This window comes from Papaver somniferum, unplaced genomic scaffold (assembly GCF_003573695.1).
Source record: "Papaver somniferum cultivar HN1 unplaced genomic scaffold, ASM357369v1 unplaced-scaffold_21, whole genome shotgun sequence".
Classification (NCBI taxonomy): domain Eukaryota; kingdom Viridiplantae; phylum Streptophyta; class Magnoliopsida; order Ranunculales; family Papaveraceae; genus Papaver; species Papaver somniferum.
Genome location: NW_020631041.1, coordinates 14,184,970 through 14,257,058, shown reverse-complemented (window position 1 = coordinate 14,257,058; position 72,089 = coordinate 14,184,970). Strand labels below are relative to the sequence as shown.

General features: G+C 36.0%; 4 protein-coding genes across 5 annotated transcripts; 2 read left to right on the top strand and 2 right to left on the bottom strand.

Annotated features, from left to right (window-relative positions):
* The first annotated feature begins 11,044 nt into the window (after positions 1-11,044).
* On the top strand, positions 11,045-17,109 carry LOC113339266 (putative DNA (cytosine-5)-methyltransferase CMT1). The gene is made up of 20 exons (XM_026584567.1): positions 11,045-11,740; positions 11,845-11,946; positions 12,339-12,446; positions 12,534-12,653; positions 12,752-12,824; positions 12,908-13,092; positions 13,171-13,236; positions 13,322-13,579; positions 13,667-13,725; positions 13,843-13,909; positions 14,738-15,067; positions 15,175-15,243; positions 15,328-15,414; positions 15,499-15,589; positions 15,676-15,791; positions 15,873-15,980; positions 16,072-16,115; positions 16,209-16,278; positions 16,550-16,653; positions 16,750-17,109. The coding sequence occupies exons 1-20, from the start codon at positions 11,189-11,191 to the stop codon at positions 16,877-16,879; spliced, it is 2,739 nt and encodes a 912-aa protein (XP_026440352.1). The 5' UTR covers positions 11,045-11,188; the 3' UTR covers positions 16,880-17,109.
* A 26,863-nt stretch (positions 17,110-43,972) lies between these two features.
* LOC113339936 (sucrose synthase-like) lies at positions 43,973-48,156 on the top strand. Its single transcript, XM_026585157.1, has 12 exons — positions 43,973-44,128; positions 44,486-44,625; positions 44,722-44,848; positions 44,923-45,074; positions 45,145-45,337; positions 45,423-45,758; positions 45,853-46,122; positions 46,214-46,497; positions 46,607-46,831; positions 46,931-47,494; positions 47,600-47,738; positions 47,872-48,156. The coding sequence occupies exons 2-12, from the start codon at positions 44,528-44,530 to the stop codon at positions 47,902-47,904; spliced, it is 2,421 nt and encodes an 806-aa protein (XP_026440942.1). The 5' UTR covers positions 43,973-44,128; positions 44,486-44,527; the 3' UTR covers positions 47,905-48,156.
* Positions 48,119-49,834, bottom strand: LOC113339643 (F-box protein At3g07870-like). Its single transcript, XM_026584883.1, has 2 exons — positions 48,809-49,834; positions 48,119-48,199 (listed from the first exon to the last, which is right to left on the bottom strand). The coding sequence occupies exons 1-2, from the start codon at positions 49,832-49,834 to the stop codon at positions 48,119-48,121; spliced, it is 1,107 nt and encodes a 368-aa protein (XP_026440668.1).
* A 7,082-nt stretch (positions 49,835-56,916) lies between these two features.
* On the bottom strand, positions 56,917-59,179 carry LOC113339351. 2 transcript variants are annotated; one of them, XM_026584639.1, is made up of 2 exons: positions 59,019-59,179; positions 56,917-58,449 (listed from the first exon to the last, which is right to left on the bottom strand). In XM_026584639.1, exon 2 carries the CDS (start codon positions 57,791-57,793, stop codon positions 57,062-57,064), a length of 732 nt encoding a protein of 243 aa, XP_026440424.1. In that variant the 5' UTR covers positions 57,794-58,449; positions 59,019-59,179; the 3' UTR covers positions 56,917-57,061. The 2 variants fall into 2 exon arrangements, with proteins under 2 accessions (XP_026440424.1, XP_026440425.1); XM_026584640.1 differs by having other exon boundaries at positions 56,917-58,446.
* Between the last annotated feature and the right edge of the window lie 12,910 nt (positions 59,180-72,089).

The window sequence follows — 72,089 nt, the reverse complement described above, 5'->3', positions numbered from 1 at the left end:
TGCCCGTTTTTACATCTATTAATAATATATTTTTTTATTTTAAATATTTTTTAAATAAAGAAAAAAAATAATACTAATTCTTATTCATATTTTTATCATTTATCATTTGATATTTTAATTTTTTATTTTTACCTTTAAATACTATTATTTACTATTATTATTATTAATAACAAAAGAAAAATTATTATACAACGTCGATGGAGGGCAACCTAACAACAAGTTGAGCCCCTACACCTTTTTGCATGGAAATACCTAATCTATAAAAAAGCGAATTGCCTATTTTGTAATTGAGGTCATAGTTAGCTATACAATTTCTCAACCTCTTCAAGAATACCATCATATCTTCACCTAGTTCACCAAAAGTGGAAAAAGCAAGGACGCCGAAACCATAACCATGAGCCGAACAACTATCCAAATATTTGGTGCGCTTGCGAAAGATAGCATTGGAAATGGAAACACCCAGAGTCAAGGCACGCGCACGACCACCGTTACCAGAAAAAGGTGAAACACCCGTAACATCGAAACAAACATCTACGCCATTCTCCCAGTTATATATGAGGATGTCGGCAAGCTTCAACGCCTTATCCTTGTCAAATAAACCAATGGAAACCTCTTCCCTAGCTGCAACATCCGCCTTGTAACAAGTATCAGCCATGACATCCCTAACAAGGTCATACCTAAACTTAATCCCTACCTCACTTGCGCAATGAAGTGTATGATCGCCGAAGACATCCATGGTCCTTTTACAACAAGCACAAACCTCTACATTTTCGAAAATAGGTATACCAAGTCTGTAACATAGAACAACCCTGAACTGTCGAGGCCCCAAAGACTGATTAAGCCCACATATTGCCAACCGGCTCCAAAGCCTAATTTAACTTAGGCCGATTACAGTTTTAAAACCCAAATCTTACCACTTTGCACTCCCTATAGAAAATGAGATGCACCCTAAAACAAAATATTTATGGGGATGCTAGAGCTACCAAGTTTTATTCCTCAAAACATCCCGATAGATAAATGGACGGAAGAGATCAAAGTTCTCAGCATTTGGATTGGTAAATGGGCTGACTAGGTCCCATTTGTATTAGACACGATATTTTGTCGGTAACTTTATCATTTCCGAATATTTATATCCGACCTATATATTTTTGGTCCATCCTGATGGAATGTCCACCTAAGAAAGGTAAAACAATTTCTAGGAAGTCTAATTCCTTTTAGAACTATGGTGGATAATTCAGAGAGAAAGAAATAACTGTCTCAGTGGTAGAAAAAAGAGGAAACAGAATTAATTGTGATTTCAGTTAAATGCACTCCCTATAATTGGATTAGGTACACCAAGATTTTTGACAACTTATTTTTTGAGTACAATCATTTGTAATTGGAAAATGCGATTATCGGCATGAACTAGTCGTAGCCATTGTTAAAAAGATTGTTTTATGGCGTAAATTTTTTTACAGATACATCATTACGAATTTACGATCAACTTTTAATAAATAAACCTATCAGTGAAATGATTTAAGAGTTTATACATTTGTTAGAGTTTTATAATGTACTATAAACTCCTTTTATATATATATGAGGACAAGAACTAGGACATCATTTTAGTGTTCACTTCTACACATCAAATTCCCAGAGTTGGTCCAGCTTATGTATTCTTGTAATCGAGGTCTCTACCATCTCCACATTAAACTCACTGCAAATCGAACTCAACATTCGACATCATTTCCAGCAACCATTAAAACAAATCTATGAAACATTCATGACAGAAGGTCGAAGATGTTACTTTGGTCGTACTCGAGGTGTTAGACAAGGTGACCCTTTATTTCCCATTCTCTTTTTTCTTGCTGAAGAATTTCTAAGAAGGGGAATTACTAATTTGATGAATTCCGGAATGATTCATTATATCTCCTCTCCAAGGGGAATAATGGCTCCCTCTCATGTTCTTTATGCAGACAACATTATGGTTTTCTGTAGAGGATTAAAGAAGGATGTCAGAAAACTGATGAACCTTTTTGATGAGTATGAGTGTGCCTCTGGCCAGCATATCATCCCCTCGAAGTGCACCATCTATACAAGTAAGTACATTGCTCGAAGAGCCTCTAAAATTGCTAATGTATACGGTATTTTTGTTGGCTCCCTTTTCGTTATTTAGTTGTTCCAATATTTCATGGGAATCCCAGGAAAAGATTGTTCAACTTATTATTGACAGAATAAAACTAGAATTCTCTACTTGGAATGGTATTCTCTTTCCACCATGGGTGATAGACACATTTTTGTGTCTAATTTGATCTCAATACTATATATTGTTGGCACTCGATTTTGTACTTATTATGGTGTTTTTCGTGTTTGTAGGTATTTTTGGGAAATAAACATTTTTGGAAAATTCGGACCGAAAAGTTGCTAAAGGCACCCGGAGGACACATGTTATTTGGACTCGCAGTTTTGGATATGGGGTACCCAATTACTATGGGGCACCCAATTACTAAGGGGCACACTAGCTGTTATTTACATCCCAGAAGGCAAATTCTAAAGGGACGCCCATACAGGATTAGGGGGAGGCCATCTTCTCCATTTGAATTATATTTTTGTTGGGAAAATATTGCAGCATACGACCAGAATTAGGGTTCGGATTTTGAAGGTGTTCCAGTGCGATTCAATGGCTGAAATTCTTTGGGAAGTTCTGTTTGAGCATAACAGAGATGGTATGGACTTTAGAATCAATTAGATTTGGCTGGATGATCAGTTCAAAGTAAAACAGGGAAGACACGGAAAACTAGCTTTCACCAGCGATGATTTCTGACATGATTTCGAGAGAGTTTGTGATGGACTTTCTATCGGATTTTGTTTGATTTGGGCCTGTTTTATCCAAACAGGGATGGTAATGAGATTTGATTCGACAAAATGAGTTGGTTACGTGGATTTGGTTGAATCAGAGCACGAGAATATCTCGTGTTTTCTCTCTCCTTCCCCGTGTATAACTGAATGATGGCGTGTGATCGGAGAGAGTTTCACTCAATCTTTGGCGTGATAGTAACAATGGGTAGTTATGTTGTATTAGGCGTTAGACGAGCGTCGAAGAAAAATTGGAAAACCACGAGCGCCCAGGGAGCCTTTTACAACATATGGGTAAAGTTAGGTTAGTTCAATCTGTAGTATTAAGTTAGTACCTTGTATAGGTTTTGAGTGTATGAATGGCCGAAAGCGTGTATGCATACTCTTGATACTTGGATGAGAAATTTTATTTGGTCCGGTGACACTAGTATCTATTAGAATAAATGGCTCAAGCTAGCACAATCAATCAAGATCTGAAAATGGAAATGAAATCAAGCACACACATAACATGGGGATTTATAGTTGTTCGATCAAGATGATCTACATCCACGTACGAAGCCGACGAAATGATTTCACTATGAGGATCAAACAAGTCTACAAGCTTTCTCTCAAATCCCCTCTCAAGAACCCTATCCCCCTTTTTACCTCACACTCTCTCAAGAAGAACATAAGTTTTTATCTCTATTATAACATAACCCTAGCCCCCTTTTATGTTATAAAAGAGACTAAATGAACTATTGGGCTAAGACAAAGGGAACTAGCCCAAACAGACTTGTTAAGCCTGCATTTAAGGAATACATAAAAAATATCCACCTTGACTTGAATACTATCATCATTCATCATTTTCATCATCGTCTTCGCTTAGCCCTTACAAGGGCTCTCAACACTTTTTGACACCAACCAAGTCCAAGCAATGCTTAAAATTGATACTTAGAGCTGGCTTTGTCAACATGTATACGGGGTTGTCCGTTTTAGGGACCTTAAGTATCACTATCTTCCCTCCTTCAATGGCATCCTTGATGAAATGATACCTGACATCGATGTGCTTCATTTTCTCATGATACATCTAGTTCTTGGAGAAGCGAATGGGACTTTGACTATCACAGTATAGAACTGCATTCTCTTGCTTGAACCCCAGATTACCAACCCATTAAGCATATACCTTCCGCCACTGCTTCTGTGGCTGCTATGTACTTTGCCTCAGTTGTAGACAATGCAACCATGCTTTGCAAAATTGACCTTCAACTGATAGTAATACCACATAATGTAAAAGTATAGCATGTCAATGACCTTCTTCTATCAATATCACCCGCATAATCAGAATCAACATAACCAACAACATTTGTTGAATCACTACTGTGTTAGTCAAACACCAAACCAACATTTATACTGCTCCTTAGATACCTCAAAATCCACTTTGCAGCTTGTCAATGAGCCTTCCTGGTATTAAGGTAGAGTACATGATGCTAACAACTGCACTTGCATATGGAATCCGATACATGTACTCTACCTCATCTGTAGTTTGAGGTGATTGCTTTCTAGAAAGTTTAAAACGAACCACCAAAGGAGTACTTACTATTTTTGCATATTTCATACCACACCTTCTCGATGTAAGCATTTTGGGACAAATACAGCTTTCCTTCAACTCTGTTTCAATGAATCTCCATGCCCAATATCTTCTTTGTTGGACCCAAGTCCTTCATCTCAAACTCACAACTCAACTGCAATTTCAACTTATGTACCTCTGACATGTCTTTGCAAGTTATCAACATATCATCAACATACAAGAGAAAATACACAAATGAACCATCTTGGAGTTTCTTGTGGTACAAAAAACTATCAAACTTACTTCCATCATAGCCATTTGCCAAAATAAACGCATCAAAACTTTTATACCACTTTGTTGGAGTTCGCGTTAGACCATACAAAGATTTCTTCAACAAACATACATGATCTTGTTTGCCAGGACTTTCAAACCCTTTTGGTTGTTGCATATAAATACGCTCTTCCAAATCACCATGAAGGAAAGCTGTCTTAACATCTAGTTGCTCCAATTCTAGATCATTCAAAGAAACTATAGCAAGCAATGTTCTAATAGAACTGTGTTTAACAATAAGAGAAAATACCTTATTGTAGTCAATGCCTTCTCTTTGTGTAAACCACTTTCCAGCAAGCCTTTCCTTGAACCTCGTTCCTTCACCTTCTGAAGTACCTTCTTTATTCTTGATGACCTATTTCATAGCTTCCCACAATCTTTTGTCCCTTGGGTCTTTTAACTATCTCCAAGTGTCATTCTTGTCAACAAACTCAACTTTTTCAATCATACAAGTTCCCCATTCTGCTAATTCTTCACCATTGATTACTTCTTCATAGTTCTTAGCTCTTACCAATCTATGCTCTCATAGGCTCAATTGTAGGTTCTTGTCCCATCCCTACCTGCAGATGTTGGAATTTGCAAGTGATGACAATAACATTCCAATAAGACGTTCAATCCGTGTTAACTTGAAGCGCAAAGAAAAGCATGAAATTGGGGTCGTCTGTCGTAGCCCGTAGCAATGGACGAAACCTATGTTCGGTAGCAGATAGAACAAAACGTCATAATCCCATCTCAGGTAATTTGATGTTCCACTCCATCTCCGTTGATAATATGTAAATAACATTATTTGCTGATATAACCATTTATTTTATGATAAATGATTTTTTTATTAGTCGCATAAGCATCATCATTACTAATTTTGAAGAGTAAACGTGTAGTTTATCCCCTATACAAAAGGTTGAAAGTTAAAACCAATGTTCTCAACAAACGTATGAGTACGTATATAAATTAAGGTTAAAGTTCTGTTCGTTATAGTTGAAACCAATGTTCTCCAACAAACGTATGAGTACATATACAAATTAAGATTAAAGTTCTGTTCGTTTTGGACTACAAGATATTGTATCCTTTTTTATTATCCGTTGATTTTTATTCGGTTTGCTTTGATATTTTTATGGATATCCGCAGATTCTCCATTGGTTTTTAAAGGCATGTGACAATTATGGATCCAGGACAACTAAAACCAGACGAGAAGAATCCCCTCTACTTTTTATTTATTTTTTCAATAGTGGAGAACATTTGATCATAAACGCAACAAACTAATGGATAGAGAGAATCTCATGATAATGGTACTTTTTTTTCGTTTTTTTGTTTTTTTTGTTAAAGGTCTATCATCTCAAAGACAGTGTATAAAGGTTTAGAACACAACTAAGTAAGTTCGTGGCTCATATTATGGACCAATGTTGATTCACTAAATAAAATAGCAAATTGAATTGTCCATTCCATTTGTTTCATTAAGGAAAAAATGGATTGTTGTGTTGGATTTATGAGAATGGGAAATTCAAAGTTCTAAAACTGAATTTATACATTTACTTGTCCCAACCAGCTTCACCGTCACCCGTCGTAACACTAATACTCTGCCTGCACATTCAGCATCAGGTAAGGGTATTTTTGCCTCTGTGAAAGTTAAATTGGGAACTGAACTGCTCGCAAAGAAAGCCTGACTTGACGAAACTATTTAAATGGATGATAGTGAAGCTAATTAATGATTTCATTCTCAGCATGCTCTTTACATTAGATTGAATAAAACATTCCATATCTATTTAGCCAGTATTGTTCTATGTTTTATCTTTTTATATAGTTTGCTCACTCTGATTACCAATATTTGTTAGAGTTTCATTTGTTGTTTTAAGATACGGTCGTCTATGTTCTTTGAAGCGGTGTCTAATTTTATTAATCATCGAAAATTTACCTCATTTGTCGTTTTAATTGAACTGTTTGTGTTTTGACTTTGGTTTTGTTATTGAATCCTGATCATGTATAGTAATGACTCTGATTTCTGTTGATCTTACAATATGCTTTATTCACATAAGTATCTAGTTTTTTCTATACATTTTACTGTATGTTTTGTTAAATTTTCAGTCGTTATTCACCTTCTGGTACAGTTCATGACTGTTGACTTTCTTTAAATTAGAGGTAAGCCATTGACTGGAGGAATGAGTTGCTTGGTTTGATTTGTTTCCACTTCATGAATTTGGAGAGAAGTGGATCTACCAACAAATGGTCCCATATTGATCATGCATTTGAGAGATTCTTGCTTGGTAGCATTCGAGCTTTGAGCAATGACTGCAACCTTTCCTTTACCCACATAATCAGTAGATTCCATCATTTGACTTTGTGTATCTGGTACTACCTCAACTTGATTCGATAAGGAATCAACCGTAGAGGTATTTGAGGCAATTATAGGAAGCACTTGTGCTTGAGTAGATGGACACATAAGTCTAGAAACTGGTGGGTAAGCGTAATTTGAAGCAGACGAGCTAGATTCCTTAATAATCCTTTGTTTTACCATCCAATTGGGACATACAACATATTTATGATCAATAACACGACAAGAATGACAGAAGTTACTTGGGACTTTGAACCTACATTCAATGAGAAAAGGTTTCTCTCTATCTCTACTAAGGAGGGGAATACCAGTAGGGAGAGCACGATTGATAGGGATTCTCACATAGATTTTAACATTCTTCTTGAGAGGATGACTACCATAATGATCTTTGGATCAAGAAGTTCTCCAAGGTTGATAGTAAGTTGCTTTAGATCTTCAAATTCAACATATTCTTTGGGAACATTGCATAGAATAAACCACATCATTTCTTCTTCAAAGGAAACTTGAAAGTTCGCAGGCCAGCTATTCGGTGGATCCACTCGGAGAACTATAAGGAATCCACAAGCAAACCAAGGGCGTTGTTCGTTGACTCTGATGAAATCACTTTCAACTAAAAATATGATGAGAACTTTGTTTCTTAACCCATTGAAGTTCGTAATAGTAGGAGTTTGAGCTAGAGGCCACTGAGAACAGATGTAGTATCTGATAGAAGAGGTGGGCACTAGAGTCTCAATGATACATAACCCACCATACACCATTTTCAATTAGTATCATTATCAGGTAAAACAACTATTTTATCAATGTGTACTGGTTCAGATAAAGAAGCAGGAAGATTTTTGAGTAAAGTAAGCTTCTCAGCCATTTGGGAAGAATAGAGGTAGCAAAATGAGTATCACTGGAGCAGTTTGAATCCTCCATATAAACAACACAACATATGTTAATCTTAAGGGTGAAGTGGGTGTCTGTGGATATAAGATTGGATGTCGGGATAAAATAAATTTGTATTGGAAGTTGATAAAGCCAAGATACAACGAGGAACAGAGGGGAATAAAGACAACTCATAGAAATTATAGAGATAAATAAATATAGGTCTGTATAGAAGACTGAACCTTGAAAATGGAAAGTCGGATGGGATGATTATGGTTTCTGTTGGTAAAGTGAGAATAAAACTGTGAAAGATTCAGGTTAGGTATGTGTTGGTAAGGCTCAACAGCAGTGGTGTTGGGCAATGTATCATTTGTATTTGCAGGATCCGTGATAGGTATACCATGCTGATAGTTTATTGAGTTAACCAAATTCGATTGATAGGATAATAAGACAACCGTAATAATGGTAGAGACACAAAATGTATAACAATAATAAAACACTTGTGGAGGAGATTTTGTTTCATGGGATTGAAGGTACACTTTTAACTTATTTTGTACTTTCAAGTTATGCATCAGAATTTGAGTGCCTTCCAATGTAATAGTGGTAGATGGGGTGTAATGAGAGGTGGTATGAAATAGAGATGGGTGAGTGAAAATGATGTTAGGAGACTCAAGATTTAATTTTTTTTGGATATTGATTATTTTGAGGTATAGGGTTTTGAGCATTGATTAGGAGATAGTTTATGATTTTGCAATTCATATAGCTATTTGATGAGAGGTGGTATGAAATCAGAGTAGTAAGACGTTTTGTAAGAACGTGAACTTTGTCCATCGTGAAGCCGATAACATATTTCAAACACATTTAGAAATCTCAAGCTCTGACCGTGAGAAACATACTGTTGTGGGGTTAAAGAAAACTCAAAAATGGAAAGATTCAGAGCCTCTGATTCAGTCTTATCTGAGTAGTACAATTATCCTTCTCAACCATGTTACTGACTCTACGACACTTGCATTTTCTCTGAGCCGATTCGACCGTATTCTTTGTTGCATTTTCTTCACTATATTGAAGAAACTCATTAAGGTACTTCTACGGTTCTGTTTTTTAACTTCTTATTGGGTATTTATTTATTAGAACTTACTTTCGTCTTTTTCTTTTCCTTATGATACTTAAAATTGAGTGCAGGTCACAGTTCATCTCTGGGCAACTCATGCGCGATGCTGCTACCCAGTTAAGTTTAAGCTGCCTCAAGTCCTGCTTGACAAAAATATACAAGAACCCTGTTTTAGGACATACGTAAAACATTCAGAGCATACTGAATAAAGACAAAAAATGGTTGTAAATAGCAAAATCAGAAGCCCCTTAACCAAATATTTTTGGTAATGGCAAATTTGTCCTTTTAGGATTAGTATTAATACTGATGATTAGTTAAAATTATTCTGATTAGTGATTAATGATTAGTTTTAAGATTATGTTTAATCTCACTTTTGTAGCTTAAAATCATAAAAAGTTTGTGTTTTTCACTAAGGTTCGGCGAGTCTGGAATATGTTCGGCTTAATATATCAGCCGAACCCACTCGGATATTGACAGCTAATGAACAGTTCGGCAAGCTGAAAGTGTTATTATTATGAGACGAACCCACTTTGTAGACCCTAGTTCGGCTTTTTTAAAAATGTCATAATGACCCAAACCTAATCCTGTATGATCTGGAAGAAAAATTATGTGAGGTTCGGCTTATATTGAGAATATCGTAAGCGCCGAACCTTTTGGTAGTATATGGTTCGGCTATTTACATAAGTATTATATAAGCCGAACTTGATCATTTATATTCTTGAGAATTTTTGGGTTAAGAATTTTGTATTGGTTCGGCACATAATGTAAATATCGTAATATCCGAACCTCGTAAATGTGCTAGGTTCGGCACACGTTATGATTATCGAATACGCCGATCCCCTATGCATCTCTATCTATGACTAGGTTCAGCTTGAAATTTCATGAAATTTCATGCCGAACTGTTCATATACACTTACATGAAGCTTTTGTGAAGAACAGTTCGGCTAAAAACGCAACTCAATTTTGAGCCGAACCCAACACCGTAACCGTCATTTAATCGATGAAAAACAACAAATAGGAGATTGGGTTTGTAAAACTTACTTTCTTATCCTCATTTCCGGAGTTGGAGATGCAGTTGGTTCAATTTATGGTTCAATTGATGGTTGATTTTCAGTTTCTACACCTTCATCTTCAATTGGTTCTTCTTCTCCAATTGATGGATTAGAAGACGATTTGGTTTGCCTAGTCCCTGCTTTTCTTTGTACGAGTCATTATGTAGTTGAGTTTAATCGACGATCAAATTTTTACGAATCGACAATTAATCACGGTGATGAAATTTTTTTTTCACGTGAGGGGAAGAGTTCGGCTAGAGGAGGAAGAAGAAGAGATGTTAAGGGAAACTGATTTTGATTTTTTAGAAAACTGATTTTAGATTTTTGTATTAAGGGTTCATAGGTAATTGAACTATCCATAGGGTACTCCTTATAAGATCACCCAAGATGGGACTATTGTTTTGTATGCCCTGAAAGTTTTACGTATGCCCTAAAACACGATTCATATACGAAGCCTTTATTGCAAGAAGCAAGTTTTTGGAGCCCAATAATTCATTGCACATCACAATTTCTTGCGGACTCCATTTATCAAGGCCATGTCCACTTGCACCACCGCCACATCGGCTGTAAAAGTCTAAAATGTCCCCCCCCCACTATCCCCATACCACCATTTCCATATTTGGACTAGTCGATCCAAAATCTCAAAACGATCGTGCCAGCCTTTTCAGGAATCGCAGATATTTTCGCTGTATTCAAGATCTATCAAAATCTTCTAATAACCATACCTCCACCGCTCATCAAACATCTTCATCAAAAGATCCGATAAAGTGTAACCCAGTCTACTTTCCTTAAACAACTTACACAAAACATACACCGTTTAGATTATATCTGCAACCGGTAGTCTAATTCCACGTAAATTTCGCGTCAAAAAAATTTAATATCCAAAAATAAATCGAAATTTGAATTTCATTTTTCCCGCCCACGAAAATATCGCCCAAAATTTTCTCCGCCCTCTCTCTCATCAAATCCCTAGATATTTCTCTCACTCCTCTGAAAAAAACCCATTTCGCCTTCTCTCCGTCTTCAAAACCCTAATTTCTCCCATTTCCCCTCTCTAAACCTCCATTTTCTCTCTAAATCTCTATTTTCTGAAACTCTATTGAACCCTAAATCTCAATTTCCAGATGGCAATTACAGCTGCTAGCCGGAAGAGAGGAAGAAAACCCAAAGATGATGATCCTCCGGCACCAAAGAAGAATAGAACAACGCTTAAAATCTACGATGTAGAAGCTGAATCTACTGCTGTAGTGAATCTAGATACTGAAACAAGTAAATCTTCTCAGGCGAAAGCAGTTAAAGGTAAAGGTAAAGCGGTGGTTGTTGATTTACCGGAGAAGAAGAAGAGAGCAACAAGTAAATCTGTGTCTAAATCTGGACCAAAGAAGAAATCAGATGGTCCGTTGAAGAAATTGAAGAGTATCAGTAAACGTAAGAAGAAGGTTGGTGTACAAGATGAAGATGACGAAGAAGTGGTTGCAGATCTGGAGATTGTAAACCCTGAGGAAGCCGTAGATGAGGAAGAAGAAATGGAGAAAGATGCTCAAGTCCCTGTGGAGAAAATGCAAAGGAAAATTTCAAAGTGTAAGAAACAGAATGAGAATTGCCGTTTAATTGGGGAATCGGTACCTATTGAAGAGGCTAGACAAAGATGGCCTCATCGGTATGATGCTTTAAAGGTTGTGAATCTGATTCTTCATTGTTTTTTTATTTAATTGTTTGTTGATTTTATAATTTTGATTTTGGGGATTTTTGATTGTTTGATTTTTGTGTGTAATTGTAGATTAGGGAAGGTGGTGAAGGTTATCTGCATGTGAGACGGCACTTCACTGGTGCTCAAGTAGATGGCGAGATTTACCACTTGGGAGACTGTTGTCATATTAAGGTGAATATTCCATACTTTTCCTTGATGTTTGTTCAGCTTTTTCATGGTTCGTTTCATGTTTTTGTGTATTGTTGCTTTTTTCATGAGTTAGGAGACCATGTTGTAGGAGAAGTTTATTGTAATTGTTATAATCTGATGATTGAATATATGAGTTTCATTTTTGCAAGAATCTATTACTGATCTGTTTTAGACAAAAGGTGAATTTAGTTTATATTGGGAGAATTGTGGAATTATACTGTTGTTTCATCTTCTATTGACTATTTTATTGCTGAGATTTCATGTTCTGTGCATTTTGGTTTTCATCATGCTGATTGATAAATGTCTTTGTAAATGTTTGATGGTTGAATGTTTTTGTATTTTACAAGATTCTTATATTACATGATTTATCTCAGGCTGAAGCTGGACAAAAAGATTATATAGGAAGAATCATTGAATTCTTTGAAACCACCAAGAAGCAACCCTACATTGCTGTGAAGTGGTTCTTCCGAGCGGAAGACACTGTAAGTTTTGTTAGGAACACTCAATTTTTCTTGTCATTGAGTTATGTACCACGGTTTGTGATTTTGTAAAATTTCGTATGTTTGCAGGTCATTAAAGAACACTCTTATCTCATTGATTCACAACGGGTTTTCTATTCAGACTCTGGGGATGACAATCCACTGGGTTGTATAGTTGACAAGATTACTGTTCTACAAGCATCATCCGTGGTATGGTTCCTCTCCTCCTCTTCTTTGTTCATTGATTTTTATGCATCTCATTGTAGTTTATTGAATTACTAAATGTTCTTATTTTGGTTTGCCTTCAGGTCGATGGGTGTCATTACTTTTATGACATGTCTTATTGTGAAATTTTTTGTACATTTGAAAATCTATGCACAGGTAATGTATCTATTAATATTTGAGACTATAATACTTCCCTCCAATCCTTGTGTGCAGGTACTAACCACATTCTTCTTTTGTAGCATATGGAGAAGAAGCTAGTACATCATCCACTGCAGTTTTAAATGAAGGTTGTTCGAAAGACTTTGAGCAAGATTCTGCTAATCCTGATGAAGTTATTACACTTCTGGATATGTATGCCGGCTGTGGTGGGATGTCCACTGGCCTGTGCATGGGTGCAGCTGAGTCAGATGTCAAACTTGTCACTGTAAGTTAAAAGAAATGATTTCAGCACTTTTGGCATAGTATGTTTATTTCACACTGAAACTTAAGCTTGTTCTTTCAGAGATGGGCAGTAGATTTTAACAAAGACGCTTGCGAAAGTCTTCGTTATAATCATCCTGAGACAGAGGTCTGCTATTGTGCTGTTGTGATTGTCTTCTCACTTCACATTTTCAGTACATGTTTGCAGACATTTAACTGCCAATTTATTTCAGGTGCGAAATATGAAGGCTGAGGACTTTTTACGGTTGCTCCATGAGTGGAAAGATCTCTGTGCTCGTTACCATTTGTTGGGATCTGTTTATAGTAAAACAAAGAAGCCATCTGAGAACAAAGAGAAGGAAGAAACTGAAGAAGAGGCGCAGAGACGCCCACCGGACGAGAATGGTGAGTATGAAGTCGACAGGATAATAGGAATCTTTTATGGTGTAAACCCAGACACAGATGAAGGGCCTGCTGCCTTACACTTTAAGGTACTCCTTTTGCAATTTCTAATACCTTAGTTGTGTGCCTCTTTTTCGTAAATTCTTACTCATTTCTGACACTTTTATATAATTCAGGTGAAGTGGAATGGGTGGGGCTCGGATTGGGATTCTTGGGAGCCTTTTTCGGAGCTAACGTATGTTACTGCACTTTAGACTTTCTACATATATATCTTCTTTGCATTTCCTATTTTAATTTGCTTCAGTAACAAGCTCCATAAGTGCATTGTGTTAAATATTAGTTTCATATGCAGGAAATGTGATGACTGCATTAAGGAATTTGTTACAGATGGATACCAAGCCAATATATTGCCTCTCCCTGTAAGTGTGTATAGAGTTTTACTATTTTTCTGATTGATTCTTCTCTAATCCATGTACTTTGAGATGCCGGTCATTTTATTCATCTCACGGCTTACAAGTTGTGTGTACTTCTGTTATTTTTTTCTTTAGTTAATTTTTATGTTTTTTTTGTGTGTACCTTTATCAAAGAGTTTATAATATCCTGCAGGGTAATCACTAATTCATTATATGTTTCAAAAGTACCAATTGTTGGCCAATTTTTACTAATCACCAGAATTGTTGCAAGGCCTTGAAACTTTTTACTTTTCATCTTAAAATTCTGCAGTAGAATACTGATGCATATAAATAGCATGGTTACTGAGTTTAATAGACCCTAACATGACCTATACGCTGGGTGCAGTATAAATAGCATGGTTGCTCTGTCATACACTGGGTGCAGTATAAATAGTATGGTTGCTCTGTCACACATATGTATTCTGTAGAAAATATTAGGCAGTTTCGATTTCGGCAGGTGCCATCCTGCAGTGGCAGTTGTAATTTTAGTAACATGAGGCTTTAGTGGATTCATCAATTCAGACACAAAGGAGTAATCACTAATGCCAGATTCTTTTACTGATTGGTTCCGCCTCATGTGCCCTTGATGTTTAAAGGCCTAATGCTAGGACTGTTAGGACATAGGAGTCATGTAACTGTTGACGAGAGACATTTCCAGGCCTTTAGCATGGTGTTAAGTTGAAGAGACACTCTCCCTTTGTAAATATTTTATGTACTCCACTTTTTGGTTTATTTAGTATAGCCTTTTATGCTTGTATCATAACAAATTTATCTATTGTTCTGTTTGTCTTATAGGGTACTGTGGATGTTATTTGTGGTGGACCCCCGTGCCAGGGAATCTCTGGCTTCAACAGGTTCCGAAATTATGAGGAGCCTCTCAATGACCCCAAGAATTATCAATTGGTTGTTTTCATGGACATTGTCAAATTTCTTCAGCCAAAGTTCACTTTGATGGAGAATGTGGTAGACCTTATGCGATTTTTGGATGGAACACTTGGTCGTTATGCCATGGGTCGACTTGTAGCAATGAACTACCAAGTCCGTCTTGGTTTACTGATAGCTGGAAGTTATGGGCTTCCACAGTTCCGTATGCGGGCATTCCTTTGGGGTGCCCAAAACACCAAGGTAGAATCTGCTTTGTAAATAGTTTTATCAACAATTTTTTAGACATTTTATTTTAGTTTTACTGGACACAAAATTGGAGTTTTATATTTTACTTTTTCTTATTGCAGAAACTGCCGCAATTTCCTCTGCCTACGCATAAGGTTATTGCTCGTGGGTTTAGCCCTAAGCAGTTTGAGGTATGTATGCATCTATTTTCCAGCTTAGAATTGCTAAATATATTTGTATTTATCAAATAATTCGTTCTTGGTTGGTTTGTGTAGCGAAATGTGGTTAAGGGGGATGAAGAATATACACTGCAGCTGAAAAAAGCTTTACTTCTAAAAGATGCAATTTATGATTTGCCTGAGGTAAGCAAGTTTGTTTTCTGCCTTTATTGATTATATTAAGTTAACATTGAGTGGCATATTTACTGTATTTCTTATGGATTTTAGATAACAACGCATGAAATCCAAGATGAGATGGACTATGGTAATGATGAGCTTACGTCGGATTTCCAAAGGATGATTAGATTACCAAAGCATGGTAAGTTTTTCTGTAGTAGTGTTTTCAAGCTTAAATTAACCTGTTGGACATCTTTCAAGAATATTAAAGATTTTCTTTCCTTTCAGAGTTGATTGGATCAGCTTACCCAGAGGAATCAGTGGCTTTAAAGCTTTATGACCATCGGCCGCTGAAACTAAGTGAGGATGATAATCTCCGGGTTTCTAAAATCCCCAGGGAGAAGGTTAGTTATTAGTTAACTTGGCGAAATCAGTTTTTATCTTGTAATACATAGATTGATTGTATTGTTCTGCCGATTTTTAAGGGCGCAAATTATAGAAACCTCCCTGGGGTTATCATTGATGGAAAAAACAAGGCAAAGCGTGACCCGAAGATGGCCAAAGTAATGATTGAAAAATCTGGAAAGCCACTGGTAAACAGCTCTTTTAATCTTGTCTTTTGATCATTAGTTAATCTGTCAATTCATTAATTGAACATATTCTTACATAGTTACATTACTGCAGGTTCCAGAATATGCTTTAAAATTTGTCAGGGGAACTTCCAAAAAGTGAGTATTTGTTTCTTCACTGATCAGTTATCTTTAGTTTAACGAAGAACCCGTTTTAGCCCAGTTTATTTATCATGTCTGCTTGGTTTTCAGGCCATTTGGAAGACTCTGGTGGGACGAAATCGTGTCTACCGTTGTGACACGTGCCGAGCCCCATAACCAGGTGAACATAGTTTTACTTTTATGCAAATCTTATTTTGGAAGTGTTTTAAGCTTTTAGATAATACGCTAAGATCATAGGTTATAACAGGGAAACTAAGGTACAAAAATGGTATGTTTGTGTGGTGTGGTTTGATGTTTAAGGAGGACAGTGAAAGTGATGTTTCCATCTTGTCTTTAGGTTATAACTTATTGCATTAAGTTATGGGTTTGCTATATAAACAGTGGATGGTTTATGTAAACATCAATTGTGTGACTTTTGTGGTTTTCGTCAGATAATATTGCATCCTGAACAAGATCGAGTCCTGTCAATCCGGGAGAACGCCCGTCTTCAAGGTTTTCCAGATTTTTATCGTCTGTTTGGTACTGTGAAGCAGAGGTATAATTTTCACGCTTGATTGTTTTACTCTTTCCCACTGATATTTCTTTTTGGTTCTCCTTCAAACTGTATCTAACGATTCTTTGTACATTATAGGTACATGCAAGTTGGTAACGCAGTGGCTGTACCGGTAGGAAAAGCTCTAGGATTTTCTCTTGCAAAGGCTGTAAACAATACTTCTGGCAGTGGACAGGTTTATGAACTCCCTCTATCCTTCTCAAGATGAACAAGATTTGAATCAGTTAATGTTAACTTGTGTAAAAAGGTTCGAATGATGACAGCAGATAACAATTTCAATGAGGATTTGAGTAATTCTTATGGGTTTTTGATCCAAAAACACATTGATTTATTTCTTTGCTGTCTCTTGGTAATCCAATCCTGATCAGTAGCACATTTAGCTCTTAAGTACTGTAACTTTTGGATCTACATTCTTCTGAAGAGAAATTCAGTTTTTCATATCCTGTGTGCTTATGTTATCAACTATACTTGCAAAATGAAAATAATCATGAAGCTATAGAGCCATTTTTGAAGGATTTGTCTCTGGAATTTAGATGCTTTGGATGGGAATTTAGATGCTGTGGATGAAATGTCACCTTAAGGATTTGTCTTAGGGTGATAAATTTTTGATGGATTTGTCTGTGTGCATAAGAGATGAGAGAGCACTAGGTCTGCTCTTAGTTCCCCTTGGCCTGATGCTTATACTGTCAGCTTTGCTACTAGAGAGACTGCTTTAGCAATACTAAGTTTTCCCTTCTACTCCAGCTGACATTAGACCCATTGCATTTTTAGCAAACTTGTCGCTAATAGATAATGTGGTTGAATCAGATCATAGTTAGTGCTGCTGAAGAACACATTTCTATAAATTAAGTTGTGGACTGCACATTTAAGAAGATAATATCAAGCTTAAAGAACACAATTTGCTTGAAAATTTGTTAACAAAGTTAGTCATAAGAATTTACTCACTCACTTCAACAATCAGTCTGCTCTGCCAGTACTTCCATTGACATGGTTGAATTAACATTGTCTCTGGTCCGTCCTAGTTATACTACTATAATACTGATCAGGCCAGTTCAGTTGACAGCAATAAGCTGACTTTCCCCAACTGGCTTAATTACCAGGAGTTGCCTTCTTGGGTGTCTCCTCTACCAATAAAGTCTCAAGGTTTAAGCTGTCAGGAAGGATGCAGTAGTGGATGTTGTCGCACACTAGGGACAAACCGAGGCTTTCTGATCTACATTTTATGAATTTTGGTGCGTAAAATTTATCAATGTGATAGCTAATATATTTTTCTAATCTTCTGGTTCTAGCCCAACCCAAAATTTCAAAAAGCAATTTTTACCTAGATTTCATTTTAGGATTAATTCTTAATCCCAGTGCAAGAAAACAGTCAAGCCCATCCCATCTAGGGTATAAAATTCTGGGTTTGTTCCTGATACACACATCTAATTGGATGATGCTTAATTAATCTCCATCACCTACTTTTAAATCTACATTATCTTGTTGGTGATCATATTTTCGGCACTTCTAATGAGCAGATTTGTTATAAAATTCAGACGTATAACATTGTACGTCTTGCCTGCTTAGAATATGAGATCAACGATGCGCCTTACCAGCGATCCATTAAGATCTGTCTAAAACAAGCCTATGCAGAAATCAGTTTTAGTCCTTCATTTGGTTCAACCTTTATTCCTTTACCTTCGATTCTTTAAAAGGAAAAAGAGTGATGTTTTTAATTTTTTTTTTTTTTTTTTTTAATTTGTGACTTACTTTCCTTTCTCCTCTATTTCTCTAAATTCAACTTTTAACATTTTAAAAGAAATGCTTTTAACTTTTCAATCCATAGGTATGCTTCAAAATAAAAATAAAAATAAAAAATCCATAGGTGAATCAAATCTAATCCAACTAATGTCTCTAGAGATCAATTAAGTTAACAAATAATTACTTTGGTTTTATTTGTTAAAGGGCTGTTAAGAAACAGTTTTTAGGTGTGTGTTTTAGCCTTGATTCTAAGGCAGCACTTATAGCATTTTCCAATGGCAAAATTCCTTGGATTGTGATTAATAGACGGAAGAGAGTACTGAAAGAACTAAGAAGTATCCGTCTTAAGCATGTTTATAGAGAGGCCAACTCTTCGGCTGATAAATTGGTTAAAAAGGGCACAACATTGAACATGGGGAGGTGATATATTATGAAGGCAAATCACAGTTCATTGGCAGGATGGAAGAAGAAAATATTCCATATTTCAGATTCTTTTAAATAATTTTGAATGTAAATAGTTTTTTCTATTTTTCTGTTTTGTTTTGTTGCATTTAAAATTAGTCTTGGTACGTCTTGACTAATAATTACTTTGGTTTTTATTTGGCTATAAATAAATATACCATTTAGCAAAAAAATAATAATTAAATTAACAAATAAAAATTAAAAATTTTACGAATCGATTTTCAAATAGACTTAAAGATATTCAAGGCAAAATATGATTTTCTTCGTTACTCGTCATCATAAAAAACCAAGATATTAGTAGTAATTATCAAATATTTAGAAGAACATATATCAAAATAAAGAAAAGATGCAAAAAACTGTTGCATAATTTTTTCCTCTTTAAGTTGATTCAGCGAGTGCCTAAATTTACTCCATTGCATTAGATATCAGTGTCATCTACTTATCACATGATGATCTTTTTCCTTTATTATTATATTTTTGGGAAAAGAGGCGAACCTCATAAAATGTATTGATTATCCCGATTTTGGAAATCGGAAACCTTACATCAACTTTCCCCCATCATAATACATTTATCAAATCTACTGTATCTCCACCAGTTCTTGAACAATTCTATCCTTACAAACACAAAATCCATTTCTAAATTCCCAGAGGGCCAAGCAACATCGACGAGCCAAATTGATTTTGAAAAAAAATCAATGTGGATCACTGGACAAAGCAGTAACTGGATCAGGTCCAACCTAGAATTACCAAGAACATGTACATTCAAGTAACAAGAACTAAAATTTTTAAGATAACAATATTTACAGAAATAAAGTGACATGAAACAGAGTAACATGGGTCTTTTGAATAGGTCTTTAGTGGTTTGAATCGGGATGAATCAGACCAAATCGGCTTTGGAGTCTTGGTAGCAGTTGTGGTGGCCGAGGAACTTGTTGATGATCTTGGTCTAGTTGTTGTTGCGGTCTTTGTTTCCTTGGGTTTATATGATGATGTTCGTGTTGCAGTTAGATTTAATTTTTCACCCATATTCTTCCACCTCAACAGATCTTTAACGGATGAAGAAGAATAGACACAAAGATAAACCATAAAAATCCAAAAACTAAGAAAAAAGTCTCTTGTAACTGTTTCTGAAACCAACAAGGAAATAGAAGAAGTTTAGAAAAGATATAAATTAAACAAAGTACGATACTAATAGATATAAAAATAAAAATGAGTTGCGACTTGAATCTAATAAACAATTGGATTCAAACCCAAAATTGAACAAAAGTACTAGAAAATAGCAAATAGGAAAGATCAAACGAAGTTAGACAATTTGTTGAGTTCCCCTGCTCAGATGTGCTCCAATGGAGCCAATCTGGGCAGGGGAAGAGTTTGGATGCTAAGGTTTGAAGAGCTTTTAGATAAGAATTTTTTTCCTTTCTTCTAGGAATATTTATTTATTTTTATTTTTCACATAATGATCATTATTCACCAGAATTCTACACATATGAGTATGACTCATCACATTTGAATATGATTTTTTAGTAACTCTAACTCGAAAATTATTAAATTATATCTGGCTCAAATAATTACACGTCAGACGAGTAAGGCGAGTCAAATCTCAATCATATATCAAAAAAATAACAAAATAAACAATTTAACGCCTACTACTATGCACATGTCGAACACCATGGTTTGCCATTTTTGCACTCAATATGTGTATGGTAAAGTGACAACGTATATACCAAAGTGTCAAATATACCATTTAGGCATACACGATGAAGTTTCTAGCGAGAGATACAAAGTCCATCGCTCGATGGTATTAACAACTCTCGTCGGTCAGAAAATCACCAGCACTAGTCTTTCCATCGCTCGCTGCTGTGAACATCACTCAGTTATTTTTCATCCAACGGTCAAGAATTTCCTATCCCTATAAATACTCAACTTCAAATTCATTTCAACTCACACTAGAATTTCTAAATCTCTCTAGAATATCTCAAACTCACACATCTTTCATACTTTTCATCGCTCTTCCAATTTTTCAAAGAGCATGGCTGAAAATATGGACATAGTTGAGTTCATAGACAACCAACATGTTTCCAAAAATCAAAAAGCTGTTAACCGTGCCAATGGGCAAAATCAAATAAGAAGAAGGCGGAGTCCAAAATTTACTACTGCGGAAGATGAATGTATTTGCTGGATTTTTTTTAGTCAACGTTTTATTGTTGGTGCTTCACTCCAAACCATGATACTTTGGGAAAACATATTTGTGAAATTTCAGCAAGAAACAATGAACCTCTACAATCATGCGAACTCGTTGAGTCATAGCTTCAATGTGATCAATAAGGAATTATTTCGTATGTTGCTTTAGTAATGCAAAAGGGTTGAAACATGAGGAGTGGTATAACCATGATTGACATTAAACATAGGTGTCAGGCGCAGTGGCGCCGAAACAACGGAAAAACTTCCAATATGGAAGTTGTTTTGAGATTGGGAAAATAGGCAAAATGCCGCAGAATCGACTCCAATCTTGCCCAATTGCCCCGGACGTTAGGAAATAAATCAAAATGCCCCAATCCGTTACTTTTGAGTTAAGTAGTCAAAATTGGGCATCTTGACCGGTCAATGGTGTTTCGAAATTCCAATTTTATCCTTTTTATACATTATTAAACGGGGCATGTATTAAGTTGATCATCACCACTACCACCGCGGCCACCACCACCGCCACCACCACCGCCACCACTACCACTGGAACAACCACCACCACTACCGCCGCCGCCACCACTACTACTGCCACCCCCACCACCTCTAACGCCGCCACCACCGTTACCACCACAGCCACCACCGCCGCCACCACCACCGCAGCCACCACCTAAACCACCACCACCTAAACCCTAAATCATGGTTATACCACTCCTTGAAGGGTAGTTTCATCTTTTTTTCACATGTGGAAAGTCACATGTGTGCAATTTTGATTACTTAACTCTCTCTAATGGAAAATCTAACGGATTTGGGCATTTTGATTTATTCCCTAACGGCATTTCCACAAGGTTGGAGTCGATTTTGGGGCATTTTGCCATTTTCCCTTTGAGATTTTAAGAGTGTTGCCCAAATATAATCCAATATTAATGTTTTAGTTTCTTAATTGTCAACTTAATTTCCTCGGTAGAAATTTTAATATTAGTTTTAAGTAGAACTTAATTTCGGAAGTAGAAATTTTAATATTTTTCTTACTTTATTTGTTAAACGTAAAAAAATATGGCTAATTAAAATATAAGATTGAATTATTAATAGAATATAATCTTAATTTTCAACAATACGAGTCAAATTTTCAAATTGATATAAACTTCGAATTGAACATTATTAGTCATTTTACAAGACATAAAACTGACAATAATAATTTGAAATTTAGACTTTTAAAATAACAATCTGGGACATATTCTTCATTTTGTTTATCTTCTTCATTCGACATAACTTCCAATCAATAAACTCATGAACGAAGTTTCCTTTGTTTATCTTCTTTTTTTGCCTTCGAAATTGCTTTGCCTTGATTTCCCTTGCCTTGGACTTTTCTTTGCCTTTTCTTAGATACATGTTTGAGTTGGTTAATATCCAAGACTTAAAGAGTTCTTTTCCTTTTACCTATTTCTTTATAACTATCACATATCCTTTTAACAACACCTTCAAGTATTACTCCAGAAAAATCAAGTTGTGTTGATGAATCAGGTTGGGTTTGAAATTCTGTCGTTTGAGAGATCTTGAAAAAAAAATTGAGAAAGAGAGAAATAGAAATTTTTGTGTAAATATTTAGTTTGAAAATTACCTATTTACAGGCGATAAAGAACTAGCCATTGGCGGTAGTCATTCCATTGATCATTATTTAGAGAATTGCCAGCGATAAAAACTATATCGCTGACGCTATTATCAATATCGTTCGCTAAAAATACTGTCGCTCAGTTGTTTTCCCAAAGTGGCACAACTGATTTGCGATGCCACTTAGTATGACAAACATTTTTTTTTTTTGACATGATGTGCAGGAACATGCCTAACATCTATCTAGGATCGAGTTAGAAACCAGTCCAGACTCAGGTCCCAAGTCGGATGCAAACAAACTCATGTTTAAGGCCAATCACAATAGTGATGGATTTCGCTTTACCATATCTTAATTGTAGCGAAATCCAACGAATATGGTCTTTCTTTTCGCTTTAATGTTGCGAAATGCCTTCACTATACTAAAGAGTTGATCAGATCTGATCCTTCTTTAAGCTAAGGCAAATCATACGGAAACTGATCTTTTCCATTTGGAGAGTTACTTTATGGAAACTCAGATTCCGTGTTATTTTGAACGGACACTTATTTTCCGTTTTACTCCTAATTTTTCACTATTAACTCTTTTATTTTACTAAAACTTCTTTTTTCCTATTAAATCTCCATTTTTTTTATCTTAAAACTTTTTTACGCATAAAAATATTTATCTAAATCGATTGAAATAAGTCCCAAGTCGGATGCAAACAAACTCATGTTTAAGGCCAAGCACAATGGTGTTGGATTTCGCTTCGCCATAGCTTAATTGTAGCGAAATTTAAATAATATGGTTTTTCAGTTTGCTTTAATGTGACGAAATCCCTTCACTACTCTACTGAATTGATGAGAGCTGATCTCCCTCCAAGCTAAGACGAATCACGAAAACTGAGTGTCTGTTTCGCATTATTTATACGAAAAGTGAATTTCCATGTGATTTAGCCAACCAATATCATGCACCCGTAGTGAATTTTCACTTAGCTTCCATTAAGCTATAACTAGGAAAATGCATAACCATTGTACTTGGCCTAAGGTCAACAACCTTTAGTCTATTGGGATTTAGTTAGGAAAATGCACAACTGTTGTGCTTGGCCTGAGGTCAATAACTTCAACTCTAATAAGATTTGAGAAGTAGTACTTACGGACATACAACGAGCAAAGTTAATTCGAATGAATAACAATAGCAAAGCATTAACAACGATTTAAAGCCAACCGCCTAGATAAACAAATTAAAAACCACCGACTCACAAAGAATGAGCCCCGTCGGCCGAGGAAATGCAGGGATACTGGTTTTGTGGGGGTCTATCTCTAAGATGTTGTCTAAAATCTCCGTATGTTTAGAATTTTTGAAGGATCAACATCCAGTGTGATTAATAAGGTGCCAAGCTCAACCTTTGTCAGCTTGCATCCAGCATTACATTACGTTTAGCTGAGAACTCTATCATGTACCTGGAGGTACAGTGACAGGATAAATACTTGATTCAGAGAATCAAGTTTCTCTGCTCTTGCGAACAACCTACAAATTTGAGTAAACGATTGGTTTTTGATTAAAATTGGATTGAGGTTTCATTACAGATTCGATAGCTTATAAAGGCCTCACTCACTACCTAGCATCCAACGGCTACACAGCCTCCAGGTGGTGATATCTGGCCACACCCTTACAATATATAAAGACACCCAATAATAAGCTAGATACTACTAATAAGCTTAATACTAAGTATTGACACTAAATGTGATAAGGGACAACCTCTTCTCATCATGTCGGTACATGACATTCCCCACTCCTTGAAAACATCCTTGTCCTCAAGGATGAGAACTAAGCTGCCATGTTCTCTTCTCATCATGTCGGGTACAACATAATATCCAGATGTGGTTGTATCTCCAAAGACGCAATGAAGTATAGCTGCTTGTCAGCCGAAAACTCTCGTTGACAGTGTTGAAGTCGCAGTAGTAGTGGTTCTGCAATGGGCCAATAACCGTGATGCTTAATAAATGCCTTGTAAGGTCCCGAACTACTACAATCCCAGCAATAATCTGACCATCCATGTGAAAGGTGTACAGATGGTCTTACGTTCTGCCTTACAATCAGGCAGTAGGCCTGACATCATTTGCACAGCTTGGTAAGCACTAATCAAAACACCACTTGAAGCATCACTCTTGGCTGCTGAGGTATGAATAGGAAACCACATGTCCAACAATCCAGATTGCCGCTGTGTACAACATCGATGCAATATATCATCAATCCTCCAGGTAGTTCCACTACGAACCGGTACAGTGCGTATTACCCCTTTTTGAAGTTGCTTGAACTCTGGAGCCCCCAGGAATTGACCACAAATAGATTTCTTGACTGCAACCTATACGGTAACCTTCAACAGCTCGAGGAACTCAATATATCTCATCACTGCATTCTTAAATACTGTGAAGAATGTGAAAACATAAGTCGCAGTGACAAGGGCACTTGGTGACCCAGTTAAATCCCAACCATCCATAAGAATACTCATCAGTAAACAATATAATGGAGCATTAGAATGTACTGTAACGAAGAGGAATATTGTCCAGTGACTGTCCTGTGCCAGCACAACAGGCAGGTGAACAAACAGGGTAGTTTCCGCAGCAACGACCTACATTTTGCCTCTATCAAACAATAACCTTCTATAAATCATAGTACCAGTACCTGTTCCTATACTCCATAAATCAGCTGAAACCAATCTAAATTTCCATCTCAGGTACATTACCCGGAGCAACACATGTAGAAACTGAGACACCACAAGAAAGACCTTGATGCCACTCATCGTTGCAAAGAACTCCAACTTGGCAGAAACCATTGGTTGATACACCACCCACGAGAATTCAGAGCTACACACCGGTTTCACAAGAGAAGGAACAAGGAAATCCACGAAGTCATCATTTAAATTCAAGATATGAAACCAGTGTGTAGACACAGTAACAACTGGAGTATGAGGTCTCATAAGCAGGCGAGCAAAACAATTTCCACAAGCATCCCAAGGCAGCAACACATGAGAAGGAGAAGCTCGAGTTTGCACTCTACAGACACCATGATAGACTGTAACTGCCGTATTGAGTGAAAGAAATCTAATATTACCTGCTAAACTCGTCACAAGAATCCTCAAGACATCATATTTCTCTTTTGCGTTAAGAAGAATCTTCATTGATTGAACATGGAGGCGATTAACACCTGTAGGAAACCTATCTGTGAGCTGCAAACATAAAAAATCTGCACTTACACAACAACTCCATAGAATAGTACCATGCGTTTTACCAAACCATACTTATGTCTTATCAGCCGCGCACCGCTTTATGACTTGAGTTACCACAGAAGTACAGTATACAATACTCCCTTGAGACATTGTACTAAATAGGTGATAAGCCTGCGCAGCTTCAACCACTCCCTTCCACAGAATCTTGGTTATCCAAATCCTTTGAAACATTTCGATACACACTGTACCGTCATAACAAGTAGCACTATCACTAATAATTCCAGGCACATTCGAAGTCGCATACAACAATTCCAATCCATGCCCATGATTAAGAACCAGTATGTAACTAAATTTTCCATTGTAATGATTCGTAAAAATTGATCTACCAAAACCCTTTCCGCGATCAAATATGGAACGAGTGTAAACAAGGTAAAGAGAGAAGCAAACACCACTGTACCCTGAGTCTGAACAATAACCCTGTTCATGAATCAACTCTGCTGGAACAGAAACTCTATAGTATCCAACCCACAAATTCAAGCATACATCAGTTTGAGACATAATTTCAACACATTTAGTAAGATAAGAAGTTCTTAAACCGATCTCAATCTCTCTTCCTCGGTCGAATAACGAACGAGTAGAAATAGAAAGAAGAGTAACACAGTTCTTATGATTCAATTTTCTGTCGAGAACGATTAAATCCTTTGAGCTTGCAATGTGTTCATAGCTATTCTCAATAATTATACGAAATAACACCAAATCAGGATCAGTAAAGCCACTAGTAATTAACAGACAAGTAACTGTTACACTAAACAACACATCTGGTTGATAACCGTATTTGCTAATCATCTCATGAACAAGTCTCCTATAGTGTCTATCCCACAATTTGAAACCCACATAAAGTTTAAAATACCTTTCCAGAAGTTGAATTTCTTTCCCACGATCGAATACTCTATCCACTATGAGTTGCCAGAGGAAATCAACTCCAACACCACTGAATGTAATAGCTTTACACTCAGAAATTTTATCAATTAACTTCCTATCACCACTAATTTCAGCCTTATTTACACACATAAGAACGAGTAAATCCATTAATTGTTTATCTTTTGTAATCAGCTCACAACCCAAATCCCCATGGAAAACAATCACACAAGAAGTATCATAACAAAATTTATCAACAGAATCAGAAAAACTCGTAACATATGCCAATGCTTTTCCGCGATCGAAAATGCTACGAGAAGAATTAGAAATAATAGAAAAAAGCTTACCAATTAGCTTACTGTGACTAATGACCAATTCCTTCGAGCATTCAGGTTTCGCAACCTCAGAACTCGTAATTTCTTTAAATTGACAATTCAAAGCATCAGGCAAAGTGTCATCTTCGTCGAAGAAAAACGAAGGAATGAGAAATTCGAAATCTAGACAATCACTATCTTCTTCAGTTTCAACAAAGAAAAAATTGGGGTATCAACTCAAATTTTGAGAGAATCCTTATCTTCATCAACACCTGGAGGGGTTGATTTGATTTCCTCAGACGGAGAGACAGGGAAACCCTCAATTGAAATAGGAGAGTCTTCCATGTTTGATGGCTGATGTAGATCGATTCCAAGCAGAGTTAGAATATGATTTACTTTGGACTCCACATTATTCACAGCGGACTTCAAGGAAATCATCGCATCTTTCAATTTAGTGATCGATTCTGTTGGGTGCAATAATCAAAAACAAGGAAAAATCAAATAAGCAAAAGTTATTGATACTTAGCTCCTTTATAATGAAAGTGATCGATTTGATGAAACGAATGAGCTCCTTATATCTCCGCAACAACAACAAAGCAAAACTTTGGAAAAACAGAGTGAGTCACGTGTTCAACACGTTGTCCTTAAGACATTAGTGCCCGGCTACACTCAAGAGTGATGATATATCCCTCACAGGACGGATATCTCCAGGATAAAACACCCTACTACACCTACTACTAGCATATGTAGTAGATGCTCAACTTGAGCTTGGCAACTCCGAAAAAACCGTTAAGGAAAATCGCGAACTCTTAAGAAACGCTATAAAATATTTTCCCTTAGGGGTCCCTCTAAAATATATAGCAACCCCTTTCCCATAGATTTTACAAAAGTAGTGAATTTCTTTATATAATGGAATAAAACAATTTAAGAAGAAAAACTCCCCGATGTGGGACTAAAAGGTTTATATAGTTTCTTAAAACTACTAAAAATTGGAAACTCCACGATGTGGGACTAAAAAGTTTCATTCACAAAATAAAACAATAAATTATAATTTTTTATTAAAACTTTAAAAAATTATTTTTTATTAATCGTTTTCCAACAATCCCCCACATGAATGAAAACTCAATAAAACATGAAAACACAGACAGATCTTGGTAAATCAACATCCCAACCTCACGATCCAAACAGACTGATCGTGCAAGTGTTGAAATCATACTAGTCATTTCTACGTCCTCTCCCTCACACAAAAGTGTGTTGACCCCAGGGTCATACTATGGATTGCATAAATCATAATAGTATTGAGAGCTTTCATCTTTAGTTCTCACATGGTGAGACTATAAGTATCTTTCACCAAAGTGAAAAAGCATGAACTAGTGAACCCTTAGTGACCTTTAGGTCCTAAGTTCCAGTAATACCAAAACCATCAAAACGAAAATCACATAAAAGCGCAGGAAATACCATTTTAGGCAGAGGTGTCCATGAGGTCTTGAACCTTTGCTTAGTGAGATATTACCGGAATTACTTGCTAGAGATAGTGAACTATGTCTTGAACTGCTAGCATTTTATGTAATTCGTGATAACAACCACGGGTGATATCTCCAAGATTGCTTCCAAGCTCGTGCCGTTTTGTCCAATTTGGCCCTGGACATATCCTGTTTCTCAAAATGCTCTAGAGAATCAAATCTCATATTCTCATAGGAAGCGGCCCACTTACTCATTCAGATAGGTGAGTTTCCATAAAGAGTGTTACTGATACACCCCACTTCAATCTTAAATTGAAACTATAGAACTCATTAAGACTTCTTAAAAGTCATCCTTCACATGCAGTCACACTATCACGTCTACACCATAGAGAAGGGACAGAGAATAAAATTCTCTGATAGTGTTTACCTTTACCCACCACAAATTAGTTGTCTCATTCGAAACCTTGATCTTGGGATCTCCAGTCAGCAAGGTTGAGTATCCTTCATGGCAAGTTTAATTTATGAGCTTAAGCCCCTTCCCCCTCGATGCATTTCTAACTATCTCTTGGGATAAACCTTTCGTCAAAGATTGCGCGATATTCTCCTTGGACTTTATCCAATCAATGGAAATAACGCCGATTGAGATTAGTTATTTTCAGCTTTAGCTATTATTCTTGGCTAACACAATGTATAGATATAGCTGGCACAGGCCTATGCCAGAGAGGAATGTCTTCTAAAAACATCTTAGGCACTCGGCCCCCTCTCGTGCTTTATCTAACTCAATACTCTCAGATTCCATAATGAATTGAGCAATATATGTTTGTTTGTAAATCTTCCAAAACAAACCCTGCTAGAGTGAAACATATCCACTCGTAGACTTAGACTCCTCTGAGTCAACTATCCAGTTTACATCACAAAGTCCCTCAAGGACAGCAAGATACCTTTGATAAATCAAATAAAAGGTAATAGAGTATTTTAGGTACCATAATACTCTACTCAGTGCATCTGAATGCTATTGCTCTGGACTACAATTATATCTACTTAACTTACTCACAATATAGGCAATGTCTGGACTCTTACAGTTCATTAAATTCATCAGACATCCTATAACTCTTGAGTATTCAAGTTAAGATACTCCATTACCCTTTTTTCTTGAGTCTACAAGAATAATCGTACGGAGTACAAGCAGGCTTACAATCACACTGATTGTATCTCTTAAGCACAAATTCAAAATAATGAGAATGACTAAGACTACATATGTTAGATTATTTTCTAATCCTCATCCCTAAGATTACATCAACAGGGCCTAAGTCTTTCAAGTCAACGTTCTCATTCAGCGCATGTTTTTAGTGGAATTAATCACATCTATGTTTGTATCAAGTATAAGCATATCATCAACATACAAGCATACAATCACACAGGCATCCTTAACAAGTTACTTGTAAATATACTTGTCAGATTCATTAACTTAAATCCACTACACATTATCATGATCAAATTTTCCATGTCACTGTTTACGTGCTTTTTTATAAACCATACAAAATTTTGTTCAACTTACAAACTTTGTCATCATAACCTTTCACTACAAAGTCCTCAGGTTGGTCTATGTAAATTTCTTTATCTAATTCACGATTTTAGAAAAGTTGTCTTAACATCCATCTGATGTATCTCTAATTTGTTTATGACACAATAACAATTAGCATCTCAACGGAAGTAAATCTCGTCACATGTGAATAAGAATCAAGGAAATATACACCTTCTTTTAGTTTATAGCCTTTAGCTACCAACTTAGCCTAATATTTTTCTACAGTTCCATATACCTAATGTTTCCTCTTAAAGACTCATTTACATCTCATGGTCTTACTCTCGGAGGTAAACTATAAACCTCCCAAGTCAGGTTCCGACGGACTGAGTCCATTTCACTAAATGAAGCTTCTTACCAGAATGGGGTTTCAGTAGATATCAAGGCTTCTTTACAAGTCCAGGGCTTAGACTAAGCTAGGCATGTTATGAAGTCGGCTTCATAAGAAGTCTCAAGTCTAATTGTTTTACTTCTCTTAGGCTCAACCTTAACTTCATCTTCCTTTAAGATAAGTTCTGACTATTTGAAAATAAATCTAGGGGATCAACAACACATCTCTAATGAGGTACAGGTTTAAGAATAAACATGTTCAAAGAACTCAGCATCCCTAGATTATGTAATAGTATTCACAACAAAGTCAGAAAAATCACACCAAAGTCTGAAAAATCAGAACACAACCAAAAATCTATATGTAGAAGTATACTCAGCATACCTTATATGAAGACACAATCAACATTTTTGGTTTCTATCTAGTTCTTTTAGGAAGAGGAATGAAACTTAGTCAAACACCCCCACACTTGACGCATTCATAAGAAGGTCATCTACCTTCCATAAATCATATGGAGTTTATCTGATCCTTAAGGGTACTCTATTCAGGATATACTAGTTAAGAGGACTGCCTCCCCCACAAGCCGCAGGTAATCCTGAACTAATCAACATGACAATTATCATCTTATTAAGGATACATTTTATGTTCAAGGCTTCTAATTGGTTTTGAACTTCAAGTTTATACATCTTAAGGCTTCTAAGGCATCATCCTTATCCCTAAGCAAGTATACAAGATAGTACCTCGTACAATCATCTACGGAAGTTATAAACCATCTTTTACCATGATTTTGGGTTGAACTCATGTCACTAGGCCTAACTGAATTAATTCTAAGGCTTAGAATTACTCTGAACATTTGTGCTAAAAGTTTTAAGCATATTGATTTCACAGATTTCACTTTTGTGTTCAAAGTCCAAACTAAATTTGGGTACGAGCCTATGCTATCCAGCTAAGCATTGACTTATAAGTTTACGGTTACAAGATTACCACATAAAACAATCAATCACATAAAGAAAGCACAAGAATCAACTATGTTCACATCATCAGATTTTTCCGTTAAGCTTATATAGACCCAAAGTCCTATAACTCTTGCTTAAAAAATAACTGCCTTGTTACAACAAGTTTTCCAGATTCAATTAAGATCTTAAATCTTTTTCCATATACAATAGAACAAGATACAAGATTCTTGCATATGCTTGGAATATGAAAACTTCATTCAATGTGAGAGTATTACAGATATGAGCTTCTGCTCGACCTTTTCCTTTTATGCAACCTCTATTGCAGATGAGTTACTCAAAAAGAGTTTCTCGACATCCTCTATCCTTTGATAGGAGGTGAACAGGTCTCTGTTTCAACAAACATTCTTGGTGGCTCCAGAGTCCACCTTCTGGTCTCTCACATTGGTTGTTAAAATAACTTCCGACATCATGTGAATAAACTCGTTCTAATTTGTTTCAACTAAATTATCATTAACTTTCTACTTATTAAGGTTTTATGTTGTCTACACTTTACTACCGTATGACCCGGAATTTTACAAACATAACAATCACCCTTAATTAAAGTAACGCCGGATTCAGTTTTACGAAACATACCTTTCTTATGAAGACTACGGTTAGAGTTGTGTTTGATATTCCCGCCTTTGTCAGCTTTGGAAGATTTGTGTTCATCCACATGCGCCTGGTAGCCATGTTCCTTTTCAATTTCATGTCACAATCTTCGTTTATACTCTGACCACGGACACGGTAATTTCCCAATCACCTAATACACCACATCTCACAAAACTTAGTTCCGAAACGGAAGATAAAATATGAGTTTTGAAGAGAATATCTAGATTTACAAACTTCGTTTGAACCACCATATCAAAAAACTCATGATTACCCCATAAAAAATACTTTAGTTAACAACAAAAGTTTGCCCGTCAGAATTTTTCAGGAACATTTGTCTGTTTTGTAAAATATCAAAAAAATACTTTTACAACTCCAAAAATTCTGAAATTTTACGTGGGTAACTATCAGGATGTCTACTACGTTGTGTCAAAATGGTTCATCGATATTCCTTCTAGGTTAAGAGATAATATCGAAACTCTACAACTGACCAAAAATTTATTTTTGTTTTTCACTCCACAATTAACATCCATGATTCACAAACCAACCAACCATTTTCGATTATTACAAATTCTAATGTCTTAAGATTGTTGGGTGCAATAATCAAAAACAAGGAAAAATCAAATAAGCAAAAGTTATTGATACTTAGCTCCTTTATAATGGAAGTGATCGATTTGATGAAACGAATGAGCTCCATATATCTCCGCAACAGCAACAAGGCAAAACTTTGGAAAAACAGAGTGAGTCACGTGTTCAACACGTTTCCCTTAAGACAATAGCGCCCGGATACACTCAAGAGTGATGCTATATCCCTCATAGGACGGATATCTCCAGGATAAAACACCCTACTACACCTACTACTAGCATATGTAGTAGATGCTCAACTTGACCTTGGCAACTCCGAAAAACCGTTAAGGAAAATCGCGAACTCTTAAGAAACGCTATAAAATATTTTCCCTTAGGGGTCCCTCTAAAATATATAGCAACCCCTTTCCCATAGATTTTACAAAAGTAGTGAATTTCTTTATCTAATGGAATAAAACAATTTAAGAAGAAAAACTTCCCGATGTGGGACTAAAAGGTTTATATAGTTTCTTAAAACTACTAAAAATTGGAAACTCCACGATGTGGGACTAAAAAGTTTCATTCACAAAATAAAACAATAAATTATAATTTTTTATTAAAACTTTAAAAAATTATTTTTTTATTAATCATTTTCCAACAGATTCACCTTTTTGATGAACCGCGTTTGAGAGATCTGTAATTTGTTGTTCAGTAGCCATGGATACAGGTTCCAGGAAAGGAGTTTGATATCAATTGTCATGTACCTGGAGGTACAGTGACAAGATAAATACTTGATTCAGAGAATCAAGTTTCTCTGCTCTTGCGAACAGCCTACGAATCGAATAAACGATTGGTTTTTGATTAAAATTCGATTGAGGTTTCATTACAGATTCGATAGCTTATAAAGCCCTCACTCAATACTTAGCATCCAACGGTTACACAGCCTCTAGGTGGTGACATCTGGCCACACCCTTACAATTTATAAAGACACCCAATAATAAGCTAGATACTACTAATAAGCCTAATACTAAGTATTGACACTAAATGTGATAAGGGACACCCTCTTCTCGTCGTGACAAACTCTTCCCCGTAAAAACAATAAGGCATTAACAGTCATGCATCACAACATGTCAACACATGGCTTTCACGTACCTGGACATGCACAAATGCACTCCACCATCTTTTGAGTATGGTTTAAGACTCTTTGGACACGCGCTTATGCTTGCTAAAATTTGCCAATTAATCTTCCATATTGTTCTTCGTTCCAATGTACCAGCCTACTATTTTCAAGGAAGCTTCAACGAGGAACATGCCTGCAGGATGCTATAGACTCATGGATACCACCAGCCATGCTCCTAATCCTTAATTAAAACTGCCTCGGTTTCGAAGTTAACAGTGATCAAAACCGGCCGTGGTTTTGTGACTTAGTAAAAGCATCCACAGTGGGCGAGTATAACCAAAATTTTGGGATGAGATCGTCACACAGTGTGACGGAGTAAAGATCAAATCCCAACCAAAGATCAAATTCCAGACCAAATATGGTCGCGACCAAATCCCAAATTCTAATATAGTCGGGCGTAAATTTAAAGTACGCTTGTTGCTGGGCGTAAATTTAAAGTACGCTTGTTAACGGGCGGAGATTTAAATTACGCCCGATGAAATTTTAATTAAATAAAAAAAAAAAAGAATGAGGCGGACTTTTAAAGTCCGCCTGATGAAAGTTACAAAGAATGGGGCGGACTTTTAAAGTCCGCCTGATGAAATTTTAATGGGGCGGACTTTTAAAGTCCGCCTGATGAAATTTACAAAAAATGGGGCGGACTTTTAAAGTCCGCCTGATGAAATTTTACAAAAAAAAATGGGGCGGACTTTTAAAGTCCGCCTGATGAAATTTTAATCATGTACCGTTGCGTCACAACACGGACTAAACCCAAATTTTGGTCTTTTTTTTGATCTTTGATCTTTGGTTTTGACCGCACCACTGCAGTTGCTCTAAGAGTACGTACCAAAACCAAAAGAAATCACTTCCTTTCTCGATACCAACATGTACTAGCGAGTACTATATATATTCAAATCTAGAGTAGTAGATGATGAAGAAATTAAGACCAATAAAGAAAAATCGTGGAATGATGAAAACTGAAAACCACTGGCCGCGACTAGGCCAACAGATTCTGGGTAATATACCATTTTTGAACCGTACCAAGTGGGGTGATAAAAATATCCCCCACTTTCCTCTAATATACGAGTATTATTTATGCTGCGTACATGAATGTATAATGTACGCTTGCTTTGTCACGCGGAGAATTGTGGATGTGGGAGTCTCGTGCAAGTCAGCAACAAAACTAGATCGCAAATACAAGACATTTAATTAAAGTTGTAGCTAATCCATCGTTGTCCACTACAAGGTCCAATGTAAGTAAGCGGGACCAACTATAATCACCTAGATCCATCTCGGACATTCGGGTGTGTTGTGGAGCTAGCTTTTTTCTTGTTTTAATGGATAAAGATTTGGCGTTTACAGGTTTCAAACTCAGGTCACTAGCTTATCATCACCCGGTGAATTGAGTGATGCACTACTGTGATATTGACGAGATGCACTGCTGATAATCGAAAAACTGAATTATCAGCAGGGTCAGACTACACTGTATTAACTGAAAAGTACGATGAAATTGTGAATGATAAAGTTCTTCAGTTTTACGAAGTAGACATTACACTTTTGTATGCAAACATACTAAACTGGTACCCTATTAGCAGCCATGTCATTAGCCATTGACAATCTAATAGTGATCAACAACGATACGTTAGTGATTAGTGCATACCATACGTATCTAGATTCCAGAGTGAAGTTGTTATCTGAAAGAACCAAATCAAGCAAAAAATCAATTTTTTTGATAATCACTTTTTTGTTTTGTATACTTTTTATCATGTTCTCACCTTTTGACTTTTTGTCCGAAATAATTTGGCAGCTCTATTGTTGGAGATCGTTTGATTGGTTCATTGTGCAAGATATCGTATTCACGAGCGGAAGTGTAAGAGTGCGAGCCAGAAAATGGGACGAATCAGTTACTTTCACTTTCCCTTTCTTGATACACTTTCTCGATAAAATGTAAAATGAAAGATATTATTACACCTTGTCACCTTGATACCAGAGTCAATAGCAGTAGTGCTACGCATCTCGCGGGTCATCCGAATGAGAGAAAATGAATGGCCCTTCCTGACCCGACGATTTAGCAGGGACGAGTTTAGGATGGGATCCATCCCCTCTCTCTCACTCGGGTTGATCCACGGGATTCAACCGCCATGATATAAATCATTCCCATAGTCAATAGAAATCAATATAATTTCCACGTACCAAAATAAAAAAGCTACTATGCAAATGTCAAATAATCAGCTATATATTGACAAAGAGCACATAATAGGGACAAACGGAGACTGACCGAGCCTATAGACCGCCCCTAATTTTGGCTCACTCGATGTGTGGCCCACTAAATTTTTTGGCACGTAAAATTTGTAAATTTCTTGATTTTAGTCCAGTTACAAGTGTGATTAGCTAGCGTAGTTTCTAATCTACATAGTTTGAGCATATGTAATAAGAAAAATTAGAACCTAAATCATGTTTAAATATGAATATTCTCACTTTTTTCATTCATTAACCATATTTGTTTTTCCCTCTGATCACACTTTATTACAGGGGCGGATCAGGGCCAAGCTCCCGGTTCCAGGTTCCCAGCCCACCCCAAAGTTTCAAAAAGAACGATTTTTTAGGGATCATGGTTTTTTTGAGAGGACTATGATTTTATTAAACCACCTTGTCTATAATTATAAGGGGTGTCCTAAAGCATTGAAATGACTAACCTACCCTTAACCTAATTTAATTTAAAACCAACCCAATAACCACCTATATATATATATATATAACCACCACCTCCTCCCACCACCACCTCCCACCATCGCCGATTACCACCACCACCACCTACGATTATCACCACCACCAACCACCGATTACCACCACCACCACCGCCCACCACCGCCGATTACCACCACCACCACCTCCGATTATTACCACCACCAACCACCGATTACCACCACCACCTACGATTACCACCACCACCAACCACCACCACCCCTATATATATATCTTAATTTAAAACATTAACAAAGATATTCTCACAAACCCATTACTTGTCATTCGTTTTTGGTTGCATAAATGAGAAGTAATCATTAAAATGAGTTGAAAATGGAAGTTGCAGAGAGTTTTTTTTTCAGAGAAAAGTTCGGTTATCACGAATTAATTTTTTCTTAACCGAACTTAGAGTTCGGTTGATTCGCAAAAAAATACTTTTAACCGAACTCCTTGTATTAGAACAACACAAGTCCATAAGTTCGGTTCCTTCGCAAAATAAGGATATCACCGAACTTTAGTTTACGAAAATAATGAGAAGTCCACAAGTTCGGTTCGTTCGCAAAAATGTTAAGTTTTCTTTGTAACCGAACTTTACCTTTGAAACTTCGTAACAGAACTCTACCTAATTTCGCCAAGAAATAAATTTCGTAGTAACTAAACGTTTGCCTAATTGCATATATGCATATATAAGCCCAGTTCGGTTGATTCGCAAAATATGTTGAAGTTTGCGAACCAACCGAACTTCTAACACTAGGTTACTTTTAACCTGCAGTTAGGTTGGGAACTTGGTTGCGTTGAAGTTTACGAACTAATCGAACACACATGATGTACCCAAATAAATTGTTAAGTTCAAAGTTCGGTTACCTATCATTTTATCCTAGGTAACCGAACATTACACTGTACGACCAAAACCTCCATTAACGAGCGAGTTCGGTAACCTGCGTGTTTGGAAAACGTAACCGAACTACACTTTCAGGTGTGTTCGGTTACATGTTCTTGACATATGGTAACCGAACTGGCCCAAATCTACATAAAAAATTTCATTTTTTTTGAAAGTTTGGAGCAATTCAACCAACATTATTTAAGTTTGAAGCATACCTGATGTACCCAAATTAATTGTTAAGTTCAAAGTTCGGTTACCTACCATTTTATCCTAGGTTACCTACCAGTTTGAAAGTTTGGAGCAATTCAACCAACACATGATGTACCCAAATAAATTGTTAAGTTCAAAGTTCGGTTACCTACCATTTTATCCTAGGTAACCGAACATTACACTGTACGACCAAAACCTCCATTAACGAGCGAGTTCGGTAACCTGCGTGTTTGGAAAACGTAACCGAACTACACTTTCAGGTGTGTTCGGTTACATGTTCTTGACATATGGTAACCGAACTGGCCCAAATCTACATAAAAAATTTCATTTTTTTTTGAAAGTTTGGAGCAATTCAACCAACATTATTTAAGTTTGAAGCATACCTGGGAACCCCAAATACCCTTCCTCCGGTTGTGGTTGGTAAAATCCATTGTTTTCATGTTTTCCTTCTTCATCTTCTCTAACTTTACTCTCTCAATAATTCTACTTCTTTAAAAAAAACAATATAATTTTTTAATCTCACTAATTATCTTTAACTTAATCATCTCACTAATCATTACACTAACTATTATTAACACTAACTAATCATAACCCAAAATTAATCAGGAGGGTAGTTTAGGTATTAATATAAATATGTAGATAAGGGGTGACCTAGATTTACTTATAATGTCTTTACCCAAAATAAAATCATGGTTCCCAAAAAAAACCATGGTCCCAAAAAGTCGCACTTCAAAAAAAAAAACATTTTATTTTAATTGGGCTTATAAAATGTTTGTAAATTTTAGGATTTGCCCAGTAAGAAAAACCAGGCAAGCCCATCTCATTTAGGATATTCCTAATTTCCCCACTGCTTACTTTTTTATTCATTTTACTCTTTATTTGGTTATTATGTATCTGAATCGGGTGAACATTTGATCCCAAATCCGCGGATTCGATATGATCCAATCGTCTTTATGCGGATGGGTGTCCAAACCGTTCACTAATGAATTGGACGTGGATGCAGTTTTTGAAATCTAACGAATTTTGGATTAGGTGCACATGCAACCTAAAAAATCTGTTGGATATACGCACCCATCAGATTAAAAATATTTATGGTATTTTTATAAAATATGGGATTAGTTTAGTATTTTTTAATAGTCCATTGTAACAGACTTATCTCCTCGTCATTTTCTTCGATCAAACATGTAGGGCTTAAGATTGAGATGCAAATTCAAGTCTTTTTCTTTTCCTTGATTGGTCATTGTATTCAAGTCATTTTTGTTAGTTTTGTTTTCCAATTTAAAGTTATAATTATGAAACAAAATCTATTGGATTATCTGCATTTAATCGTCCATCCGTGCATTTATTGTATGCAAATCCGTTGGATGATGGATTGGATGCGGATACCAAATTTGAAATTCCATAATAAATTGGATTGGATACGGATGAGATGAAAACCGGTCCATACCGACCCATGCTCACCCCTATATCCGATATTCAAAAGGAAATTCACGGTTGCTCACTAACTTCGTGATTCTTACGACATTCTAGTCCTGCTCAAGGAAAATTTTGGGTTTGTTCCTGATACACGCATCTATCAGGATGCTGCTTAATCTCCATCATCTACTTTTATATCTATATAATCTTGTTGGTGATCACATTTTTAATGAGCAAACACAAAATTTGTCATAAAATTTGTTGATAAGCTGCCGAGGGCCTGATTCAGATGTTTGAAGTTAAAAGTTCGAGTCTCTGATCTAGAATTTATTAATCTTTTTTAGAAAACTTCATAACTTACCTTTCAAGGACCCGACTCAGATGTTTGAAGTTAAAAGTTAGAGTCTCTGATTTAGAATTTATTAATCTTTTTTAGAAAACTTCATAACTTACCTTTCAAGGACCTGATTCAGGTGTTTGAAGTTAAAAGTTCGAGTCTCTGATCTAGAATTTATTAATCTTTTTTACAAAACTTCATAACTTACCTTTCAGGGGAAAAAACATATTCTCGTCATATGGGGTTACCAAATCCATATTAATCTACACGCTGCTCATAATCCTTGTAAATGGATCAACTTGATTAATAATTTCCCGTGAAATTTGATAAACCCAGTAATAATCATGCAAAAAAAAAATCTGTAACTACTATGTAACCATAATTTAAGAAACCAAATATTGTCTTCTTAATCGATGGATAAGGAAACATGTAGAGACCTTTTAGTGGTTGAAATGGGTATCAATGTCATTATCATGCCATGTTAGTGATTAGTTCATAGTATACGCATCTATGATGGAATAAACCTGTCATTGTTCAAACAATTAAACCCATTTAATAAGTAAAATCATTTTCATCAACACAATCAATGTTATATGTTCATCATTAGTCTTCCATTTGGGACCCCAACTATAATCACTTTGGGTATCAATCCGAATCCCATTTCTTAAACATGGATCCCATGAAAAGAAGTTAGTGGATAGCATACAATTCTGTGTTGTAGACTAACAGTCACTTTGCTATTTACCCATTTGAAAACAACAGTAAAAAGAAGATATGGATATATTTTCTTTTCACTTTCCATACCATATAGATATGATTTAAGCATTGTTTCGATTTGATTTTAAGTGGGGTAATAGCATTGAGGTGTATAAAAGATTTCTTTTACAAGCAACAACAAAAGTTTGTTTGAGACTTGACAATCGAAAATGATTATGCCTCTTCCCACTAGAAAATCGTCATTTGGTCCTTTTTATTTTGTTTCAAGAGAATGAGAAAATGAACATTTTAACATTCATATTATTTAAAAATAACCGGGCAAGCTTGGAGGCTATATCTTTTATTTGAGCATGTCATTTTGTTCACCCACCTAGACTAAGGGGACAAGGGTGTCTAAACTCGGTAAGAGTATTAAGTTACCTTCATTATTGAAATTCAATCCTAATCCTTATCTTCCTAAATTTTATACATATTTAAATTCTTTCAAAATTAAACCCTATTCACATCATTTCCCTCACAAACTAAAATAAACACCTTACTTCATCAATCGAGTCTAACAAATTCGATAAATTTAAAGGAAATTTCATCATCCTTACTTTATGTATGTTTTCTGGTTGAAGAACATTTAACGAGAATCGGTTGATCGATGTTCACGCCCATATCGTCCGATTCTGGTATTAGTTTTATGTATGTTTTTTTTACTAGAATCGGATTAGGTGAACGTTCACATAAACCGAATCTATAGTCTTTGATTTATTAACTGCTAAGCCAATAATCGGTTCATGTAAATGTCTACATAAACCGATTCTTAGTGGAAAAATGGGCAACTTTTCTGTATAATTTGTAACCAAGACGATTTTTTATGAGCACTCGTACAAACCGATTCTTTTAGTGAAATGTTAGGAATCGGTCTATGTGTGTGTATCGTGCCCACCGATTCTTACAATCGGGCTATATAGTAAGTAGTATGCACCGATACTGGGCGTTCTTCGTGAATTAAACTCAGAAACGGTCTACATTGCCAGCGATTAGTTGATGTTTTTCCAGAAAAATCAACAAAGTTTCATGTTTAGATTAACATTAATTGATTTCTAGGTTAACAAAATTAAATATAATTAATTATCCAAATTAACACTAATTAGTCCAGAATAAATTTGTCATTAAGTAAAATAGTTGGGTAAAGGGGTTTCTGTATTACTTCAAAATGTTATTTTGCTTTCTAGGCCTCAAATAAAACCTATAGGCCCAAGCTAGCGCGGAAATAAAGATGAAACAAGTCCATTAATTGACAAATCAGACGAACAACATAGCACATTTTACTTTTTATAGGTGGGTGTGGTAAGTGAGATCAATGATCTACCCAACCATATACTAATCCAAGTTGCCTTTTGTTTGGAGGTTTTAACTTTTATTCCTAAATCTTAGAAAGCAAATAAAAAAAAGTGGGGCTTCTATTTGTGACCATTCATGACTTCAATAGCCGAAAGAGAAAGTTATTCTGCCCTTTTCCTATTACTCTATATATTCAACTTTTACCATTTTTCTAAAGATTTTTTTTTTTTCAACTTTCCATCCATGTGTGTAAAGGCGTAAATTGGGACGGACCAACACATCTGTGACACAACACAGAACGTTAAAATTCGAGCACAGCACGTGACCAGTCCAACTTTCTCTTTCGGCTATTGAAGTCATGAATGGTCACAACTCTAAATACATTGGATTTGAGAAGCATTACTTATAGGTATAGAGCAAGCATAGACAATTCAAATGACTAACAATAGTGGCGGATTAGAGCCCAGTGTTACTCATAACAAGGTGCCGAGCTCAACCTTTGTTAGCTAGCTTCCGACATCAATGCAGGTACCTTACTATTTTCAAGGAAGCTTGAACGAGGAACATGCCTGCAGGACACTATAGACTCGTGGATGCCACTAGCCATGCTTTCTAACCTTCAATTAAGTGTCCTGGTTTCGAAGTTAACAGTGATCCAAACCGGCCGCGGTTTTCTGAGTTATTATTATGAGTACGTACCAAAATCAAAAGAAATCAGTTCCTTAATTTCTCGATACCAAATTAATTCTCAAGTAGTAGGTGATGAACAAATTAATAAAGAAAAATGGCGGAATGATGAAAACTGAAAACCACTGGCTCACCTCATCATCAGGCCAATAGATTCTGGATGATATACCATTTTTTGAACCGTACCAAGTGGGGGAATTAATGTATTGCTTTGTCACGCGGAGAATTGTGGACGCGGGAGTCTCGTGCAAGTCAGCAACAACCACCGACTTGAAAGAAACACAAAATCAGATCACAAATACGCGACATTTAATTATGTCGTGGTTAATTCCATCGTTATCCACTTCAAGGTCCGGAGGTCTCTAATAAGTGGGACCCACTATGAACACCTAGCTCCTTTCTGAACTTTCCGGTGGATAAAGAATTAAGAGCTTACAAGTTTGGAACTCAGGTCATCGGGCGTATTATTACCGGGTGACTTTTACGAAACACTATAATGATATTGATAAAATCATAAAACCAAGCGGCGGTGCTTTTCAACTCCTTCTTTTTCATTTTCCTATTCACCTCCCTACAATCTAAGTCCCATATTTAGGAAATGACGATCACCAACTTTATATGGATGCAATTCTAAATTAAGATTTACGGTTTAGATTGTAAGGAGGTAAATAAGGAGGTGGAAAAGAGGGAGTTGAATAACATTTCATTGAACCAAGTGGAAAGTGCAATTTTCCGGTGGCACCCAAGGACCGGCAAATCGCCACCCATGCCTAGCTAGGATTTCCCGTATAGCAGCCATCATCATAATTAATTAAATCTTAAGTTAATCCATCATTAACCACTTTATGAACTCCTACCAAAAAATTGGGTCCCACAAACCCCTGCAGCGCTGCCAATCACCGTCGGAGTTGTTGGAGACTTTTCTGTTGGCTGGGTGGTGGCCTGGTGCCGGTGGTGGGATGAGGTATTATATGAGTGAGCTCCAAGAATATGTTGGACGGATTAAAAAACAAAACACATCTATTAATTACTCCAAAATTTTTGTTGAAGTTGATCAGCCAAACAAGATACAATACGTGTCGGCTTTGTTATGTAACACTAGTCAATTTCTTATTCCCCAAACCAAATATCTTTCTTTGATGTGGTGATAGAATATCTTTCCGGACAAGAGATTATTCCATCGACATAATAGTAATTACACATGCCAGGTTATTTTTCTTGGTCCACAAGTAATTTAATGCTGACGAATTTCACACTCAGATTATAAATATTAATGGACTTAGTGACAAAAAAATAAAAAATCAGATTATAGATATTATCACTTAATGTTTAATCAATTATATATTAAATACCTTTTGTCAGTGTTTGTTATTTTGATTTTAAAAAATAAAAACCAATAAGTTAATTTTGACTCCTAGAAGTAAAAAAAATAATTAATTTTTGTTGTGAAATAATATATTTTTGCTTCTGATATCTAAACATTGACCATACAGGTTGAGATTCCACCACACAACAAAACATTTGAATCAAATTACAAAAATTGGACAATGCGTATATAAATTGGATATTGGAATAAATAAACAAATTATTCACCAATGGAAAGTGCTTTTTCCAAAAGTTGATTTTGGACCGGATAATAATGGTACAATAAAGTATTTTGCAGCTGATTCTAACAGTAAAACCAGTAAAAAAAATCAATATGGTGGGAAACAAAAGCGGTTTTCTGATAGAAACACTTAAACAACTTTTAGTTCCAAGTGCTTTTCGCTAAAACAGTGCGTCTTTAATTCATTAATCCACCAATTAACCTTGTAATTAATAAATTAGATTATCCTCTTTTCTCTTTTAGATTTTTGTACTATAAAAAGGGATTCCAATTCCACTACAAACTCCATCATTCATTTGATTCCATTCATCCATCCATTCATCAAAAACAAAACAAAAAAAAAACCCAGATTTTTATTTTTCTTTCATTTGATTCCATTCATCCATTCTACTAAGGTATTCCTTCTTCTTCCTCCTCTGTTTTTTTTTTCAGCTTAATCAAGAGTTAGAAAGTTAGTTTAAGTGAAAAATTCACGTTCTTATTCATTGATTTTGATCATGGAAATGTGATTAATTTTCTTGTTTGGATATTCCTTGGTTGAAAATAGTTGCAGGAATTTCTGGATGGCATTTATAAATTCAACTTATTTTACTCTGTTTTCAACTTTTTTCTCTGTTTTGAAAAGTCCTCACCAACTACTAGTCTTCTAGTTTGGTTTGAACTCTGATTTTTCTATTTGTTTTCTAGAAGATTTCTGATTTTATGTTTACAGAATTTAATGATCTTGGGTTTGTTTTATACGTTTATTCCAGTCTTACAGAAGAGAAGATTTCTTGAGAATTTCACAATCAGTCATGGCAGAACCTGTTTTGCAACGTGTTCATAGTCTCCGAGAGCGATTCGATGACAGTCTATCGTCTTACCGTAACGAATTGTTAGCTTTTCTTGGAAGGTATTTGCTCATAATTTCTGCTGTACATTTACCTTTGTAGTTTCGGTATGGCGTCCAGGTTTTATTTTAGTGTTTGAATTTTATTGGATTTTGCAGGATTGAGAGCCAGGGGAAGGGAATTTTGCAGCCCCATCAACTTTTAGCTGAATTTGAAGCAGTATTCGCAGGGAACAACAAGAAACTAGCAGATAGTGTATTCGGCGAAATCTTACGGTCTGCTCAGGTGAGACTTTGTGCTTTTGATTCAATGATGAATGAATGTTTGATTTTGATTCTAACTCCGTGTTCGATTTATAGGAAGCGATTGTTTTACCTCCATGGATTGCACTTGCTGTTCGTCCAAGGCCTGGTGTCTGGGAATACATACGCGTCAATGTGGACGCATTGGCTACTGAGGAGCTGACTGCTTCCGAGTATCTGCAGTTCAAAGAACACCTTGTCAATGGAAGGTAAAGAAAGATTTGCGAGATGTTTCTTTTATGTGCAGTTTTTGGATTCTTGGCTAACTTTGTGTTGCAGGACTGATGAGAACTTCATGCTTGAGTTGGACTTTGAGCCATTCAATGCTTCGTTTCCTCGCCCCACGCTTTCAAAATCAATTGGCAACGGTGTGGAGTTTCTTAACCGCTTCCTTTCTGCGAAAATGTTTCATGACAAAGATAGCATGCAGCCATTGCTTGATTTTCTCAAAGCACATAACTACAATGGAAAGGTAATTGTTGTACCTGTGTATGATTTTGCGCCATTCCGAATAGAATTTGAATGTGCATTGGTGCTTATAAGGGCTCTATGTGCAGACAATGATGCTGAACGACAGAATTCAAAACCTCAATGGCCTAGAATCGGTTCTAAGGAAGGCCGATGACTATCTGTCAGCTCTACCACCAACAACTCCATATGCGGAGTTTGATCACAAATTTCAGGAGATTGGTTTGGAGAAGGGTTGGGGGGATACCGCTGAGCGTGTGCTTGAGATGATTCGTTTACTGTTAGATCTTCTCGAGGCACCTGACTCAGGTACCTTGGAGAACTTCCTTGGAAGAGTTCCAATGGTTTTCAACGTCGTAATTCTGTCTCCGCATGGATACTTTGCGCAGAATGATGTCCTTGGTTATCCTGACACTGGTGGCCAGGTAATTGCATTGTCAGATAAAGTTCTGCTTCTGATGCATTTCAATTCCAGTTATTTTTTATGTACTTATGGCCAATTATAACGTGGTATTGCAGGTTGTTTACATTTTGGATCAAGTTAAAGCCTTGGAAGGCGAGATGCTGAAGCGCATTAAGCAGCAAGGACTTGACATCACACCTAGAATTCTCATTGTTACCCGACTGCTACCTGACGCAGTTGGAACTACTTGCGGGCAGCGCCTTGAAAAGGTCTTTGGGACAGAACACTCTCACATTCTTCGAGTTCCCTTCAAAAATGAAAATGGGATTCTACGCAAGTGGATCTCAAGGTTTGAAGTGTGGCCTTACTTGGAGCAATACACTGAGGTATGCACACATTCAGTGTCACCCAAGTCTGTAATTACCAATTTCAAATCTTGAAAAACATAGCTTATATAGCAATTTTCATATCTGACAGGATGTTGCAAAAGAACTTGCCGCGGAACTGAAGGGAAAGCCGGATCTGATAGTTGGTAACTACAGTGATGGAAATCTTGTTGCATCTCTGCTTGCACACAAATTAGGAGTCACTCAGTGTACAATTGCTCATGCTCTTGAGAAAACAAAATACCCTGACTCTGATCTATACTGGAAAAAGTTCGACGACAAGTACCATTTCTCATGCCAGTTCACAGCTGATCTATATGCCATGAACCATACAGATTTTATCATCACTAGTACTTTTCAGGAAATTGCTGGAAGGTATAAACATGAACTCATTATAACTTTCTGAAGCATAGCGCGCATTTTCTTGTATCCGAATTTTATCCCTACATTTTGTAACTTAACCTTTTATGTTCTGTGATTTCAGCAAGGACACTGTCGGACAGTATGAAAGTCACACGGCTTTTACTCTACCCGGACTCTACCGCGTTGTCCATGGCATTGATGTTTTTGACCCCAAGTTTAACATTGTCTCACCTGGAGCGGATATGGATGTCTACTTTCCCTATACTGAAACGGAAAAGAGACTCACTGCTTTTCACCCAGAGATTGAGGAGCTACTTTACAGCGAAACCCAGAACAAAGAACACATGTAAGACTTCTGCATTGCCTTCAGCATTTCAAATTTGCGCTGTTTTACAATACATTGTCAATAACGCAGAATTTCTGACACTGGTTTTTGATGGCACAGTGGTGTGTTGAAGGACCGTTCCAAGCCAATCATATTCTCAATGGCTAGACTTGATCGCGTGAAGAACATAACCGGACTGGTTGAGTTTTATGGTAAGAACGCAAAACTGAGAGAGTTGGTGAACCTGGTTGTGGTTGCTGGAGATCGAAGAAAGGACTCGAAGGACTTGGAAGAGCAGGCGGAAATGAAAACCATGTATGAACTGATTGAGACATACAAATTAGATGGAGATTTCCGTTGGATTTCCTCGCAGATGAACAGGGTTCGAAACGGTGAACTCTACCGTTACATAGCTGACAGTAAGGGTGCTTTTGTTCAGCCTGCATTTTATGAAGCTTTTGGGCTCACAGTTGTTGAAGCCATGACTTGTGGTTTACCCACATTTGCAACTCTTCATGGTGGTCCGGCTGAAATCATTGTTCATGGAAAATCCGGTTTCCACATTGACCCATACCACGGTGACAAAGCTGCTGAGCTTCTTGTCAGTTTCTTCGAGAAGTGCAAGAGTGACCCGTCTCACTGGGACATTGTCTCAGGGGAAGGCCTCAAGCGCATTTACGAGAAGTAAGCACAGATTACGCATTCACTGATTCCAGATTGATTAATACAGAGACTGTTTATGTAAAACGTTTTTGTTGTAATCATTTCAATTCCGTGTTCTGTTAACAGGTATACATGGCAGATTTACTCTGAAAGGCTCATGACACTGTCTGGAGTTTATGGATTCTGGAAGTATGTCTCAAACCTTGAACGTCGTGAGACTCGCCGTTATCTTGAGATGTTCTATGCTCTCAAGTATCGCACCTTGGTAAATCAATCTACTTTTCTTTCTCAAAACAGTCTACTAGTATGCTTCTTTTGTTCCACTCATCCTTGCGTGCACTAATGTGCCCCTTGTTACTAGTATGAATCTTTGCCTCTGCAATTCTTTGTTTCTGCAGGCATTGGGAGTTCCTCGTGCCTCTGACGAGTAAAACTTAAAGTGTGAAGATTGAAGCTAGGAAACATGTTTTTATACGGAATAAGTTTCATCGATTTAGATGGCAACTGCTACAAGACGTTTTCTGGTTTTTTACTCGGCTGCGATTTGATTGGGTATGATCCCTTATTATATGTCATTTGAAGAACTGGTTATTGTTTGGATTTTTGTTTTCTAGAATTGTAGTTAAAAGTAGAATGTACTTAGGTCTAAAATTCTGAATAAAAGCTCCACTTTTTCATGTTCATTTTCTCCTGTTCATGTTTTGAAATCTCACATAAAACCATTGGCTATGAACAAATTCAAGCAAAAAGAGACAGAGAAGAATGATATAAGAAAAAACAATCTATAAAAGAGTAATCTAACTGATCTAAATTTGCATCACTTCAAATAAATCTTAACATACCAAATGCTGACATCCAGTGATTCATATAAACGTAAGAGAGAAAACCTTTTCCAAGCGCTAGAACATAAACGGAAAAATGTGGTGGGAATCATATGAGTTCCACTATGCATGCAACTAATCTGAACTAGGTTTGTGCATCAAGTGTTTTCGGTATCCTCCCACAACTGCAAGATGAAACTTAGCTTATATAAAGACAACTCTCTTTATTGATGTTTAGAAAATCTCTCAAAACTAAACACAAGCTCTAATCTTGCTCCTATGATCAACCACAACTTTGGTGATCATATATATATATATATATAGAACTATGAATTCCTTTTCCTAGTCCTATTACCTTATTACATGTCTTTCCTTTTCTTAGAACTAGATGACTTCTAATTCCCTTAGGATTACATCAATTTCCTAATCTTGTCCTAACCCGCTTGTTAGTGACTTCTATGTTGAAGTTAATCCAATAATAAGAGAATAGCCTGGCCGGCCAGTAGAACTTCACCACGACACCACCATTTGTAAGGGCACACGGCTCTGCTTCAGGTCCAATTGGTATGCTGAAGTCCTTAATCCAGTTCAACGAGTCGTAATCGTCCTGCTCATTCATGTCAGAACTAATGCTTTCCCCTTTCTTCTTTAAGAACCACATGTCAATTCCTGCTTGCGTTGAATGAACAAAACACAAGCGTCCCCCCGGTGACACAAGTTTGAGACAGTCCCCCATAAGTATAGGCCGGTCAAAAGGTGGTGATGGGAGCAAGTATACGTTCTCGTTAGCCAAATCAAAGGACACAATCTTGTTTTCCTCGTTAATCCAATGAAGCGCTCCATTTGCCAACGTACCAAATGGGGATCGATGATTAATAATACCTCGAAAAGTCTCCCCAGTAGGTCGCAATGAGCATGTGGTTTCTCCCATGTCTCTCCAACCAGTGCCACTCCCTAGTGTGTATACTTTGACCTGCCCTAATGGTTGGTTCCGTACATAGCATAATTTCACTATTTTGTACTTGTTAGTAGAAGGATGGTAACCAAAACCACAAACCATAGCATCAAATTCGCTCTCTCCTTTAACATTCAGCCTTGGAAAGTTTACGTACTCACCAGTGACAGGGTTGCAAATATAGCTAGGTTCATGGACACCGAAACGATTGGCTACAGAAAAGCAAATCAAACTGTTACATGAACCAACGACTGACCTACTAACAATGGGAGGCTGGGTGATCCTTTTAAGTTTATAATTATGCTGGTTCTGATACTCTCCGTAGTAAAATTGATAGCCGTTTTCCGGTGGAAATAGAAAGCTAAAAAGTAAGCCAATGCCAACATCAGCAACAGTATGAGAAGAAAGACTTGAGAAACTATTACCGTTAAATTGTGATAATGGCTGCAAGCGCATATGAGCATTAGAAGGATGACCAATTAGGTCTCTCCACCCTGTGCACACTTCTCTGCATTGTAGGACTGATTTAGTGGGTAAACGAGAAAGTATTTCTAAAGTAAGTTCTGAGGGGAGAATTCTCTCCATGCTGATATGCATCTCTCGGCGAATTTTAACATTTTCTCTTTGGTCTCCAGACATGTGATTGTTGTCGGTTCACAAATCGCCTTTATTTTTTTCTTGTTTTCCTACTGAAAGTTGTATAGCAGTAATGTAAGAACCAAGAAATCATTAAAAGTCCACCATAATTCTATTCAAGAAGATGATAATTAGTTCTATAAAGCTTAAAGAACATGAAAGTTGTATGGCAGAAATATAAGAAGCAGGACGTGTGATAGATGAGCACTGCGCCTCTTTTGGACAACCTTATCAGTGTAACTGTTCGAATGGGCCATGTTTATGTAACATCCATGAACAATTAGTTCAATTTGGATATAATGTACCAGGAGATACTTAATTTGTAGTATGGATGATCTTATGTTTGATAAGTACAACATAAGTGTTGAGGTGAATATGGAAAGATGAATTCTGGCTTATTTTTTGTTCGATCGTCTGATCCACGAGAGAAATAATGTGGCATGTAGTTTGTTCTTTAGTGTTTGTATGAGAAAGACATGCATAAGGTTGATAGATTTATAAAAATGTGAAACAAGAACTAGTTAGACTCTTTGAAGAATATAAGTCTATGTAATCGATTAGTATGGATGAGTCAACTGGTATAATTAATATAATGTATAATCCAATTATTTTGCAATAGGAAAGTGTTGTGGCTATGCTTAACTCAAGGAAGAAAAGACACGGCAAAAAAACCATCTGGGGTTGAGGGAAAAAACCTACTTAGATAGGTATTTGATGGATGGGAGAGTGAAGCATACTAATTTCGGAAAGATAATGGTGTTAACGGTTTATAATTGGGTTTTGGTGCACATGAAATTGCTACTTGGGCCTGTGATAATCCCAGAAGAAGAAGTCATGTAAATGGGTTCCATGGAGCCAGGTGAATTTTCACGTTCACTAAGTTTTTCAAGGAGGATTACTCAGCCCTGCAAAGTGATGATAAAGTTGTAGTAATGATTAACATAAACGAATGGTACCAGAAGAAAATTGTTCAAAGTTCTTGGAGAAGTTAAAGAAACATTTGGAAGAGTTAGCAAGCAAAGAGGTCAGTATGCAAAGAACTAGAATGCATCTTACGAAATCTAACTAAGGATGTTGTTAGAGCATAGCTCGGTTAAACCTACCAAGCGTTGGTATGTCAAGTTTAGTTGTCATATGTTAGTGAACAAAAGGTCATTTAAAGAGTCAATTGATTATTTACTAGAGTCAATTTCGTATAGGTTAGCTTGAAAGTATTAGGATATGAGACATTACAAGTATTAAGTGAAGACTTGAAGAATGTGAAGAAGTAAGGATCTACAACGACGACATCATCCTTCCACTTGAGGTTAGTAATATTTGACTTGAACTGTTTCATTCCCTAACGTATCTTTCAAGTCGTGATTGAAAACATAACTGCGAAGCTGTGAATGATTATACTCTAGTTAGACATAGTATTAAGGAATACAATACGAAGTATAACGCTTATCTTTTGAACTTCGTACATAAGACATCGACATAATAGTATGAATGCTATTGTGATTATGTATGGTTATGGGTGAAAATTTCGTCCTAGGAAACAATGTTTTACATTAGTTTAAAGGAAGTACAATTCATAAACTTGTTTTATGAATCGAAAGGGAAATCGCTAGGCTTATTGGTATTGTTATTCATTGCAAATATTTGGATTACCAATATGCGTGTTTAGTATAACCGCTCATGACTTTCTTATTTTCTTGGTAAAACTATTCACAAGGCCTAACTTATGTATTGATATATGACTTTTATTAGTGAAACCGATCTTAAGTAATCATCTGAGATGGTATGATCGATTTGTTGTAATTGGTATGACCAACTCTAGACATTTGAAGACCGATCCTAGTAAGAGGTGCAACCGATTACAAAAGGGGAATCGATCCTTGTAACAGGTGTAACAAGTTTTTAGTTATTGGGAACCGATCCTATGAACATGTGCAACACGTTTTTAGTTATTGAACCGATCCTATGAACATGTGCAACAAATACAAGTTAGATACCATATATATGTGGGAACCGATCCTAGTACCTAGTCAACCAAGTTTTGGTAACTCATGTGACTAATTCTAGTACCCACATGGAGGTAGAACCGAAACTTGTTTTGGTAGAACCGTGAAACCATGATTTGTGATTTGATCGGATAATCAATCACATAGTTCTTGGAAGTCAGATGAACCAATTCTAAACTTGTTTGGAAGTGTGTAAAATCGATTCCAAGATTGTAAATATGAAAAAGGATTTACAAAGTAAAGATGTCGACGTACTTTGAACATGTGCAGTAACTCTTATCATTTATTGTTCAAAGATATTCCTTAATGGCTAAAGGAGAATCCCGGATCGAAATAAATTGAGAATCTTTTAATTAAGGTTTTTAGTTTTATATGCTTTTAATTTCCAGCAATTAAAATGCATATCTTTAAAAAATAAAAATTAGTAATGTGCATTTACTAGTTGGAGATTTTCTACTGAGATTTCAGTCATTAATTGGACCGAGCATTTCCATGAATTATGAAAACCGATTTTGTGTTTATTGCATATCTTTGAGAATATTTTGTTTTGGAAATTCCTTGGTGTCCAAACTTCCTTGGTTTATAGATATTGAAGTTTGCATTTCAAACAAACCAATCCTCAGAGCCAGCAAAACTACCTAGTTGTGTTGTTACTGGTGGAGCCGCCTATTCGGAGAGGAAAGTAACCTAATTAGGCGAAATCTCTTACGACCGCTCGGTTTAAAGACTTCTTTGGGATTCAGAAGCTCTATTAGTACTGTTGGTGGGAAACTAGATAATTGCAGTTTATTATTAGTTTTCGATTGATTTGATTGACTAATGGTTGTTGAACTTTGATTGCACCTAGTTTGTTTTTGCTTTAGAATCTTCTCTTCTTATATAAGATTCACTCAAACTAGATCGAAGTTTCGACGTGGATCTTTAGACTGTTTGTAGTTCTAAATACGTCTTGTGATAATCCATTGTTAACAGACTCCGTTCTGTGTGTGATTGATCACAAGAGATTGAAGTTGATTGTGTGCAGGTGTTTATTGAAGATCAAAGAAGATTTGAAGACAAATAAGATATTTGGGTTCATAATCTTTGGTGTGCTCAATACTTATTTCGGCTGGAAAAGGATCCAACTATAATAGATTTATCTTTGTGATAGATTTGATTGATTAGATGAGTAGATCGGCATCAATATAATTCTTTGTGATTCAAAGTATTGATTGCAAAATCTTGACAATTACTTTGGTAATTGTTATTGGATAGATCTAAGGACCTGACAAAGGAATTTATTGGGATAAACGGAAGAGCCTTTTTGTCAAACTCATATCACTTGGTTGAAAATAGTTGTTACCGAACAAATTTGTTGTTCCTTTACTGTTTGGAATACAAACCAAAGGAATTGTTCCAAGTTCGTGACTTATTACAAGTTGGAGGCGCAGGGATACAGACGGAACTAGGTGAACTATAGGTTTAGTTGCTTGGTCTCAACTATATGAAGTTGGTCTAGATTTTGTATTGCGGCTTAATCCTGAGAGTATTCAATTCTGGACAAGGTCCCGGGTTTTGTTTTGCATTTACAGTTTCCTCATTAACAAAATCTTGCTGTGTCTTTTACTTTTCTATTTCCGCAATTATAATTATTTTATTATAATTAGAAGTAAAATACACAAACGTTATAATTCCTATTTACTTGATAGCAATCCTATTGTGTTTGGTTAAGTCCGAACCTTTTATCAAGTAAACATACTTCGTTGTTGTATTATCTCGATCTTGTATCCATAGTCAATTACACAAGTTATCTTGTTGTCGTATTGTCTCGATCTCGTATCTCGACTCAGTCCATAGACAATCACTTTTGGAGAAAGACTTATAGGTGGAAAAATTTTAGACTGAGATATATTTGGGTACCCTCGTGTTTTCAGATATGTACACATATTAGTTATACAACCTAGATATGTATTTCATGGGAAAGTAAGGAATTTGGGTTAGAAAAAAATACTGGAAGAGTTATTACTAGGTATACATCTTATATGGGATTACACCATGTAGAGGCATGATTTTCTATATAAATTAAAGCAAAGCAACACTACTAAATATTATATAACATATATAGAAGAAAATACTATGGTGTAAGCATAGTAGAATGAAAGATAAGTACTTTATAGGCAGAGTGAAGCTAAATAGACTGGATTTTAAGAATTATATCTAGTACACTGGTATAACTCGTAGACTAATAAAAAGTAAATTTTTGCCTAACACCCAACTACTTAGTAATACTCTAAGATGCTGATCGAATACAAAACATATAATTATAGAAATAAAAGTGGAGGAGGTACTTTGAGCAAACAAAAAAAGAGGTGCTCTATCCACCGTCTCATAGTCTGTGCCACATTCAGGCATAGTTGAGTATATGAATCATCATTTTAGAGACTGTAAATGGATCATCAATCTTGGATGTCATTGGTATCTGTTGGTGGTGGTTGCCGCGGTTGGTTGTGATACATAGTTGAAATATCTTCAGTCTTGCGTAGGACCAGAAAGGTTAATAGCTCAGTATATATGGAGTCTGTCTTAGTCTTGGGATATTTTGATGTAGCTTAAAACAGGTCAACAAGTGACGCAAGGTCAGATACTGCAAAAAATTCAATTATGGGTCTTTTAGCAGGTTCAAATTTCTCAATCCATTGCTCATTGTTCTCCTTAGTTACTCCTCCATGATTACAGTTCCTGGATGAAGATCCTACTTCTGTATTGAGTAAGTACATCTGTTGCTCATGGTTTTGTCTTTTGGAACCAAGTTTGCTCAAAGTAATAGTTGGGCTAGAAGCCACTGATCTGATTCAAGATTTTGTCTGTTTCACTTTCAGAGACAATGTATCTAATAGGGCTCAGATCATGCAATGGTGGGACCAGCTTCTGATGTTCATAAAAATATTCTTCAACTGTCATTTCATTCTCAATTGGTTCACAATCTGAAGTAGATATTTTTGTATCAATTGACATATTAAAATCTGAAGGCTGATGCACAGAACCCCCAATTGGATATCAACCATCTGAATATGAAATAGATTACTGATATTGGAGGGGGATGCGATAGAAATAATAACATCAATGCTCCAGTCACTATCTGGATAATCTCTCTCCATATTGAAATATTTTTCAATATAGTAAGGATCTTCAGGAAAGAAAATACATGCTCATGATGTGAAGGTGGAGGTAGCTCTAGATCATGTATTCTTGGATGATTTGATTGATAATGATCCAAATAATTAGCACTGAGATAACCTAGTCTATTGTAGAAGCAATAAAATATTCTTGACAGTTCCACAAATTCATACAACATCCAATTAAGACCATAATCATTATTTGGAGCATAGATTCCAAAACTAAGAGCAGAGAGCATGCAAAAAGAACACACCCCAAAATATTAGGTTCAACTTTGCGAACACAAGAGTGTGAGGAGATCTTCCCTCGAACATATGTATGCTTCAATTTTTTATTTCTTTTACATACATTAAAATATCGGTAATGCTATTCCCCACTCTTCTCTCAGCTCTATTCACCGCACGCTGATATGGCGAGTCCAGGGGTGCACAAATGACAGAACTTTATCAATAACCAGAAGGAAAAAATAAATACCAAGGTTCACGTGGCTCCTTTTTTTCAGCTAAACGTCTCGGCTTCCTTTCTCCTTCTCTTTTCTCTCTGTTCAGTTAAGTCACTAAAAACATCAGAAGAACTTTAAGTTGATGTTATTAAAATTAAAAGCAGGTAACTGATTTATGTTTTTAAACAAAAAAATTAAGCGAAAAAAAAATGAAACTTGCAATTGATTTAATAGGTTTTCATGAATCAAGCGATAAGGAATTCTGTGGCCTTTTAAAGTACAATCCATGATGTTGATTAGAAGTTTTTAATTATGTTAAAGAGATCTTATTATTGCGATTATTAGTTAATAGAAAAAACTCATGGTCTTAATTTTATTTGATACAACATAAGGGTTTCATTTAATTAAGGATTTTGAGGATTACCGTTAAAATACAATATTGGACATGACACCTCAGCGCGTGCGGTGAATAACATTACCGTTAAAATATAATATTGGATTTAAACTAAGTTAGTAAAATTAAGATATGGAGTATCAATTTTATTTGTTGACTTCCTTTTCTAGGCAACTCTCTGCTGGAACATTGGGGATTGGATTGTGGAGTTTTACTGATTCTCAGCATGTGCTAAGATTTACCAACCGACAGCACATTCATAACAAGCTCAGTTACCAGTAGCGTCCGATTATTCTTACCCGAGGCCCTCGCTTCTCCATCTATATATAAAATCACACAAATCCTCATTCTCTTTACATCAAAATTCACACAATCAATAATCTCTTGCTGCCTACCAAAACCTAGAGCTCTCCACTGTCTCTTGCATTTCTTCATTTAGTAGGATGACAAAGAATACATCCTCCAGCAATTTGCTTGTCTTTGCAGCGTTCGCTTTGTTTGCAGTGATGATGAGCGAGATGCCAGTATCGATGGCTGCTTGCCAAATCACGAAGTTAACGCCATGCTTAACCGCATTTTCGTCATCTATCACAAGGCCAACTTCAGATTGTTGTAGGAAGCTGAAGACCCAACTACCTTGCCTTTGCATATATGCTAAGTACCGTCACCTTAGCAAATATATCACTAGCCCTAACGCTAGACGTGTGGCAAAGCTATGTAAAGTAACGGTTCCAAAATGCAAGGTACTCTAATACCAGGAATGCTCGTCATTTTCTATCGTTACTGTCAAGTTTGTAATTCAATTCCTAATGAAATCTTTAATTGTTGTTACTAGGTATGTAACCGTGCCATAAAGGTACGTTATTGATAGAACAATCAAAGAGTGAAGTTTCGTTGCACACGACAGATTTTGAGAGCATGTGGAAATGAAGAACATTTATGCCATAAGTGAGACATACGAATTAGATGAAGATTTCTGATGGATCTTAATTATATGAACAAATTCAAGCAAAAAGACGCACAGAAGAACGATAAATGAACAAAACAACCAACAAAAGAGAAATTTAACTGAGCATCAATCTCTTTAACATAGCAAATATCGAAATCCAGTGATTCATCTAAACTTAAGACAGAAAAACAATGTCCAGGGCGAGAACATAAACGAAAAAATGTGGTGCGAATCATATGAGTTCCAAACTTCCATTATGCATCCCACCAATCTGAAAATTATGTCTCTTGATCAGATCCTCCCTTTGTTGTTTTATATAGATTTCCTTGGGCGCTGGATTAGCATAATATCTTTTTCTGAGAATGCACCTTTCTCCGAGAGCTTTCAGCGAAACAAAGCTATTCACGTGAGGAAGTACGTGACTAATTCCTTTATCAGTAAGCCTTTCCAAGGTTGCAGTCTTAGGATCAAAACATAAGAGACTAGAACGGCAGAGCAGTAGAACTTCACCACTATTTGTAATGGCACATGGTGCTGCTTGACATCCAGTTGGTATGCTGAACTTCTTAATCCAGATCAATGAGTGACAATCGTCCTGCTCATTAAGGTCAAAACTACTGCTTTCCCCTTGCTTCCTTAAAAACCATATGTCTAATAAGGGTTCACCTAGCTTTTTATGAACAAAACACAAGCTTCCTCCCAATACCTCAAGGTGAAAATAGTCCCACCCACTTATAGTACGGTCAAAAAGTGGGAAAGGGAGAAGGTATATGTTCTCGTTAGCCAAATCAAAGGACAAAATCTTGTTTTCATTGGTAAGCCAATGAAGTGCTCCATTTGCCAAAGTACCAAATGGGGATCGATAACTCAATATACTGTGAAAAAAGCCTGTAGTAGGTCTCAATGAGTAAGCAGTTTCTCCTATGTCTCTCCAACCACTCCCACTGCCCAGCGTATATACCATTACCTTCCCTAAAGGTTGATTTTGGATATAGCAAATTTTTACGATTTTGTACTTCTTAGTAGAAGTATGGTAACCAAAACCACACACTATAGCCCCAAATTCGATGTTTTTTTTAACACTCAGCCTTGGAAATTTTACGTACTCGCTGGTAATAGGGTTACAAATATAGCTAGGTTCTTGGACAAGGATATCCTTACCTTCAGCAAAGCAAATCAAGCCGTTACATGAACCAACGACTGACTTATTAAAAATGACAGGCTGGTTGATCCTTTTAAGCTTATAATTAGGGTGGTTATGATACTCTCCATAGTAAAATTGATTGCCTCTTTCCTTTGGAAATATGAAGCAAAAAATGAAGCCAACAACAACATTAGCAGCAATATGAGAAGAAAGACTTGGGAAATTGTTACCATCAAGCTGTGATGATTGTTACAAGCGCATATGAGCATTGGAAAGATGACCAATTAGGTCTCTCCACCCCGTGCACACTTCTCTACATTGTAAGACTAAATCAACGGGTAAACGGGAAAGTATCTCCAAAGTAAGTTCAGAGGGGAGAATCCTCTCCATACTGATATGCATCTCTTTGCGAATTTTAACATTTTCTCTTTGGTCTCCAGACATGTGTCACCTTTTTTCTCCTTCCTGTTTTCCTACTAAAAGTTGTAGAGCAGTAGTGTAAGAACCATGATATTATTACAAATAAAAAGATGATAATTAGTTCCGGAAAGCATAAAAATTAACATGAACTTGCCAGACGATATCACTATGAACATCTGTCTATTATGATTAAACTTTTACGGCTCCTTTACATCAAATTTCCTTTACCATTATGACTTATGTACACATTTTTTTGACAACCGTATCAGTGCAACTGATCAAATGTGTGATGCTTATCTCAAAAACAATCAACTATACTGAAATGACAAATCTATAAGCAAATGGTTAAAAACCTCACTATAATCTATAAACACGAAAGGGTCTATCAATATATCGAAACTTGATACTAGAATTTTGATTAAATAAACAATATGTAGTCGACGTAAGATACATTTTTAAGCAACCCCCAGATTATAAAAGAAACTACATTTATAATGCTTTTAAAGAAACTACATCTGGATGAGTAATTTTATCAAACACTATTCTTGCATTGTAAAAGCATATATAATCGGAACATTTACAAAAAAAAAAAAAAGAAAAAAAAAACAATAATAGAAATACATACCCTCAATTGGATCACATATTCACAACTTCAACCTCAAGCTCCTGTTCTTCTTCTCCTCTCTCAAAATCTAGGGTTTTTTAATTTATAAGGGAGATGGAATTAAGATCTTACCGGATCTCATATATTTTAGGAAGTTACCTTTTTTGGGCGGGATTGGCGGGTTAGTTGTTCCCACTTTCCAGGAATCAATTTTCTAAAGGGAACTTAACATATATGCCCCTTGACTTCAAAGGGTAAACTAGCAAGGAAGTTGTAATAGGTGTCTAAAACATCAAACTCCTTTAAAATCTTAAGCTCATAAGGCTCCATGTTGAACGGTGACCCTCACCCATTCACATAATTGCTCCGTTTCACTTTTTCTCAAAGAAGAGAAAAAAGATGAATTCTCACACAAATTTCGCCCACAAAACATAAAATCAAAAAAACCACATACCAAACCCTAAGATTTTGTGAGTGGAAAAAACAGTCTCCCCGAAAACAAAATTAAAATAGATTTTTCTTCTTTTTTGTTGTTATGAAACCAAAAGAGATGCCATTCGAACCCTCAAACAACTTCGTCTCCACCTTCTTCTCCATCATCTACCATCTGTCTCATGCTTATAATCCTCCAAGCTATCAGCAGTCTTTCCCGCAATTAGAAGAAAAAAAAAACTTTATTCTTATGAAGCCCAAACAGAAAGTTCTCTGTTGAACAACCTGAATCTCCATAACCCTAATCACATCTCTTTTCGCTGATTCTCTTTTTCTCTCTTTGCTTTCCTTCTCCATCTCTTTGTTTATCGTATTTGTTTTGATTGTTTAGGGTTTTGTTCTAATTGTTTTTTTTTTGGTTTTATTTTGAAGGAACAAATTTTTTTAATTAGTAACCTAACCTTTTTATTTCTTTATATTCGTTTCACTGAATCAGTAAACCCTAAACCATATTTTGTTTTGCAGGTACAATCAATAAACTCTAACCCATGTTTTATTTTGCAGGTACAATTTTTTTTTTTGCTCTTGATAAACAACAAAATGCTGTCTGTTGGACCAGATTGGGAAGTATTACAAGCTGCATGGGGAAGATTCTGATGAAAACTTCTTGAAGAGTGGGTTTTAACAAGTGTTGTTGCAGGTAGATAACTTCTTTTACAAAACAAAGTGGGAAAATTTTTTGTTCTAGGCCTTTACATATTGATCCTTTAGTGTTTCTACGTGGGTTGTTGAAAAGTCGGGGAAACGATGGGTACTGTATCAAACTAACCTGGGTAGGTGTTAATTAATTCGTATTAATTCGTTATATGTTTACTGAATTTTGTCTAGAATGGACACAACAAAACTAATGCTGACCTTGAGTTTGGGATCAAACTCTTTGAAAGTAATTATGCAAATACATGCTATGGTGATCAGTTTTATGAAAGTAAGTCTGTGAATACATTCTAGAGGGTATTGAATATTGGGTTGTAATGCCCATTGATATTTAATTGTTATTTATAGTTTATGTGTGTAAACACTTCAGAACTTCCTGAGTTGATTAATGAAATCCATGTAAATGACTTCGTTCACAAGGGAAACAAAATGCAAATAAAACGGTAAATGATGATAATTTGGATATGGTAACTCTAAGTTGTTGAACTCACAACTTTTTCCATTGGTATTCTTCTGTGTCACTATGAGCTTTACTATGGTTTTGTGAAATTGAAGTCTAACATTTTTAATGTGTTAAATTATCATTTATCAAATTTCAGTTGTTGTAGCTGCAACACGATCATGTAGTGCTGCTCTAGTGGTTTATGTCGCTGGGATGGTTAAGCCGAGGGAAACAAGAAGTCTTTCGTGGTGCAAAAAGCATTTTTATATAAATCTGCAAACTATAAATGAGTATATGTTTCTACCGATATGTTTAGTATTCCAATCTTTTAAATATAGTGGGTTAATTTCTTTTTACATTTTATTAATTGTTGTTGCTTGGATTTTTTTGTGTAGATTAATCACACTACATATAAATTCAGATTCGATGGGTTGATGTGGCTCATGCATACTCACACAAAAACGAAATACAAGATTTTTGACATACCAACATTAACGATTCAAGAGAAAAAAGGTGAGTTCAAAATTGATGACCAAAATAAGATCTGTTAATGTATCTCTGTAACCAAAATAAACTTCATTTTATGTTTGTATGCATCAAGTTACTTTTTGGGGTGACAGAGAGTTGACAGTGTCTAAAATCTTTTTCAAAATGCATAATATTAAGTTGGAAAATTCTTATCTCAAGTTGACCCTGATAGAAAGGTGGTATACTTGCGGTACTCCCTACCCCTGCACATTATTGGTTTAAATTTTTATGTTTGATTCTTTTATCCAACAACTCCAACAACCGTTTTACAGCAACAAGGAGCTGTAGTGTTAGAAATTCAACCGTTTGACAGCAACCGTTTAACCGGCATATACAACATTAAATATGGGAGGTTTCTTCTTTCGCTATTATGCGGTTATTATATGGACACGGTGAGAGTTTGTTGCCATCTTACATTGTTCTTTTTCATCTTAGGCTCCATAAATGGACATCAAATATCTCTCTCGTGATTTTTGTCTTCACCCATTTTTTTTTGTTTATATACATAAATATAAATGTGAATATGAATTGTTTTTTGTCAAAATAGTATGAATAAATCGAACTAATGTCACATGTGCTTCAATGGCTTTTTCTCTTGATCAGTTGCAAAAGATGTTGGAATGGATATTTAGGTCACTTGGCGACCTTAACAAGGTATTTACTGCATATATATTTTATTTCTCCGACAAATTTTCCTCAGTATTCAACTTTTGAGAATCAAGCATGTAACCATTACCCTCCTGGTGTAGGATTAGGTGATAGGCATACGTGATCCTGAGTTAATTAACTTCATATTGTGGATGTACAAACTTTGCATATCAGGGGAAATTTCAGGTAGGGACTTTGCTTAATTACATTCTTGCATTACAATATTTCATAGTAGGGAATTTGTTTTTCTTCAGTTCAGTATTTAGCTCCCGAATTTGCATGAAGTGGCAAGCTAACAGATAATCTGATGTTTTCCCTTTGGATTTATGCTTTTTAGAATTGGTAAGAGGAAGGTAACTCATTAAAACTACAAATGCGTACATGGAGATTGTATGATCAGAATCTTGCAACAATAATGTGGAAAGCTAACAGATAATCTGATGTTTTCCCTTTGGATTTATGCTTTTTAGAATTGGTAAGAGGAAGGTAACTCATTAATACTACAAATGCGTACATGGAGATTGTAGGATCAGAATCTTGCAACAATAATGTCTCAGCGAAATTATCAATGGCACAGCATAATAGCGTCGCAGAACAATTTCAGGAAGAATATAACAAACGACGTCAGCTAGGATCATGAGAAAGATGTAATAGTCCTACGAAAATTAGAAAGCTTGAGAAATTAACATTTGTAAGGTTGCGAGAATATCGCAGATCATATCCAAAAATAAAGGACAGATTAGCTGTCATCCACTATGTATTTTCTTATAAATAGTCATTCGAGTTGTAAAGAAAGGGGAGAGATCTTTTTTGAGTAAGAAACAAGTAAATAGGAGAAAGAAAGTTCAGAGCAGAGATCATTCTTGACTTCTTTATCTTTCTTGTAAGAACATTCAAAAATTAATCAATAAAATTAAGAGTGTAAACCTAAAAATGAGTTGATCAACAATGAAATCATATGAGGGGTGTAGTGTAGGATTTCCTGCAACTACATAATGGCGCTAGAAACAGGGAGATTGAAGATCGAAAGTTGAAGGTTGTTGATTGAGAATATTTAAATCAAGAAAGTGATTAAATAAATCAGTGAATCAGTTAGAAGAAAGATGAATAGAATTAATGAAAATGGCAAAAAATTGGAGTGTAATATGATAACAAAAACGATGATTAATGAATTCCATGAAAACATCAAAGGAAGAATACATAAACGAAATTTTGAAGGAAGGAAAGTTATGGCAGTAGAAAAAACATCACCCTTGAAAGATTGGGAAAAGCAAAAAATTGCGTTCATGGCGGAAGAAATACAAAAGAAAATTTGAACCATACTTCTCCGTTGGTCATCACAGTGCCTATTACACGAAAAGAGAAGGAGACAACAATAAAATCCACAAGAGAATGGATGTTGAACAGAACTTTAATCGATACAGGAAGTTCAGTTGATATAATATTTTATCACGCATTCCGGGGAATGGGATTTAAAGACGAAGAAATGTCCAGTTCAACATATTTTGTTCACGGCTTTGGAAAATCCACAACAAAACCTAAAGGAGAAATAGTGGTACGAATTCCACTTGGAGAAATCGAGACACATGTCACATTGTGCGTGGTGGATATGGAATCGCCATATAGTATGTTATTAGGAAGATCATGGATACATGCGATAAAAGCTGTGGTATCAACGTTGCATCAATGTATTAAATTCCACACTCCAAATGGAATAGGTGAAATCAGAGGAGATGTTGACAATGCGAAATTATGTCATCAAATTGAAGTAAAACATTATGAAGGACAAGCAAAAAAGAAACAATTTCGCAGAAAATTGGCAAAGGAAGCAAAGAAGGAAGAAGAATTTAGAGTATATATGATAAGGGCAAAATAAGGCAAAGGAATACCCAGCGAAATTTCGGAAGAAGGGGAAGGACCCATAAAAGAAATAAAAGAACCAACACCAATGGGAGAACCTAAACCCAGTTACACTGCCGCAGAACCAACAAAAGAAATAAACGTTGGGACTATAGGGGAGCCTCTAATGTTGAGAATTGGAACCAAAATGGATATAGAAGAAGAAGAAAGAACTGTTAATTTGTTACGAGAATATAAAGATATTTTCGCAAGAAACATGGATGAGATACCAGGAGTAGATCCATCAATTGCATGCCACAAATTGGAGATTAACAAAAATGTGAGACTATTTAAACAGAGAATAAGAAAAATTGCAACAACTTACCATTCCCAAATAGAAGAAGAATTACAGAAAATGCTTGAGGCAGGAATTATAAGAGAAGCTAAATACCCAGAATGGATAGCGAATATGGTCATTGTCCCAAAGAAAAACAAAGGAATCAGGATTTGCATAGATTTCACTGATTTAAACAAAGCTTACCCCAAAGATAGTTTTCCATTACCAGATATTCCTCAAATGGTGGAATCCGCAGCTGGAAATGATAGGGTATCATCTTTAGATGGGTATAAAGGGTATAACCAAATCCCTCTCGCTGAAGAAGATCAAGAACATACTGCTTTCTTTGCCCCTAGAGGTTTATATTGTTACACGAAAATGCCATTTGGTTTGCGAAACGCGGGAGCGACATATCAAAGAATGGTAGAGAAGGTGTTCGCAAAATGGATACACAAAACATTAGGAGTATATGTGGACGACATGTTAGTAAAGAGTAAAGAAGCTAAAGACCATGTACACGACCTGAGGGAGATTTTTGAACAAATGCGGCAATATAACATTAAATTGAATCCTGAGAAGTGTACTATTGGAGTTGCTTCGGGAAAATTTTTAGGCTACATTGTATCAAAGGAAGGAATACAGGTTGATCCGGAAAAAGTGCAAGCATTTCGTGACATGCCAACACCAGCAACAATAAAAGATGTACAAAAGTTGAATGGGCTTATAGCTTCGCTGGGGAGATTTATTTCGCGATCATCAGACAAATGCAAATATCTTTTCGATATACTCAAGAAGGGTGCGAAATTTAAATGGACTGATGAATGTGAAAAAGCTTTTCAAGGAATCAAAGAACATCTTATGGATACAACTATTTTACAAAAAGCAAAATCATGAGAAGAATTATTGATCTATCTTGCGACGACGTCGCATGCATTAAGTGTTGTGTTATTGCGAGTAGACGCAGGAGTGGAGAAACCCATTTATTACATTAACAAAACTTTTAATACCGCTGAGAAGACTTACTCAAAGATTGAAAAGTTAATCTTAGCATTAGTTTATGCATCATTTAAGCTCCGCATATACTTTCAAGCACACAAGATAAAGGTATTAACAAAAGTACCAATTGAATCAGTGATGAAGAATTCTAAAAGATCAGGAAGGGTGGAGAGATGGAATGCACAAGTAGGCCACTTTGATATTAAATATGAAATTTTGTCTTCACCAAAATCACAAGTTGTTGCGGATTTCTTGGCAGAATTACCTTTAGAAGAAGATGAAGCAGTAGAAGAAATGATGGATGTAGAAGAAGAGCATGGAGATCCAAAAGATTTATTAACAGAACCAAATAGATGGGAAATATTGGTAGATGGATCATCAAATGGAGAAGGAAATGGAGTTGGAATTGTTTTAATTTCGCCAGAAGAAATAAAGATGGATTTTTCATTCAGATTGGAATTTGCATCCACTAATAATGAAACAGAATATGAAGCTGTGATACATGCCTTAAAATTCGCAATAGAAATGAAACTAGAAAATGCCAGGATCACTAGTGATTCACAGCTAGTTATTCGCCAAATAAAAGGAGAGTATACTACAAATGAACCATCCTTGAAGAAATACAAGAAGCTGGTTGAAGAATTGTCAGCGAAAATCCCAAAAATAAAATGGAGGCACATTTCAAGAAAGGATAATAGACTCGCAGACGCTTTTGCTTTCATCTCAAGCATGATTACAGATCCAACTGCGAGATGCATAAAAATACAAACACTCCTGTCACCATCAATCAATAAAGAAGAGGAAGATGTGGATGTGATGATAATAGATAGTGAAAAAGAAGAACAAATAAACAATGTCGCAGACTGGAGAATGGAACTTCATGCATATTTGGAGAAAGGAGAAACACCAAGAAATAGATTGGAAACACACAAGTTAAAAAGCCGAGCAACGAATTATGAATTAAGAGATGGGATGCTATACCGAAAATCCTTTAGTGGACCATCACTCAGATGTTTGACACGAGAGGAAGGAGAAAAGATGCTGAAAATGTTACATAGTGGAGATGCTGGCAATCATAGTGGAGGAAGATCTTTGGCACATAGAGAAAAAATGCAAGGTTATTACTGGCCATACATGCATGAAGATGCAAAACAAATATCAAGACGTTGCGAAGATTGTCAGCGGCATGGAAAGAAAATACATGCACCAGGAGCACCATTGTCATCTTCAACCAGTGTGTGGCCCTTTGGAAAATGGGGCTTAGACATTGTGGGGCCATTTTTACCAGGAACTGGACAAAGAAGATACTTAATAGTCGCAACAGATTATTTCACAAAATGGACAGAAGTGAAGGCAGTACAACATATTCGCGACAAAGATATCTTTACATTCATATTCGAAAATATCATTTGCAGATTTGGAATTCCTGCACAGTTGGTATCTGATAATGGGAAACAGTTTAAGGGAAGAATATAGAAATGTTACTTAATGCATTCAAGATAAAATGTGGAAAGTCAACTCCTTTGTATCCACAAGCTAATGGGCAAGTAGAAGCAACAAATAAAATAATTGCAGATATATTAAAGAAGAAATTGGAAGGACATCACAGAGCATGGTGAGAACAAGTACATAATGCAGTATGGGCTTATAATACAACTAGAAGAGAAGCTACTGGAATGTCACCTTTTTGTTTAACATACGGAGTTGAAGTGGTGTTACCAACAGAAGTTGTTATTCCGACAACAAAAAGAGAAGCTTGGGAGAAAAATCTTAGTGCGGGCTTGATTTTAAATAAACTTGATGAATTAGAAGAAACAAGAGAAAAATCTTTACAACATATGGAGAATTATCAGCGAAGACTAGCCCGAGAATATAATAAACGTGTCAAAATACGCGAATTTCAACCAGGAGATTTAGTTCTGCGAGAAACACCCATATATCAGCGAGAAAATGGTGGAAAATTAGCGAGAAAATGGGATGGACCTTACATCATTAAGGAGATAGTTGGAACAGGAGCTTATAGATTAATGGATCCAGAAGGAAGAGATGTTTGTCATAGATTAGACAGACCATGGAACAGGTTGTATCTAAAAATATATTATCAGTAAGAAGCTTTGAGAAGTTATGAATTCTAAAATAATAATCGCAGGATTACTCATATCAAAAGAAGATAATGATGTGCGAAATTTTCGCAGAGATAATCACAGAACAATGACATAAAAGAAAGGGGCGAACCTTTATGGTGTACACCCTAGTTCGCGAATAAAATTTAGCAAGAGGCAAATGTAAGACCTAAAGTACGTCATATTAGGGGGTACCTGTTACATGGCTCATGGAAAGGCTACACCGCAACCGGAACCTGAGTCATGGAGATTTGGGGTCAATAAAGCCCATCCAGGAGAGGCACCTTGGATTCTCAACCTAAGCATATGACTTGGGTTGGCGACTAAGGTAATGAGGACTCTCCCAAGGAGTGCAGATATGATCAAGGCGCCGATGTACACGGTTGAGTCAAGAGTGCCAGGGACGTTTGAAGCGTATCTTGCCATTCTTGACAAGTCTTGTCTTATACTGCACTGGGCCTGAAGAAAACCCCACTTAGGGTGCAGTCTAGTAACCATAAGCCCTATAGGTAAAAGGGATAAGAGGCTTCGAAAACAACTGGTTGTTGTTAAGACTGGATGGGAGGAGCTAACCTTGTATGGTAGAAGTACGCCTTAAAACACTATCTTTTTCTAATAACAATATTGTTGCCTCTGTTTCTTATCTGGATTGTAATTCGCAGGGTGATAAAGATCTTAATAAACCTCTCAAGAAATCTCGCCACCTTAAAACTGTTCCAACTTCTGTTCCCTTCCACCTACTCATTTCTTCCAAATCTCATGCAACATTCTCGCAAGCCTCTCCTTCATTTCGGTTTTGGTCTTCGCCTTGATTAACATCTTGATTATCGCCAGCAATTACTTCTTCAGGAGAAATTTCTTTCTCATTCTGATTAACACCAACATATGCTTCTTTAGAAGGAACCTCTTCTTCATCTTCTAAGAAATTATCCTCTGCACCGCTTTCGTAATCATAATCACTATCAGCAGGACGAGGAACTTCATCATCATCTACTTCTAAAGGATCAATTGATGTAGGAGGAAGAGAATTGGACAATAAAATTTCATTTACAAGGACTTCAGCCCAGAGATGAACTTGGCGAATAAGTGCTCTTTGATGATTCCTATCTTGAATATCCTTAAAATAAGCAAGATAATCAAGTCTTCTTTCTACTCGGTCGCGAGAACCAGTAAGGGTAGAGACGAGCAATGCATTTTCTTTGCGAATTTTAGCATATTTAGCCTCCAAAACAGAAATACAACAATGAAGATTCTTCTCAGACTCTGCGAAAAATAGAATACAAAATTTTATTAAGATAAGGAATTCAGAGAGATATGACAAAGAAAAGATAATTAAGGCAGTCAAACTATTATGACTACCTTCCTTTTGAGAAATAAGGTGTTGAATCAAGGATAGACAACTATTCTCCCAATGGTCCATTGCGTCATCAAATTTATCTCCAACTAAACCTTTAAGTCGAGACTGAAGATTTTTCTCTTTAGAAATAAGAAAGGCATTTTTCTTCGCAAGAGAAGAATAAGATTCTTCTAATTTGGAATATTGTTCTTTAAACTGATTCGCCTTTACACTTAAAGCTATTCTACCTTGAATGAGTATATCTCTTTCAGCGATAGATGATTCTATTACTTCTTTAAGTTCATTTCTCAAAAAGCGAAGAGATTTCTCTTGGTCAGCACATACTTTTTGGAGAATACTAAGTTGTTGCGAAGATATCGTCATCTTGTTTAAATAAGTTCGCTTCTCTTGAGATAAGATTTTATTCTCATCTGATAAAGTTTCCATCCTTAATTAGCTTTAGTTAAAGAATAAGAAAGACGAGATACTTCATTACTTAATAGATCTTGTCTTTGAACTAATTGGGTATTTTCATTGGTAAGATTATTTATCTGAAGAAATAAAATCATAGAAAGGTCAGCTGAAGAAATAAAATCAGAGGCGGCATTTTCTCGAATTGGAGATAAAGGTTTATCTTGCGAAGATGTCGCAGGAGATTTGGAAGAAATGAGTAGGTGGAAGGGAACAAAAGTTGGAACAGTTTTAAGGTGGAGAGATTTCTTGAGAGGTTTATTAAGATCTTTATCACCCTGCGAATTACAATCCAGATAAGAAACAGAGGCAATAATATTGTTATTAGAAAAAGATAGTGTTTCTTACTACCTTCTCATTCGCAGACTTTCTTTTATGTGCGACAACCTTATGCTGTGATTTGGGAATGTTAGGGTTCTGAACTGTAAATTTAGTGTTGGAGCCGCTTTTGCTGAAATAACAAGAGTATGGGAATCGCATAAACAACATAAAACAACATCAAATAAGGCAATAAACAAGATCAATTTCAAATATGTCAATTTCAGCAAAACTCATACAAAAGAAAAAAGAAGACTAACCTTGATGAATCCATGAAAAATAATAGCAGGGAGATTGTCTCGAAGAAAATTACGAACTATGAAGATCTAGTATGAAGATGAAGAAGAACTTAAAAAGGTTGAAGAAGAAAGAAGAAAAGTTGCAATAATAGAATTTGCAGAAGAACGATGAAGTTGCAGAGAAAATAAAAAGAAGAAAAAAGAGAGTGAGAAGGAATATATATAGAGGGAATTTCTCCTCAAGAAAATAAACACGATTAATGCGGAAAGATATAAGCGGTTAAAAGGCAACGGTTACAAAAGACGTGTCAAGAAATAAATGGAAGAAATAATACGTGTGATAAATGCAGAATATAAAGAAGAGAACAGCTGCGACATTTCTCACATTATTCTCTACTTCGCACAGAAGATATGAGAAGAGGCAAGATGTAGGATCAGAATCTCGCAACAATAATGTCTCAGCGAAATTATCAATGGCACAGCATAATAGCGTCGAAGAACAATTTCAGGAAGAATATAACAAACGACGTCATCTAGGATCATGAGAAAGATGTAATAGTCCTCCGAAAATTAGAAATCTTGCGAAATTAACATTTGTAAGGTTGCGAGAATATCGCAGATCATATCCGAAAATAAAGGACAGATTAGCTGTCATCCACGATGTATTTTCTTATAAATAGTCATTCGAGTTGTAAAGAAAGGGGAGAGATCTTTTTTGAGTAAGAAACAAGTAAATAGGAGAGAGAAAGTTCAGAGCAGATATCATTCTTGACTTCTTTATATTTCTTGTAAGAACATTCAAAAATTAATCAATAAAATTAAGAGTGTAAACCTAAAAATGAGTTGATCAACAATGAAATCATATGAGGGGTGTAGTGTAGGATTTCCTGCAACTACAGAGATAACATGTAGATTAGGATTGTTTGGTCATGATCCTTGCATTTTGGTCATCTATAGTATTCCTCATCCAGAAAAATAATTAGGTGTGTGCTACATGATAATTTCTATATAGATCATGGTGTATTAAAATAATTCAATATCTTCTGATTTTTGTTAACGAGATTTTAAAATCTGTTTTTTCGTTTTGGGTATGAATTTTTTGAAGTATTTGTTAGTTAATTAGGTTCATGTTGAACATATGCAAACAAGATTTCATCAAATATAATGAGTAGCATGTAATCTAAATAAATTGTTTTAACCAGAAATCACAATTGTTGGTCAAATTATAGATGTAAACATACAGTTGTATTTGTATCCGAATTAAAATTGCTCTAAGTTTTGTTGCAAGTCGCAACCAGTTGTTTTCATTTTCTTCTTGAATTGTATAAATGTAGGTAGCAAAAAATTTGGGAAAAATGGTGTGTGTTTTCTAACCGACGGATAGAGAACTTTAGGTGGGTTAGTCTTTTTTTGGTTCATATATTTCTTACATATATTTGGTGACATAGCCGCTTTTCTTTCGGAAGTTATAAGGGAATTTGAAAGTAAGAAGGATGGTGCACTCTGTTGCTCTACCTACATGGAAAGAGTGGAGTCAATTAATGAAGTTGCTTCCATTATTGGCCAATACGGAGGTTTTGTTTTGTGATTTAGGTTATTTTTAAGAGAAAGCATTGGAGAAGGGTGAAACCGAGGAAGGTGCTTGCATTGTTTAATCAAATTTCTTAAGATTTTTAATCTCTTATCTTATCAATAAAATGGTTTTTTCTTGATTGCACAAAGAAAATTTATTTATTATTCTGCAATGTAGTATCTTATATCTAACTCATTTAAAATCCTAAGCTCATAAGGCTCCACGTTCAACGGTGACCCTCACCCACTCTTAGAATTGGTCCATTCCACTTTTCTTCAAAGAAGAGAAAAACAAGGCGTTTTTTTGCTAAAAGAAAGTAATTTTTATATTTATCATCCCGGAAACCAAAAGAAAAAAAAATGCTAGGAAAAAACCTAGGTTTTCTTCTCTAGGTTGAACGTTAGGGTTCTTTTATTGCAGTTCATATCTGCTTCTGTATTCTCTAGGTTTTGGTTGCGGCATGCTCATGCTTCTGTTCTCATGTTTTAACATCTCTCTTTCTCTCTTTATTTCATTCACTGTTTCTTTTAGATTTCGTTTGTTTTGCTATGAATATTGATTTGTTTTAATTATTCTTTTTTTTTGCAGGTACCATCTTATTGTTGCTTCCTAAAAACTGAAATCTTTACAAGACATAATACAATTGGGGTTCCTGATAATCAATATTCTTTTTTTTCCAGGTATGATTTTAGTGAACCCTAGCCCTTTTGTTTTTCGTCTCTTTGTTTCTCTCAATCAACAAATCCTAACCCTATTTTTCTACCGCCTCATTTCTTCTATTCTCACGTTTTCTTATTTTTGAAGTTGCTCATAATGCAGTGCAGACAACAGAAGAATCCACGAGGATTTGTTTATTAGCTGTTTAAGATGTTTATTTCAAATTTTATACATTAGGATACATGAATTTTCAACTCTATAAGTATAATCAATATGCTTCAGCTTTTGAGACTTCTCCATTTCTTTTTATTCCAAACAATTTTCCTTTCTCGCAGAAAAACCCTAATATACAAAATCATAATCTTCTCACAACCATAATATTCTAAGTAACTAACTTTTCTATTTTGTTTGTTGCAGAGATTAGTGTCGTTCTTAACTA

Bases quoted from the DNA above. Each gene is read 5' to 3' on its own strand.
- LOC113339266 (XM_026584567.1), top strand. From the start codon at position 11,189: ATGGCAATTACAGCTGCTAGCCGGAAGAGAGGAAGAAAACCCAAAGAT. The intron at 16,279-16,549 runs GTGAACATAGTT...GGTTTTCGTCAG, and splicing joins GTGCCGAGCCCCATAACCAG to ATAATATTGCATCCTGAACA. The intron at 16,654-16,749 runs GTATAATTTTCA...TGTACATTATAG, and splicing joins TTTGGTACTGTGAAGCAGAG to GTACATGCAAGTTGGTAACG.
- LOC113339936 (XM_026585157.1), top strand. From the start codon at position 44,528: ATGGCAGAACCTGTTTTGCAACGTGTTCATAGTCTCCGAGAGCGATTC. The intron at 44,626-44,721 runs GTATTTGCTCAT...TGGATTTTGCAG, and splicing joins TTGTTAGCTTTTCTTGGAAG to GATTGAGAGCCAGGGGAAGG. The intron at 45,338-45,422 runs GTAATTGTTGTA...CTCTATGTGCAG, and splicing joins CACATAACTACAATGGAAAG to ACAATGATGCTGAACGACAG.
- LOC113339643 (XM_026584883.1), bottom strand. From the start codon at position 49,834: ATGGAGAGAATTCTCCCCTCAGAACTTACTTTAGAAATACTTTCTCGT. The intron at 48,200-48,808 runs GTGAAGTTCTAC...ATTTGTTCATAG, and splicing joins TTACAAATGGTGGTGTCGTG to CCAATGGTTTTATGTGAGAT.
- LOC113339351 (XM_026584639.1), bottom strand. From the start codon at position 57,793: ATGGTATATACGCTGGGCAGTGGGAGTGGTTGGAGAGACATAGGAGAA.